Raw genomic sequence first — 72,089 nt, forward strand, 5'->3', positions numbered from 1 at the left:
GCTAGTTCTTGAGAGCAAGCTGAAAATTAGTAAATTAAATGTTCTGTGCAGACCACTGATGTCACTTTTTTAGTTCCACTTAGAGGGGAAAAAAAGGCAACACAAGCCCATATTATAATTGTAATATTTTTAGCCTGTTTTTCCCCTCTTTCATTCCATGTTAAATAATTTGAGCATAAAATAAATGCTTTGGCCTTTTTTGGTAGAAGAAATCTGTGTACCTCAAAAGTAAAAACTTTTTTTAACTACCCAAAGGACATTTTGGAGTGGACGATTCTTAGTTCACTACTTTCTCTTCACGTAAATCAAAATTACAACTCACAGTGTAGACTTAGCTGTTGGTGTTTTTCAGAATATTACTGGGTTATGTATGCTATCAGAGCCTCTTACTAATGGTATAGCAATGCTGGACCTATTCCCAGTGAACAGCAACACAAAGAATCATTACAGATGTATCTGATTCTTCAGTCTTTAATTTGCTAATCTCTTATGTATTATTGAAGGATGTTGATGACTAGTTTTGGTCTCCTAGACAACAGAGCTTTCTGTTTAATCTGTTGTGGTTTTGTTTTGTTTTGTTTTGGTTTTTTAAGATGTAATAACTTGTGTAGAATGGATTATTACACTCCATTTTAAACATTCTCACTTGTAATTAATTATGTTTGTACACCCTCTGTGATAACTGGGTTTACAGTTAATTTTATCTATATCTGGGTGATGTGAGCATAATTTGTTAATCTGCCACAGGAAATGTTTCCAGTAGTTCTGTAGGGGCTCTTAAAGTATGAGATTTAAATGTGTTGTGTTTTATGGTTTTGGTTTGTTTGTTGGTTGTTTTGGGTTTTTTCTGACTTGTCTCTGTCTTGATGTAAATACTGGGGTGCTTCTTGTACCTGACTCCTAGTGATTCAGTCTGATGCTTATCTTTGCTTTTGAGATTGGCATTAAGGTAGAGAGAGTACAAGAAGCAGGTAAAAGGAAAGATTGGATGGAAAGAAATTAAGTTGTGCTGGTTTCTTAAAGCTCCAGTCTCCTGAACTAATTCAGATCTTGAAAATGTAATCTGAAGTGACTGTGTGACTTAAATGCACCAATAGGTGCAGTAGCTGGGTATGAAAAATGTCTTGTTTTTAAATTCTGTGGTTGATAAAACTAATACTTAAAATAAAAAGATCAGAAATTTAGGGGGCTGAAATGGCAGGAGTTTGCGTGAGGTAAGGCTGGAGAAGGAAGTATCAGTTGGAAGGAGGGAATGAGGATTTGCACAAGATAAGAATTACATAGATAAGCACTCAAAGGAGTAGGGACTAGGACTGGCCGGGTGGCTGAGGAAAATCAGGTTGTGCTGAGGTGTTAGTGCAAGGGCAGGTCCACTTTGGGCAGAAGTACTGGTCAACGAGGACATGGCTTTCTCAGCCTGACATTGGACTGGGCATTTTACAGTTGATGCACTCAGTGGTTGACATCAGGTATTTACAGTCTGTCCAAGAAATTCCCAATCTTCTATATTTGCAGAGAGTAATCCTGTTTTTAATTACTTAAATCATGCAGCACATTGAGGTTCCTGGATATCTGATGGTTCCAGCCATGCTGGTGCTTTATGTTGGTGTCTGTATATTACCACCTATTGGAACTTGTCTTTGTGGCTTTTTTTCTGTTTCTTAATATTAAAACCCAAAAATAACCTGGGAAGAATGTATTTTAACTTAATTATCTTCATGAAATATTAAGTATAGAAAATAAGTTATGCCAGTTTAGGTTTACTTATTCTTGTAGAGTATTAAAAGTTTTCGCTGTTTGTAACCTCTAGAATATATGTCATGCAACGTAGAAATTTGATAGCACTCACTTAAATGCCACTTTTTCTTTGAGCATGTGGTTTAACTTCAAAATTGAGTGTTTTATTTCTCTGGAGCAGTGAGTATAAGTGCTTCACAGGTTTTCTCACTATTTAGACGAATTGGCATTTGCTCCGTTTTTGCAGTGAGTGTAAGGTAAATGATTCAAAGCAATTCTTTGTGTTCCTTGTGATCTCAGGTCTGATCTCTTCAGAAATACTATAAGTAGTGTTTTGACATATGAAGTGCAGTCCTGTTGGCGTCAGTTCTATGCACTGTAGGTATTCAGAACAATTTGAAGTCTAGCAGCCTATACCTGAGCACCCAGACCATGAAGAGCTTTTATCTTTCCATGCTGAGGATGGTTCTAGCATTAAGAGAAGCTCTCAGTGAACGAGTACAGGAGACACATGGATCTCCAGGCTAGTAATTGCCTCCTTCACCTATGAGGTTACTCTTCTTTTACTGTGATTTCTGGTTAACTTCTTGACTCTTTTCCCCTGTGGAAGAGATCAGGCCATGAACTTCTGTTGAAGTCCAGGCTGTAATTGAGGTTTTCTGAGAGCAGAATTTGAATGCTATTTGACATGGTGGAGTTCAATTTGTGTAATTCAATACAATTACAATTTTGTAGTAGGTAATGAAACTTTAATAGAGCTGATATTGAATGTCCTGAGTCATTCAGGTTTTTTTTGAAAGCTGCTGCTGCTTTTGCAAGCAATAACAATATTTGACAGAAGTATAGCAACTGTTAATTCAAAATGAGAATGGAGATCTGATGGAGGGCTTCTTACTCTACTCACTGTGTATTTAAACATACAATTTATTTCTAATACTAAGACTTTCGATGTAGTAAGCTTATTTCGTTCAGCGTATGTTTCCTGTTGTTTGTCAGTGTTAGAATGTCACAACTGTGTGAAGACAACTGAGAAACTTTTCCCCCCATGGTCTCCTCTAAAACACTCAGGCAAAAAAGGCTTTCTTTCATCAACTATTTATTATTATTTGCATATTGTATTTCTAAATATAAATTGCCTTTCTGGATTTGACTTGACTACTCTTTCCTGCTTTTTGAATCTGATGCTGTTCTGCTGCTTTCTTTCCTGCTTTTTTGGAAATCTGCTGCTTGGCAGTCTCATGAGTCCGATCCGATATTCTAGTTATTTAAATAACTGCATTTATTGTCCTTTGCAGGCACGCTCAAGCTAAGTTACTTGGTTAGTAGTGCACTCTTCACAGAAGTTTAGTGTTGAAATGTACTTTTTAAGCAGATAATGTAACTTAAAGTACTGAGTGCTATTTGAGGTTTAATAATGTAGACATACTGTTTCACTGTGTGGCTGATGTAGCTATCACTAGTTTTGTATGTGTATATTTTTATGTGTGGGAGAGGGGATGATAGCAGAGCATTTGTGGAAGAGGTACCATACTGTAAATATGAACAAAGAACAGCGTATTTTCTGCTCTGCTAATTCACACTAACATATAAAGGTGAGAATGAGTGTACTGGGTCAGGTTAGGATAGAGTTAATATTTTTACATATGGTGCTGTGTTTCAGATTTGTGACCAGAACAGTGCTGGTAAGGCACCAGTGTCAGCTGTAACTGAACAGTGCTTGCATAGCACCAAGACAGCCTTTGTTTCACACTCTGCTTCCACCTGAAGGCTGGGGTTGGGCAAGAGGTTGGGAGGGGACACAGCCATGACAGCTGATCCCAGCTGACCAAAGAGATATTCCATACTGTAGAGATATTCCATACTGTATTGTATCATGGTTGGTGATAACGTTGGTGGTGCTGGTAGTGGTGTTGGGGATGTTCCAAGGTTGTTCAGAGGCTGGCTGGGCATTTGTCTGCTGGTGGGAAGTTGTGAGTGATTGCCTTTGCATCAGTTTTGGGGTTTTGTTGCTTTTTTTTTTTCCCCCCTTTTTTTTCTCTACCTCTTCTCCCCACTTTTTAAACTGTCTTTTCCTTTACACCCTCAAGTTTTACTTGCTTGTGCCTTTCTCAATCTCTAACCCATCCCACAGTGAGCTAAGTTTTCAGCTGTGTACAGCTTTCCACCATCCTGTATGTTGAATTATGAAATTGTCTTATTTGTATTAACTTTGTTTGAAGTTAATCTTTTTTGTTCTTATCCTGATAAGTTTTGTAAACTAATGCCTAATTCAAATGTGAAATTTAATTCTTCCCTTTTTTAATGATCTTTTTATTAATTGTTTCAAATGATGAAAATGATGTAGTTGAATTTTGACAGCAAGCATTCTCTCCCCCCCCTCCATTGTTTTTGTTGTTCATCTGCATAATATTTTGTGCCAGTCATTTAATGAAAGAGTGGATTATAATGAATTAGTCTATAAGTTTATGCAGGATCTGGTGATATTTTAGTTGGAACAGTGCATTCAAGACTAAGACGGTAACTAAAAAATATGGCAAACTTGGGGAGACTGCCACCAGGGTGTCTTTATTGAAATCACTAATAATAGTATGAATCAAATATAGAAAAGCTGATTTTGTATTGCATGTAACAGTGTTTTGTATACGTCTATAGAAAGGGTGATTCTTGCTCAGTCACCATTAAAATATTGATTTGCATCTAACTGTATGCTTTAGTCAAATGTGGTAGCATTTTATGTGACCACAAGGGTAGTTTTTATTTATGCTTATGCAGATGAATTTGATTAAAATATGCAACTTTTTTTTTAATTTTTGAAGCAATGATTTACTTGTCTTAAGCTTTTTTAAATAATATTTTTTTTAATTACCTCATTAATAAGTTTGTGAATAAAAATAATGGAAAAAACAGACTTGTTCTCATTTGCTATATCCTTCAGGATTTTAGTGTTGATAGATATTCTGCTCTTTTTTTTTTTTCCTAGGTGTAAATAAGTTGACTGCAGCCATTAAGAAAATACTGTTCTTGCATCTGTAGATTAAGTTATTGCTGTCAGGACTAATCTAATGTTTAACAGATGCCGATTCTAAGAATTTAGATTATATTTTTCAATATCTTAATAATTTGTATATCTGCTATAGTATAGATTAAGTCATTGTACTTTAAAAAAACAGACAAGTATTTCATGTAGAGGTTTTAAATATATCTGTCTTTAAAGGAAATATTAATGTAAGTGTATAGAAATGTAAATACTTATGTTCTTTCCTGGTTTTTATCAACTCCAGTTTGTTGTCTAATGTTGGAACTAGACTGTGGAAGCTAAGGAAATATATATATCTATACATAAGAGTTATAAGTAGTAAATAGTATGTTACAGCTATTTTGTATATTTGATATACATATAAAATACTGTACACTTGTTTTGCACATTTATGTAAATACAAATGTAACCATACTAAATAAGTGGATTTATTAATTTTCAAGAAAACCTTTCTTTCATTCATTCTGATGTTCTGAAGATGCAAACCCCTTAAATTAATGCACAGAAACAACATAGTGGAACCAGGCCTCACATGGAATAAGTACAATTTTTCTTCATACGAAGTTAGTGTGATCCATGGTAGCGAGCTCTTCTGCAGAACCAAGCCTGCCTGTCTCTAGCACAGATAAATGTTTCATTGTTGAAAATGCTTCCTCAACCTAAACCTCAAGCAGTCTTTCTTATTGTATAGTTCATTGGAGGAAAAAATTACACTTTTTCTTAATTTTACCAGTTTAGGTAGAAGGTAAACCAGAGGTGCTTTTGGAATTGTGGGACAGTTTCCTCAGCTTCATTTTTCTGAAATGCTTTTCCTGTTCCTGAAGGTGTTCGAGGTACTTCTGGGTAGGGAAAAACAAGTTACAGAAAGCTCTTTTTTTCTGTTTTGCTTTTTGGTGTGTGGTATTGGAGTCCAGTGGTCAGCATTACAGGGTACAGTTTTATTCCCTTCTCTATTGAGAGCTTTTTTTCCTTATAAGTCAATAGTATGACAGATGGAGTTTTAGACTCTTTTAATCTAGGTTTATAAGAAGTTCAGAATGGAATTAAGCCATTTTGGAGACACAGAGATGGATGTTTACAGGCTTTTTTAGTGAAAACAAATATTTTTTAGATCAAAACAAAAGCTGAGTTTTATATGATATAATTATATAGGTATTGACTTGATGCTTATATATGTATTCATACAGTTACAGACCTGTTTTCTCTTCTAGGATCCTTCGGTTACACAAGTGACAAGAAATGTTCCTCCAGGGCTAGATGAGTACAATCCTTTCTCTGATTCGAGAACAGTAAGCATATTAATTTCTTAATCATGCTGTTAATCTTTTTAGGTAAGATTTTTGATGTATTGTTTTCAGAGTTTGGGACTGTGACGGGCTCACTAGAGGTAATGTAAGATGTGTAAGGACAGATAGTCCCATAAAGTATTTAGAGGATTGAGTGGCTAGGTTGACTGAAGTGAGTTTTGGCCTTCTAAGGAAGAGTGTGTCTCTGAAAGGGTGTCAAACCAGAATTTAGTTTTTCCCCTGTTCAGTAAGACTTGTGGTAGTCTATCCTTATGCTTTTCTGAATTTTACTTGCTTTAAAGCTTGTGAATGTGGCACACTTCCCCAGTGTTTTGCTTTTGACTTCCATTTCACTTAATGAAGGTGCCACTCAGCATAAGAAAAAATTGCATTTAAGTAAGAGTCCACAGGCTATGAGTAGTTTTGCTGTAGTAAAAGGAATAATTTATGTCCAAGAAACACAGTTGCTTTTTGCCTCTAATGTGTTTAGTTTTATTTTACCTTGTGCTTATTTTCACCCATGGCGGAGAGAAAATACAGTGAATGGGGTAGTAAATTCATACAGAAACAGCATTTTTCAGTGGTTACTTTTGATAGTAATGATCTTGTACAAGATTAGCAAGATGTATGGATGATTGTTGTCTGTCAGTATAACTTACAAACATACAAATATTGTATTTTTCAAAAGTAGGCTTATTTCCTATGGTAAATGCTGATAAGGAATGTTGGTATTTCATAGAATCATAGAATCATTCAGGTTGGAAAAGACCCTTGGGATCATCAAGTCCAACCATTAGCCCTACTCTACAAAGTTCTCCCCTACACCATATCCCCCAACATCTCATCTAAATGACCCTTAAACATTTGAGTCTCTGCAATGCAACTGTAAGGTTTCATACAGTGTTAAAATCCTAGACTGGAAGAAGCTTGGTTTTGAGTATGCCTTGGATCAACTTATTAAGGCAGAATATTTACAGCTAGCAACAGTATTAAGTCCCCAAAATTTTTTTCTCCTAAGACAATATGATGAATTATGCTTGATGTATCTTCCTGAAGCTTGAAGAGTCTCAGAATTGCTTTGTATTGACCATAAATTATAAAGACAGTAAGTCTTGTTAAAAGAAAGAAAAAATCTAAAGCTACTCTGACTTTTTTATTACTTATGTACTTATTTTAACACATAGCTCAGTGGGCAAAGTAAAACAAGTATATAGCTAAGGTTGTCTGGCTTTGAACAGTCAGCTGTGCATGTATAAAGTGTTCTAATTGCTCATTACAGATGTCACTCATACAGAAAAATTGGGAGGATGGAGGAAATCTTTAAGTCAATGTTCATATCTACTGAGTATGTGCTATATTCATGCACTGTCATTCAATTAAGTGTGAATTTTCTAACATCCCATAGATAAAAACTGTTTATTGAATGAGCAGATAGTTTTCTTTCTGTAGAGGAAAAGAACTTTCACAGGTATTTTTGCAAAAAGCAAGACTGAAGGAATAAAGTATGTATTCAGCTAAGAGTGCAATAATAACCTTTAGATGATGCTCCCCTTCCTCTCTGTGTACCTTGTGGATGCTGAATATGTAAGTATTCTGTAATTACATGCATTTGCTTAGATACCTAAGGATATTATCACAGTTCCATATTCTCACCTCTCTTTTCCTGCCACCTCTGTATGCAAGAGAAGGACGTACTATGCGTGTACAAATAATTGTATGTGATAGGAGCAAGGAAAGAGGCAGTGGAAGTGAATGCCTTTAAAGACTGGATGAACAGAGGTAGAAGTAGGTTCTGTGGATTTTAGACTTGGGAGGATTGCAGTGTCCATCAGAATAGGGACAGAAGTTGGCATTTTGTGTGCCGCTCAGAGCAGAATCCTTCAGATAATTTCTGGGGGCCTTGATTTGTTGCTGTTCCTTGTTCTACCTTTGTTGGGGAGCTGAGTCGTCTTGAACAGTTCTGTGCAGGTAGCCTGATGTCTAACATTTGAAGACCATAATAGCACTAGTGAGCAGAAAGGATACAAGCTGATGGTAGCAAAATATGTCCTGGAAATCTCTGTGCTCTTTATTTAGGAATTGCTAGACTGTAAGATGTAAAATAGTGTTTGTTTCACCATGAGTAACAATGTATAGTTGTAGTTTTAAGGAAGCTGAGAATGGTATGCTTCAGTTAGAAATCCAGACTTCTAGTGGTAATGGTAAGATGGTATCTTGCAATCTATAGCATTAACACAACATTAACCTTCTTTCCTGTTTTCCTCCAAATTTGAGTTAATAAATCATGCTGGACTCCAGAAGTATTTCTCCATTGCAAATCCAGACAGGGGTGTTTCTTCTGTGAGAAAGTGACTTCAGACTCTCAATACTGACACTTGTTATCTTAGTTCAGTTGTGTTCTTCCTTTGCCAAGTATTTCAGTGTATTCACTTTTTCTCAGTCAACTTATATCTGTCACGTGTGCAGTGGGAAATCTGATAGAAAAATAACACGTAAGGCATAATGAGAAAAGTGAATAGGCACAGGAGATTTTTAGGTCTCAAGTGTCACCATCTTAATATCTAGCATGAGAAATCAGGAGGAGTTTGGGTTTTTGGTGTGGGTTTTGTTTTTTTTTTTCCCCTTCTTACTAAGTCTCAAAGCCTGGCTTATTTTTGATTGTTAAACCAAACAACATTTTCAGTGAATGGTATAAATGTTAGATTAAATATCGTTGCCTGCATCTTCAATGGTTTTGTTTCCAGCTCTTAATAGTCACCATGGAGATAACTTTGTCTTTTGTCATGTTTCTGAAATTGACAAGGAACAGATCAGATTAGGCAATTAGTATTTCTGCTTCATGATTTAATGAAACTATTGTTAAAGACGACCTTTAGTCCCTTCCTGGTTCTAGGTATAATAATGCATATTGCTATATGCGTAATAATGCATATAGCAATCACTTTCAAATTGCTGCATTAAAATTTTTGAAAAAATCAGTAGTGGAGTTGGGGTGTTTTTAATTTTTAAGAGGCATATTTCAGTGGATTTTCTTTAAATTCCTGGGCAGCTCCCCTCTTTTTTTTTTTGCATCCAAACACACTGAAGTGTTGATGGGAAATGAGATTGTTCACACCTTGCCTCTTTTGGAAGTCACCCACCCACCCCCAGTAAATAAACTGTTTCAGCTACATGAAGAAATCTGTTAGAGATAACTTCTTTCAAGCATTTAACTCCAGCCAACCTCTTCTCTTTAACAGAGGTCATAATAATTTTCTTCCTCCCCCAGTGCAGCTGTGAGAACAGAGTATGAAGTAAAAAGATGTATTCCAGAAGTACCATTTGCAGTAAGAACAAAAAGAGATGTTGTAAAGTGGTGTCGGTTGAATTTCAAGATACAAGTACCTTATCATAATGTGTCAGTGAGGGTCAAAGACTATGAATCTATGAAGTAAAGTCTCTAAAAACAGTTGAGTTAGTTCCCCTGTCTAAACATGGGTTGTATGTCATGATATGATATGATACTATCCAGTGATGGCTGGAGGTTAGTGGAGTTCTCACAATACAAGTCTGAGTAATTAATCTTAAAAAGACAGAATTGCTGACCACCTGTCTTGTGAATGTCTCATCAGTCCTGTGCAGGCTCTAAGTCAGTTGGGTATCTCTCTTCCACACCCAAATCCCTACACTACAGATAGCACTGAGACAGGCAACCAACCGCATGTGCACAGGCAGGTATGTCAGAATAAGTGCGAAGTCACAGGTTGCAGTAGACTTCTGGAGGTCATCTTTCTCAATCTGCCTATTCAAAGTTGGTCACTAAGTCACATTGCTCAGCATCTTGTCCTGAGGAGTTCTGAGTATATACAAGGATGGAGATCCTGTGACCTCTCTGGGCAATCTGTTCCAGTGTTTGGTAGTTCTGTCAGTAATTTTCTTTTTTTCCCCCATAGTATCTAATTAATTTGCTGTGTTCCAAAACGTAACATATTCTGTAATAAAAGCAGCATGATCTTTTCCCAACAACCTCATGTGTATACTGATCCATAATGGAGTCAAATATGTATTTGGTTTGATTCTTATATTTAATAAATTATGTATTAATTACAGCAGAATTCTACAACTTCATGCTGATACGTGAGTAAGCCAACCTTTTGTCCAGTAAATACGAAATTAGAAATTAAAGAATTTTTATGGGATTACTGTGATAATCTGCTCAGGTGAGAAACATAGATCAAGACTTGTTTACAAATTGTCATTATTTCTGACATGGGGCCAAGTCTTCCATGTTCCAGAAGGATGGATTAGACTGTTAAATTTGAGAAGGGAAGGAAGAAGCTTGAATTCTACTTCCCTGAAGCCAACTGAGAAGCCTGTGTCTACTCACCTACTTCTGAGACAAAAGACAACAGTACTTTTTGGGATGCTCTGGTATGAACTGCATAAGATGTTGGTCATGGTTCACAGAATTACCTGGCAAGTGCCAGATTCACCGGATTCCTTTGAAGTGGCTCAGCAATTTTTATTCCTAGAAATACTGTCAATAAAAATCATAATAACATAGACAAAAGTACACTAACAGATGAGAATTCTGTTCTGCTTACTTAGTAGTTATGGATCTCAGTGTCTTTATGAAATATCCGTTAATTACCAAAACTAGTTCCTGCAGATACCTAGTTTGACATCTTCAGGGTTTTGATAGCTATTGACCAAGTGTGTCTCTCCCACTTGCATCTTTTGTGTTCATAAAACATTTGAGGTGACCTTAGAAAGTGGGTGTTTGCTTTTGGTTCTAAATAGCAAATCAGTTGCTCCTGTACATAGCTCTAATCTGACTGCTTGATAATAGTATTTTCTCAGTAAGATTTACATTTATTACGTACAGTTTTTGTCTTTGCCAACCTTTTAAAAACTTAAATTTGAGCTATTGCTTTCCAGAATACCTCCGGTTTTAGACTTCATGCATCTGCTACACTTGGGCAACTGCAGATAATTTTCAATACAACAGCTTGCAAATACATCTCTATTTCAGAATGTAAGGAACCTAATGTATGCTAGGTAACATTCTAATAAGTATTTTCACTGTAATTGTTTTGCAACTTATTTTATGAAGTTAGCTTAGTTCTTAATTTAGCTAACTAAAGAGATGGCAATTAGTGCAAACCTGTGCTTACTCTATATTTAGAAACTGATGTGAGACATTAACTTCCAGAATTGTGCTTTGTACTGTTTTTTTAGTAACTGTACAAAGAACTGTCTGCCTTCCGGTTTTGTATACCAAGTCAATAAATTATTATTTTGTTGAATTTTATTGAATGTGTTTTAATTGTGTATATGAAGAATCACTTGTTTTGAGTACGTTGGCTGCATTAAGACTCGGGTATGCATAACCTCTGTTCTCCCTGATTCTTGTTTGTTTACCTTTTATGCATTTTTATTGAACTTCTGTTTTTCCACTGATTGCTGAATACTGGGAAATATATAGGACAAAAGACACAAAGTAGTTTCTGATATACTGATATCCTGATACACAAATAACTTTTTCATCTTCTTTTTGCCTGTACCCTTTTCTTACTACCTATGTCAGTGCAATAATAGAGAATCCTGTATGTCAGATGAACTTTTGTCCATGCAATTCTCCAGATCTGCTGCACAGTGCTAGAGCCTGAAGTTGTGCCCCCTCTGATTTAACTGGAGTACTTCTTGCTTCTAGGAAAATCCCAAACTGTACAGCTCTGTTTTGCAGAAGGGTTTTTTTTGTAGTTTTAGGTAGCTGAACAATTTTCCAAAGCTGGATACTTCTGTTTGTTTCATGTTGAGTAGCTGTGTGGCTTTTTATGCTTCTCAGCTTTGATTATGGTTACAGAAATGAGTACTTCAGTTTGGCAGGAAGACAGTGCAACCTGACTTTAAAACAGTTGCATGCTTGTCACCTTTTTAAGAACACAGGGGTCAGGGAATTCCAAAATGTTGGAAGTCAAGCAAGCAGGGCAGAAGGCTGGTTTGGCTGAGCAGGAGTCTTCTACGACTCGGGTGGAAGAGGAAATTGTACAGACATAGGAAGCAGGGACAGGTGACACAGGAGGCCTACAGAGATGCTGTTCACCACTGTAGGGAGAAAATTCATGCTTGATCAGAGTTCAAGCTGGCCAGCACTGTGAAGGACAACAAAAACTTTTAAAAATGTGTTAAGAAGGATCAGGAATAATATTGGTCCATTGCTTGATGAGGTCAATCACTTTACAAATAGGTATGGTGACAAAGCAGAGATGTTTAATGCCTTCTTTGCCTCTATCTTTAACACCAGTGATGGACCCTGGGACCCCTGGAGCCTTGTGACTGGGGGCATGACAAACTCCTAGCTGACTCTGAAGTTGTTTTAGACTCGGTGATCCAGCTGGATGCACATAAGTCTATGGGGCCTGATGGGATTCATCCCAGGGTGCTGGAAAAGCTGGCTCATGTTATCATGGGACCTCTTTCCACTATTTTTCAATGGTCTTGGGAGTCTGGAAAGGTACTGGTTGACTGGAAGCTAACAAATGTTATAGTTTTCAAGGAGGTTAAAAAGGAAGACCCTGGTAAATACCAGCATGTCAGTCTCACTTCAGTGCCTGTTAAAATTATGAAGAAGGTTATTCTGGGAGTTACTGAAAAACACTGGAGAGACAATGCAGTAATTGGTCATAGCCAGCACAGGTTCACAAGGGGAAAGTCCTCATTAACCAACTTAATTTCCTTTTATGAAAAGGTCACCCATCTAGTTGACCAAGGGAAGCTAGTAGATGTGAAGTTTTGGGGTTTTAGCAAAGCTTTTGATACTGTCTCTCACAGTATCCTGCCAGACAATGTCCAGCACACAGCTAGACAAGACCATAATACATTGGGTGAGCAATTGGTTGACGGGTTGGACTCAAAGTATTTTCACTAAGTTGGTTACATCAGCCTGGTGGCCAGTCACCCCAAGGGCTCCCCAGGGTTCAATTTTAGGGCCAGTTCTCTTCAATGTTTTTATAAATGATCTGCACACAGGAGTCTAATGTACGTTAAGTAGGTGTTACAGATGCTCTCAAACAACCAAGCACCAAAAATAAAAAAAATTAACACAGTTAACTAGCTCTCCAGAAATTACTGGTTCGAATGTCTGTGAGAGGAGAACAGAACAGCTTTCTAGGATTTAATGGCAACCCAGAACACATGCCAAAGCCCCGCTCCCTGGGGTTTAATGACAACTCCAAATGCTTTACAAAGCCCCGCTCCCTGGGGTTTAACGACAACCAAAAAACACTGTATCGCTCACCTGACAAGTGAGGGCTCTCACCCTTGAGGACCTGTTCAAGGCAGAATCCCAAGCCAAGGCACCTTGAAGAGTTTCCTTGGGCCAAGGGGAGAGTCCTGATCCAAGGGGCAACTGACTCCCTTGGTCCTGACCCAAGGGGAGAGTCCTTGACTGCAGCTGCTGCTCCAGGGGACAAGTTCAAAATGGATTGCCCAGGGGACTCCATTGATCCCCAGGCCGAATCTGACCTGTAGTCAATAGTGGCTCCCATTGTCCAAAAGCCCCAGTTGCCATGAGGCCCTGAGAACAAATGCAGCCCCCAGCTGCTACACCTCAGCAGCCAAGAGTCTCCGTTTTACTGGGTGGATGCACCTGCCACAGTAGGTTTGCCGATGATAGTAAACTAGGAGGAGTTATGGACTCTTTCAAGGGTAGAGAGGCCTTACAAAGAGATGTGAATAGACTGAGCAGTCACAACCCCTATAAGAAGAGTCACTGCCTGATTATGTACCTGGGGTGGGTTAATTCTGGTAACTTGTACAAACTGTGGGATGAGAGGCTGGAGAGCAGCCCTGCAGAAAGAGATCTGAGGATATGGGTTGATGGCAAGCCAAAAGGGCCAGCTGTGTCCTGGGGCGCATCAAGCACAGCATAGCCATACAGTCCAGAGAGGTGATTGTCCCCTCTACACTGCACTGGTACAGCCCCACCTCGAGTACTGTGTGCACTTTGGGTTGCCTCAATATAAAAGGAGTGGTGCAGAGAAGGACAACAAAGATGGTGCAAGGTCTTGAGGGCAAGACCTAGGAGGAATGGTTGAGGTCACTTGGCTTGTTCATCTTGGAGAAGAGAAGGCCAAGAGGTGACCTCACTGCAGCCTACAACTTCCTCAAGGGGAGCAGCAGAGGGGGAGGTCTCTGGTGACCAGCAACAGGACACGAGGAGATGGGATGAAGCTGTGTTAGGGGAAGTTCAGGCTGGATATTAGGAAAAGGTTCTTAACAGAGACGGTGGTCAGTCACTGGAACAGGCTCCCCAGGGAAGTGGTCACAGCCCCAAGCCAGTCAGAGTTTGAGGAGCATCTGGATGACATTCTTAGCCATATGGTTTAGTTTTAGGTAGTCCTGTGAGAAGCAGGGAGTTGGACTCAGTGATCTTTACATGTCTCTTCCAACTTGAGACATTTTATGATAACAATGTGTTCTTCATTAGATTCTTGATCCATAGAAGATGATTTATACTACCTATGCCTATTGTGCATTGAGTTGTGATTTTTTGAATAATAACCTGGAAAAATAATCACATTGAAGCAATATTGAACTACCATTTGAGGTAAGTTTGAGTACTTGCACTTTATTCCCCTGTGCACACATTATGAAGTGAAGTAATTATGAAAACACAGTAGTATACAGAAACGCTCATGGCTTCTTCTGTACGTAATGAAGAAATACTACTGTATTTCAGCAGCTGTCTGTATCCTGTGAATACAATGTCTGGAATGCAACTTTTGCTAGGATTGTATTCTTAATATATATATATCAACCTAGCAGAAATTCTGAAGTGATACCCAGCAAAAATGAACAGCAGATGTTGAAGCAGATACATGATTTTTTTCTTACCTTTTTCTTATTACCTCTGACTATCTCCGCTTTTTCTAACATTGGCACTAATATCATCAAGTGATATTAAATAACTCAAGAGTGATACTATACACACAATAACATTCATGAATGGTGTAGACGCATTTATTGTAGCTCAAAAATAGCTGCTTAGATGTACCATAAGAACAGACTAAACGTGGGCTTTTTGATGCTTTGTCAAGTGTGCTGCTGGGGTGAGACAGCCTTAGAAAAGTGGAAGTGTTGCAGTTTAAGCCCTGCCGGGACTGGAGAGTGTGTTGCCATTGCCCCTCCCCCACCCAGAGCCGGTCAGGCTGGCAGTGAGGCACAAACCCTGGGTTAAAATAAGAAGAAATTTAATACAACAGTGTGATAAACAATGTGAACAACAACAGTAGCAATGATAATGACAATAAACAACAATAATAGTGAACAAGACAAACGATATACAGAGAAATACCGCTAATTGGTCATGGAAACAGGTTCCCACCACCGAGCCCACCAAAGAGCAAGTAAAAAAGGCTCCACACCTGGACCTGATGCCAGCATGGTATGAATAACCCGGCTGGAGATCCCTTCCCCTGCTCTCTCTGCTGGGGAAATCTAACCCTATCCTAGCTGAACCAGGACATAATCCACCCCTTTATTCTATACCATCTGTGTCATGTCCAGCTGCCATTTAGCAGTTAACAATAACAAAGTAATAATTTACAAAGGCACAGCATAATTCATGGCATATTCTCACCCAGAATGAAGTCCCCCTGTGGTACACATCGGACCTCTCCATTGTCCTGCATCACCCACCAGGTGCACCCAGGTCCTTGGGCAAAAGCAATCCTGTGGATGGGTTTGCCTTTACCTTTGCCTGGCGCAGGACTAAACCAGACCATTTTTCCCAATGTATTCCTCATGCGCACCACAGGGACTTTGTTCCCATCTACAGCACGGGGAGGTTTTGAGTGAGCCGGGCCAGCTCGACTGGCAGATCCTCTTGTGTTGACTAGCCAGGTGGCCTTTGCTAGATGCGTTTCCCAGTCTTTGAAGGTGCCACCTCCCAGTGCTTTCAATGTGGTATTTAACAGTCCATTGTAGCGCTCGATCTTCCCAGAGGTTGGTGCATGGTAGGGGATATGGTAGACCCACTCAATGCCATATTCTTTTGCCCAGGCATTTATGAGGTTGTTTCAGAAGTGGGTCCCGTTGTCTGACTCAATTCTCTCTGGGGTGCCGTGTCGCCACAGGACTTGGGTTTCAAGGCCCAGGATGGCGTTCCGGGCAGTGGCGTGGGGCACTGGGTAAGCTTCCAGCCACCAAGTGGTTACTTCCACCATTGTGAGCACGTGGAGCTTCCTGAGGCGGGTCTGTGGCAGTGTGATGTAGTAGATCTACCAGGCCTCTCCATATCTATATTTCAGCCATCACTCTCCATTTCGCTGGGGCTTCACCCGCTTGGCATGTTTGATTGCAGCACACGTCTCACATCCGTGGATGATCTGTGCGATGGTGTCAATGGTGAGGTCCACCCCTCGATCTCAAGCCCACCTGTATGTTGCATCCCTACCTTGGTGGCCCGAGGTTTCATGGTCCCACCGAGCTATGAACAGTTCACCTTTGCGCTGCCAGTCCAAGTCCACCTAAGCCACTCTAATCTTAGCAGCTTGGTCTGCCTGCTGGTTGTGTCGATGTTCATCAGTGGCCCGACTCTTGGGTATGTGGGCATCCACATGGCGCACCTTCACAACGAGGTTTTCCACACGGGCTGCAGTATCCTGCCATACTTCAGCAGCCCAGACGGTTTTACCCTTACGTTGCCAGTTGTTCTGCTTCCATTGCTGCAACCATTTCCACAGGGTATTCGCCACTGCCCATGAGTTGGTGTAGAGGTAGAGCCTTGGCCGCTTTTCCCGCTCAGCAATATCCAAAGCAAGCTGGACGGCTTTCACCTCTGCAAACTGGCTCGATTCACCCTGTCCCTCAGCAGCTTCAGTGACCCATCGTGTGGGACTCAACACAGCAGCCTTCCTTTGTCAGTGTTTTCCCACAGTGCGACAAGACCCATCACTGAACAGGGCATATCACTTCTCCTCATCCGGCAGCTCATTATATGGTGGGGCCTCCTTAGCACGTGTCACCTCCTGTTCTGGTGACATCCCAGAATCTTTGCTCTCTGGCCAGTTCGTAATCACCTCTAGTATCCCTGGGCGGCTGGGGTTCCCTATTCAAGCCTGTTGTGTTATCAATGCAACCCATTTACTCCACGTGGCATCTGTTGCATGATGTGTGGAGGAGGCCTTTCCTTTGAACATCCACCCCAGCACCGGCAGTCGGGGTGCCAGGAGGAGCTGTGTTTCAGTGCCGACCACTTCTGAGGCAGCCCGAACTCCTTCGTACGCTGCCAGTATCTCCTTCTCAGTTGGTGTGTAATTAGCTTCGGAGCCTTTGTATCCCCAGCTCCAAAAGCCCAGAGGTCGGCCTCGGGTTTCTCCAGGTGCTCTCTGCCAGAGGCTCCAGGTAGTAGGGCCATTCTCCCCGGCTGCAGTGTAGAGCATGTTCTTAACCTCCTGCCCTTCCCGGACTGGCCCAAGGGCTACTGCTTGGGCAATCTCCCGCTTAATTTGTTCAAAGGATTGTTGTTGCTCAGGACCCCGTTCAAAATTGTTCTTCTTACGGGTTACGTGGTAGAGAGGGCTCACAATCAGGCTGTAGTTCGGGATGTGCATCCTCCAGAACCCCACAGCGCCCAGGAAAGACAGTCTCCTTTTTAGAGGTTGGTGGGGCCATGGCTGTGATCGTGTTTATCACCTCCATTGGGATGTGGCGACGCCCATCTTGCCATTTTATTCCTGGGAATTGAATTTCCCTTGCAGGCCCCTTGACTTTCTTTTGCTTAATGGCAAAGCTGGCCTTCAGGAGGATTTCAGTTATCTTCTTCCCTTTCTCAAAGACTTCCTCATCTGTGTCCCCTCATACAGTGATGTCATCAATGTACTGCAGGTGTTCTGGAGCCCCACCTTTCCCCAGTGCAGTATGGACCAGTCCATGGCAAATGGTGGAGCTGTGGTTCCACCCCTGGGGCAATCGATTCCAGGTGTACTGGATGCCTCTCCAAGTGAACACAAACTGTGGCCTGCACTCTGGTGCTATCAGAATGGAGAAGAATGCATTAGCAATGTCAATCGTGGCGTACCACTTGGCTGCTTTCGACTCCAGTTCATACTGGAGCTCTAGCATGTCCGGCACTGCAGCACTCATTGCTGGCGTAACTTCATTCAGGCCACAGTAGCCCACAGTTAGCCTCCGTTCACCATTAGGCTTTCTCACTGGCCATATAGGGCTGTTGAAGGGTGAGTGAGTTTTGCTGATCACCTTCTGGCTTTCTAGTTGACGGATCAGCTGATGGATGGGGACCAGGGAATCTTGGTTGGTGCGGTACTGCCGCCGCTGCACCGTCCTGGTAGCAATCGGCACTCGCTGCTCCTCAACCTTAAGCCGCCCCACCACTGAGGGATCCTCTGAGAGGCCGGGTAAGGTGGACAACTGTTCAACCTCCTCCAGGGCAGCTACACCAGAAGCCCATCGGTACCCTTTTGGGTCTTTGAAGTACCCTCTCCTGAGATAGTCTATGCCCAGGATGCACGGGGCATCTGGGCCAGTCACAATGGGGTGCTTATGCCAGTCCTTCCCAGTCAGGCACACTTCAGCCTCCAGTAGGGTCAGCTGTTGGGATCCCCCTGTCATTCCGGAGATGCAGATGGATTCAATCCCACTGTAGCTCGTTGGCATCAGGGTGCACTGTGCGCCAGTGTCCACCAAAGCCTTATACTCTTGTGGGTCTGACGTGCCAGGCCATCGGATCCACACTGACCAGTAAATCCGATTATCCCTTTCCTCCACCTGGCTGGAGGCAGGGCCCCTCTAATCCTGCTCATCATCACTCACTTCTTGCAAGAATGATTTACTGGTCACTGGTCCCTTCAAGAGGGTCAGAGATAACGTTCACCATTCTATTCTGCCTGGGGGATTTCTGACTGGACACTGGAGCTGCGCTTTTTTTGGAGGACTCCCCTTTTGTGATGGTCTTCCCTTTCAGCTGCTCTGCTCGTGCAGCTAGGGCAGCAGTGGGCTGTCCATCCCACCTCCTCATGTTTTCTCCATGGTTGCGGAGGAAAAACCACAGGGTGCCTCATGGTGTGTGCCTTCTGCTGCCTTTCTCTTGGGTGGGGAAATGTTTACTTCTAATGGTTGAGACATCAGCCCGTGCAGGTGGAATGTAGGACATGTCCTCTTCCACTCTCTGGACCCTCTGAGACAGTTCCTCCACAGCTGAGACCCAGGGATGTTGAGATGAAGGGAGATTTCCCTCATATTGCCGGAGCTTGCCAACCACTCCATCCACTGTTAGAGTATGGGTGTCTGTCCACCAGGACACTATTGCCAATGCTTTTGAGTGTGCTTCTGGTGCGCTCTACAGGAACTTTTACCACATCAGGTGTGTGCAAGGGGCCTGATCTGGGTCCATGGGTGACTACTTATCATTCAGATCACCATAGATCATCTCAAACACAGCCAATTCTGAGACCCCTAACAAAAGCCCAAACGGAAACAGTTTACTAATCATAAATGGGTTTTTGTTGTTTGGTTGGACTTTCTGTTTGGTTATGGTTTATTTTGTTATAGGGGCTTTAACCTTCAAACAGACATGGAAGTTGCCTTGATTACTGCACCATTCCTGTGTTAAGTAATGGACTGTAGCACACAGCTCTAACAGCTCTAACAACATCATGAGACTAAGGGCAGCTGTTTCCTTGCATTGCAGTTCTTGAAATAGTAAGCCTGGACTGTCTTCCTTCAGGTTACTACAATGATATGACTGTATGGTTTTTGAGGGTCTAAGGCCTGAAGGAGGATCATAATCCCAGTCATATTATTACAGAGTATCCAAAGGTATGCATGATTCTTAATCACGTACCATCCTTGTAAAAGTTATGGTAGCCTTTCAGTTGCAAACCTCCATGATGGTCCAAGTAATCAAGTCAGTCATACTGGTTACTGTAAGGGTATGTAGAATGTGAGAGCATCTGCTTCATTAAGGTTATAGACTTATTTCAGTTATAAGGGAGTAATAAGTAAAAGGGAAAGCAGTAAACAAAGGCAGAAGCACAAACCTGATAGATAAGATATAACAGAGGCAAAATGGAAGACTGGAATTCTTCAGACACTAATTTAGGGACTTTGAAAAGGGTCAACATGGACTTTTTAACTGATAAGGAAGAAACAAGATAAGCATGAATATTATGGATAGTTGAGGGGAGTCTGTGGGACTGTGCAAAATTTGTTAAGTAATATTTAGAAGTGTCCTGGTTTTGGCTGGGATAGAGTAGATTTTCTTCCTAGTAGCTGGTACAGTGCTGTGTTTTGGATTTAGGAAGAGAATAATGTTGATAACACACTGATCTTTTAGTTGTTGCTAAACAGCGTTTACACTGAATCAAGGACTTTTCAGCTTCTCACCCCACCCCACCAGTGAGTAGGCTGAGATGCACAAGAAGCTGGGAGGAGACACAGCCAAGGTGGCTGACCCAAAGGGATATTCCATACCAAATGAAGTCATGTTCAGTATATAAACTAGGGGTAAAGCTGGCTGGAGGCTGCTGCTCAGGCTGACGTTGGTCAACAGGTGGTGAGAAACTGAATTACGCATTACTTGTTTCGTATATTCTAATTATTGTTTTTGTTGTTATTTTCCCTTTCTTTTCTGTCCTATTAAACTGTCTCAACCCATGGATTTATTTTTTTTTCCTTTTGATTCTCTCCCCCATCCCACTGGGCAATGGGGGGAGTGAGTGGGTGTGTGGTATTTAGCTGCCGGCTGTGGTTAAACCACAACAAGGGCAGTGGTCAAAGATGTGGAACAGTTGGAGTCTGGGGAGGAGCAATAAGGAGACTGGAGAAGTTAGTACACTTGTCTGACAGCCATGTTCCTAATCATTGCAGTTATTGTTAAATCCTTTCTTAATTCTCTTTTTGTGACATTTCACACTACCACATCTGTGAGTGCTGCAAAGTCTAGGGGCCAGCAACTGGAGAGACTAGAGTGAGAGACTTAGGTGTCAGCAGCATGGTCAGACCCGAAGTAGTAGTGGTCCATACGTTCGTTTTTTTCAACAGCTGAGCATCTGGGTGTCAACAGCTGGAGGGACCATGCGTCACAGGGCCCATGTGTTTGAATTTCCAGCATTTGAAGGACCAGTGTGTTTTCCTCTGTGTATATATGTGTAATTCACCAGCAAACTTCAAGCTGGACTAACTGCCAAATAGGAGAAAAATCTCTCTGGAAAGCCTCAAAGACTGAGCCAAAAGTAAGTAAGGCAGTCTGTAGTCTGGACTTGGACGTATGATAAGCTGAGAGCCCATGCTGGCGTTTGAGGGAGCTGCAGATGTGGAGGTTGCTTGTGACATGAGTGTATGAGTGCATGAATTTTCCAGTGAATGTCAAGCTGGGCTAGCTGGCGAAGGGGAGGAAACCCATATACCAGGTAAGAGAGCTCCAGATCCAGGCAGCTATATCAGACAGGCTGAGGGCCTGCCACTCTGAGGGATCTGCAACTGTTGGTGTGCTTGTAAATCTTGAGTGAGGCATGTGCTTTCAATAGAGAACTTCAGTGCTGATCAGCTGGAGAGGAATGGGTTGTGACTGTGTACCTGTGTTCTATGTAGTTTGGATAATGTTATGTGGGGGTGTTGTTAAAGGCACTCAGCTTGCTACTAGCTGAAGCTGGAAACAGGAAGGCCATAGCTGTCTCTATCAGCTTGGAATGAAGAGCCCTCAGAAGGTCTTAGGGTGTGTTGGGCTGGGCTCCAGCAGTTGGAAAGGGGGAGTCCCCAGGTCTCAGTGTCTGCTGGAATGGGTAGCATTTGTAACATCTAACAGCTTTTGTTCCCCAGCTCTTCTTGACTTAGGATTCCAGGATGCACAGCCCCTTATACAAATCACTGGTGTGGTCTCATTTCTTCTAGGGAGCACAGGCTCTTAACTAGGCACTGGGTATTTTACACAATTGTCATTGCATGCACAGTAGACAGCAAGTCTAACACCATACAGATGGCCAGCTAGCATATAGTGGAACCTAAACAATGTAGAAATCTGAATTGGAAGAATCTTGTACATAATTATTTCCATATTAATGTCATATATCGTCTATGCTGTTGGCTAATGTCTTTGATTATGTAGCTCTAGTGAGCTTTCTGATTGGTTCCTTTATTCATAAGCATATATGCATGTTCTAGTCATTAGCAGCATTGTAGGCTATTTGGACAAAGCATCTTTCAACGATGAATATTTTGAATTCATTGTTCAAATATTTTCTAGTCTGACAATCCACCTTTTTACACTATTACAGGTACTATAACTTCTTACAGTATTATTGGAGGACTACTGCAGTGCTTGCTGGAGACTGTGAACAGTTTTACTCATTAGTTTAGCAGGCAGCTGCTTATGAGTTATGTTTTCAAAGCTATTGTTACTTTAGCGATGAAGCTATCATAATCAGACTTTCGGCTTTTGTATCACTGCTCTGGCCTACAATGCATAATGCATAAGAGTTTTTGTTCAGTATCTTTTTGTTACTCTGCTGCAAGTTTTGTATCTTGTATTTGAAGCAGAAGGTGATAAATGTCTAGTTTTGGTAGGAGTTCTCATACAAGCCTTCTTTCTTATCACGGAACACTCCAACGTAAGGAATAGCACTATTAACTGTCTTTAATCAGCTTCATAGAATCATTTTAGGACCCTTAAGATCATTGAGTTCAACTGTTTATCTAACGCTGCCAAGTCCACCACTAAACCATGTCCCTAAGGACCACATCTACACCAGGGTTGGTGACTCAACCACTTTCCTGGGCAGCCTGTTCCAATGCTTGACAAATCTGTTGGTGAAGAAATTTTTCCTAATAGCCAATCTAAACCTCCCCTGGCACAATTTGAGTCTGTTTCCTCTTGTCCTATCACTTGCTATTTGGGAAAAGAGACCATCACCACCTCGCTACAACCTCCTTTCAGGTAGTTACAGAGAACAGTAAGATCTGCCCTCAGCCTTCTTTTCTCCAGGCTGAATAACCCCGGTTTCCTCAGCCACTCCTCACAAGACTTGTGCTTTAGAACCCTCCTCAGCTTTGTTGCCCTTCTTTGAACACACTCCAGCACCTCAGTGTTTTTCTTATAGGGAGGTGCCCAAAACTGAACAGTGTTCGAGGTGCAGCCTCACCAGTGCTGAGTGCAGGGGGATGATCGCTTCCCTAGTCCTGCTGGCCACCCTATTTCTGATACAAGCCAGGATGCTGTTGGTCTTCTTGGCCACCTGGGCACACTGCTGTCTCATATTCAGCTGGCTGTTGACCAACACCCCCAGGTCCTTTTCTGTCAGGCAGCTCTAAAGCTACTCTTCCCCAAGCCTGTAGCGTTGTGTGGGGTTGTTGTGACCCAAGTGCAGGACCTGGCACTTAGTCTTCAGCTGTCTACGTCTTACAGCACTGGCTAATCTTTCTTAGGGTGAAGATCTTAACTCACCGAGCATTTTTGAGAAATGAGACCTCTTTGATATATCAGTATTCTGTTAGGAGCTGATGTATGAGGTTATTCTGTTAGGAGCTGATGTATGAGGTGGAAAGATAATTTTAAAATGCTGGAATCAGCTGATGTTGCTGAGATATGCTGCAATATAACACACAGAGGTGGAGTTTACTCAGGCATGATGTTTTCTCCTCTGTGTATTGCATTTCTGTATTTCAAAAGATGGTTAGAAAAGATGCAGATAATCTGGGCCAAGTTATAATTTGCTACATTAGTGGTATTTAGTTGATTCATGCTTTGTTTTAAGGTACTTTTGTATCAAACATCACACTACTCACCATATTTTTGTTCTTGATTTTGGTCTTATTAGGAACAAGTGGTTATCTTTCTTACAGGATCACAGAACAGGGAAGCCTTTCATGTTGCCAGCTCTCCACAAAGAAAGAACTGTAGTTTCCCCCCAAGCATATTTAAGAATAAAATAACATCATAGTAGTGCTACACTGGACTGCTTTGAAAAGTTCAATTGATGACTTAAGTCTAGGCAGTAGTTTTTTCCTTGGTTTGATAGCTACTGGTTAACATTGTGCACAATAGAGATGTGGAGAAAGTCAGAGAAGATGACAAATGGGAATAAGCAGGAGAGTATTTATTTAAAAAAGAGCACTGAGCTACTAAAAGGTTCTTGTAAGCTGTATTCTTATAGGTAGTAACCAATTGAACAAAGTGCCAGTGGTACTTGAGGCTAGATACTACAGTACGTACTGGTGGAGTAGTTAAGAAATCGGTTATGGATCTTGAATTGGAAAATTTAATATGGTACATTGCTTCTCTAATTAGCCAGGTGATACAAGCCTTTGTTATGTAGAAAGCTGTGGAATACATTAGTAATAAAATGGCATTGTGTTTCAGAATAAGAATAGATCACTGTTAAGTCCTGCAGTTCTCTTAAACAATAACTGTCCTTACTTATGTCTGAACAAAATTACTTTCTACTGAACCCTAAAATTCCATGTATATTTACAGCAAGTAGTGCAGTGTAAAAGCAAATAAGCAAAACACTGCACCACAGAATATAGTTAACTTTTTTCCTAGTTATAAATATTGCAGACAGCATATCAGATTTTCAGTTTATCAGTAACACATCCTTTAAAACAACTAGACTGGTTCTTACAGAGTTATGAAAAGATGTTTATTAGAATAGGAAATTGTTTCCCTATAATTGTCTCTTGTTTTCTTAGCCTCCTCCAGGAAATGTGAAAATGCCTAATGTACCCAGTACCCAGCCAGCAATAATGAAACCAACAGAAGAACCACCTGCTTACACACAAATTGCAAAGGTTTGTCTAACTTCCAGGCACTAGATTCCTTTTAATTATTTAAATACACTTCTGGAATGATGTATTTTATAAAGCATTGCTTTCCTAATGATTTATGAACATTAATACTGCCTTTAATCAGTAAATGCACGAATTCGTGCAGTATTAGGTCAGTCTTCATCCATAACTGGAGATGCTTAATTATAGAAAATAGACTTGGAATATTTATTTTGTGTTCACATTTTTTATCAATACTTAACAATGCTTATTTTGTTCAGGAGCATGCCTTGGCCCAGGCAGAACTGCTAAAGCGTCAAGAAGAATTGGAAAGAAAAGCAGCTGAACTAGATCGCAGAGAAAGGGAAATGCAGAGTCTCAATCAGCAGGGGGGTATGCATGAAAAAAACCCTTCTTTAAATTGCAGACATTTCACTTTATCCTATAAACTGTTTTAGATTTAGAATGACGTTGTGAAACAGATCAAAGAGGAGGTTTTGTAATCTCTTCAGGAAAAGAAAGTTTTATCTCCCTTGAGACAATGCATACAGTGAATAAAAAAATGTCCTGTCCTGTACAGATTTTCACTGTAAAAATTTTAAATGTGGCTTCTGTTACATGTTACTTTGCTATCAGTTATATTTGTTCTAGGAAGTAATACTATTTATCAGAAATGGAGCATTTTGAGAAGTAAAAGTAACTTCATAAGTAACATCTCTTTGATTTCTATTCTGCTAGTATTTATAGCTGTAGAACACTGCTTTGAAACATTTTTTTATCTTTTGCTATGTTACAGGCATACTATTCTATGCAAATAGCAAAAAGATCTATTATTAATCTTTTATTTTTCATGTAACACATTGGAACCCATAATCAAGACCTGTATCTCATTTTACCACAAACTGTAAGTGTGCTGTACAAAACCTGATGTTTCATAATTCAGTGAACATCTCACAGTTTCACAAATGAGAATATTTACATCCTCTTAACTGAAGTTACTTTGCTGTAAGTAGATCTATGAGAGGGGGGGGGGGGGGCAGAGTGCAAAACACTGTGTGCAAGGCTAACTTTGTGTAGTCTTTCCACTTGTATCTAGAATTCTGACACTTTTATTTCCACATGTGCTGTTTTTTTGAATATGCAGTGGTACAATTCCAGATTGCATAATTGTTTAGTAATTCAAACTCTCAGTGTATTTTATAGAATAGAATAGATTCAGTTGGAAGGGACCTAGAATGATCATTTAGTCCAACTGCCTGACCAACTCAAGCCTGATCAAAAGTTAAAGCATATCATTAAGGGCATTGTCCAAATGCCTCTTAAACACCGACAGGCTTGAGGCATCAACCATCTCTCTAGGAAGCTTGTTCCAGTGTTTGACCACCCTCTCGGTAAAGAAGTGTGTCCTCATGTCCAGTCTAAACCTCCCCTGGTGCAGCTTTAAACTGTTCCCATGTGTCTTGCCACTGGATCCTGCAAAGAAGAGATCAGCACCTCCCTCTCCACTTGCCCTCCTGAGGAAGCTGCAGAGAGGAGTCATATGCCAGTCATTTCCTAGGATCTGGGAATGGGGAATTGCTGTGCTTCTAAGGAAAAGAATCATGGTGATATTGTCCCTTCATTAAGCCTTTTTTATTTTCTCAGTACTTGTTCTTTTCAATCTCTATTAAATTTCTGTACCTCTTCTCCCAGATAACGATTTTTGGATTGTTTTTTTCATTTTCCTCTCTATATATTATCCTTCATGTAATTTTACTAGCTTATATAGATTTTCTGGATTGATTACTTTTGCAGGCTTTAGGAAAATTACAGTTTTGTTCATCTATGTCTTAGGGGATGTAACTGATACCTCATGCATGTTTCAGGGTATTTCTAAAATGGTTATTTGTTATTAGGTTGCAGTGCTTGAGAATCCATGAAAAATTAAAAAAATTCTTTGGGAAGGCTAAACAGAGAGAGCTCCTAAAACGTTAAGACAACCAACTCTCTCAGCCTGTCACAGAATCACAGAATCAGCTAGGGTGGAAAGAACCCTGAAAATCATCCAGTCCAACCGTTAACCTAGCACAGACAGTTCCCAACTACACCATATCCCTCAGCGCTATGTCAACCTGACTCTTAAACACCTCCAGGGATGGGAACTCCACCACTGCCCTTGGCAGTCCATTCCAATGCCTAACAACCCGTTTTGTAAAGAAATACTTTCTGACATCTAGTCTAAACCTTCCCTGGTGCAACTTAAGCCCATTCCCTCTTGTCCTATTGCTTATTACTTGGTATAAAGAGACTTATCCCCAGCTCTCTGCACCCTCCTTTCAGAGAGCTGTAGAGTGTGATGAGGTCTTCCCTCAGCCCCCTCTTCTCCAGGCTAAACACCCCCAGTTCCCTCAGCCACTCCTCGTATGACCTGTGCTCCAGACCCTGCACCAGCTTCGTTGCCCTTCTCTGGACACGCTCGAGTCACTCAATGTCCTTTCTGTAGTGAGGGGCCCAAAACTGAACACAGGAATTGAGGTGCGGCCTCCCCAGTGCCGAGTACAGGGGTCAGATCCTTTCCCTGTCCCTGCTGGCCACGCTATTGCTGACACAAGCCAGGATGCCATTGGCCTTGGCCACCTGGGCACACTGCTGGCTCCTGTTCAGCCGGCTGTCAGTCAACACCCCCAGGTCCCTTTCTGACTGGCAGCTCTCCAGCCACTCCTCCCCAAGCCTGTAGCGCTGCTGGGGGTTGTTGTGGCCCAAGGGCAGCCCCCGGCATTTGCCCTTAGTGAAACTCCTGCAGTTGCCCTCAGCCCATGGCTCCAGCCTGTCCAGGTCTCTCTGCAGAGCCTCCCCACCCTCGAGCAGATCAACACTTCCACCCAACTGGGGTCATCTGCAAACGGACTGAGGGTGCACTCGATCCCCTCGTCTAGATCATCAATAAAGATGTTAAACAGGAGTGGCCCCAAAACCAAGCCCTGAGGGACACCACTCGTAACCGGCCACCAACTGGATTTAACTCCATTCACCACAACTCTTTGGCCCCGCTCATCGAGACAGTTTTTTACCCAGCAAACGTGCCCATCCAGGGCGTGAGCAGCCAGTTTCAACAGGAGAATGCTGTGGGAAATGGTGTCAAAGGCCTTCCTAAAGTCAAGGTAGACAACACCCACAGGCTTTCCCTCGCAGGTCACCCTGTCATAGAAGGAGATCAGGTTTGTCAAGCAGGACCTGCCTTTCATAAACCCATGCTGACTTCGCCTGATCATCTGGTTGTCCTGCATGTGTTTTATGATGGTATTCAGGATGAGCTGCTCCATCAGCTTCCTGGGTACCAAAGTCAAGCTGACAGGCCTGTAATTTCCCAAATCATCCTTCCAACATTTCTTATAGATGGGTGTCACATTGACCAGTTTCCAATCTGTTGGGACCTCCCCTCTGGTCAGCCAGAAGTGCTGGTAAATGATAGAAAGTGGCTTGGCGAGCACCCCAGCCAGCTCCTTCAGCACCCTCGGGTGTATCCCATCCGGTCCCATAGACTTGTGTATGTCTGAGTGACTGTCTCCTTGATTGCAGGGGTCATTCTGCCAGTCTCTGTCTTCTGGCTGAGGAGGCTGGATTCCCTCAGTACAAGCCTTGTTATTAAAGACTGAGGCAAAGAAGGCATTAAGCACCTCAGCCTTCTCTTCATCACTTGTTGTCATGTTTCCTCCTGCATCTAGCAGGGGATGGAGACTCTCCCTGGTCTTTTGCTGCTGACCTACTTATAGAAACATTTCTTGTCCTTGATTAATTTCTAGCCAGATTAATATATAGCTGGGGTTTAGACCTTCTGATTTCCGCCCTGCATAGCCTCACAGCATCTCTGTAATGATTGTGAGTAGCTAGCCCCTTCTTCCAAAGGCTGTGAACTCTCCTTTTCTTCCTGCGTTGCAGCCAGAGCTCCCTGTTCAACCAGGGAGGTCTTCTTTGTTGCCAGCTTCTCTTAGAGAATCTGGGGACCACCTGCCCCTGAGCCTTCCTCCTTAAAGAGCGCCCAGCCTTCCTAGACCCCTGTACCCTTCAAGATTTTCTCACAAGGAATCCTTTCAAGCAGGTGCCTAAACAAGACAAAGTCAACCCTTCTGAAGTCCAGGATGTCAGTCCTGCTTAGCCCTCTCCTGGCCTCTCTAAGAATAAAGAATACTATTATTTTGTGATTGGTGTGCCCTAGTTGGCCTCCAACCGCCACATCATCCACCACTCCTTCTCTGTTCACAAAGAGGAGATCCAGCAGGGCACCTTCTCTGGTTGGTTCTCTCACCAGCTGTGTCAGGAAGTTATCTTCCACACATTCCAGGAATCTCCAGGACTGGTCCCGCTCTGCTGTGTTGTATTTCCAGCAGATGTCTGGGAATTTAAATTCCCCCACAAGAACAAGGGCAAGTGATCGTGACATTTCACTTAAATGCCTATAGAATATTTCATCCACCTCTCTGTCCTGGGTGGGCGGCCTATAATAGACTCCTACTAGACCATCTGCCCTGTTGGCCTTCCCCCTGATTCTATCGCAAAGACACTCCGCCCTGTCTTCGCTACACTTGTACTCAAAGCAATCATAACAGTCCCTAACATACAGCACCACCCCACCCCCTCTCCTTCCTTGTCTATCCCTCCTAAAGAGCTTGTAGCCATCATCTGGCGCACTCCAGTCATGGGAGACATCCCATCATGTCTCTGTGAGAGCCACTACATCATAATTTTCTTGTTTTGATCATGGCTTCAAGATCCTCCTGTTTGTTACCCATGCTGTGTGCATTGGCATACATGCATTTCAGATGGGCTGATGTTTTGCCTCCTTCCCCCTTCAAATCTAGTTTAAAGCTCTGTCAGTGTGCCCAGCTAACTGCTGCCCCATGATCTTCTTCCCCCTCTGGGACAGGTGCATTCCATCTAATGCCAAAAGCTCTAGTGCCCTGTATACCAACCCATGATTGAAAAATCCAAAGCTCTGACTGTAACACCAGTCTTGGAGCCACCAGTTCATCTGTTGAGTTCTCCAGTATTCTTCATCCACCCCCCCGCCCCAACTGAAGGGATGGAGGAAAACACAATCTGTGCCCCCAACCCCTTAATCAGTTTCCCCAAGGACCTGAAATCTGTCTTCATTACTTTAGGCCTTCTCCTGGTAATGTTGTCACTACCTACCTGAAAAACCAAGGGAGGGTAGTAGTCCTTGGGTCTCACTAGAGCAGGGTTTTGCCATGAGGTCCTTGATCTAGGTCCCAGGGAGGCAGCAGACTTGCCCGTGAAGCGTCTGGTCTGCGTATGGGGCCTTCGACGCTCCTCAAAATGGAGTCACCCAGTACAATGACTCTTCTGAGGTTCTTTTCAGAACTGTTTTTAATACCTGGTCTAGAATGACCCAGCCTTGGTGGGCTTTGCTCTTCCTCGTTTGTCTCATTTTCTTCCTCCTTCTCCATTCAAAATTTCCAGGGCCGTGAATCTATTGTCAAGGGGCACGATGGAGGGTGAGGGAGGTCGGGAGAGGATTTTCCTGCCTCCCTGAACAGGGACCTGTTTGCAGCCTCCCCTGTCTCTTAGGTCCCCTCCTTCTGCCTGGTATCAAGAGGATGAGGGATTACCTGCCTCATTTGGAGCCTCCATTTGTCCTGTGTTCTCATAGGGGAGGTGCTCCAGCCCCCTGATCATCGTTGTTGCTTTCTTCTGGACCTCCTCCAACAGCTCCTTGTCCTTCTTATGCTAGGGTCCCCAGAGCTGGATGCAGTACTCTAGGTGGGGTCTGACCAGTGCAGAGTAGAGCAAGAGAATCACCTCCCTTGACCTGCTGGTCATGCTTCTTTTGATGCAGCCCAGGATGCAGTTGGCTTTCTGGGCTGCAAATGCACATTACCATGTCACATTGAGCCTCTTGTCAACCAACACCCAAGTTGTTCTCTGCAGGGCTGCTCTCAATCCAGTCATCTCCCAGCCTGTATTTGTGTTTAGGATTATCTCAACCCATGTGCAGAACCTTGCACTTGGCCTTGTGGAACTTCATGAGGTTCTCATTTGAACTCTTTTGGAAACACTATAGAGTTGTCTTGATTGGAGGACAGGGTCTTTTGCAATACTCCATCTATTTGCCTTCAATTTAAGATGCTTGCTAACACATCTAGGACACTGTGGTCATATGCAGTTGACTGTAGCACAAAGATCTTCAAGCTGGTAGGTCAGCTCAGCTTGATGCCTTCAGTCTTCTCTGCTCAGGTGTTGTGCAGCATTTGAGTTAATTAAAGCATGCTGCTTCCTGTTACAGCTATTTCATTTGGGCATGCCTGAAAATCTCTTTCTGTGCTTGCATGAAGCTAGTTTGAGGGTGTCTACATTCATAGTGTAGACAGACCACTGAAGTGCAGTTAATAGGCCTTGAGATGGTAACTTCTGTTGAATGAAGTAACTTGGTGAGCTAGCTCTTTGCTTATCAGGATGCAGTACTGGAATATGAGTATGCAAAGTATATTTAGAAAAAAACAGCTTGGTTTTTCATCTCAAACCATCTCACCAAACTCTTTAGTGTTAGTTCAGAATTTTAAAACCTGTACCACAGCAGCAGGAAAGCACGTGAAATATGATTCTTAAATAATAGCTTGTATTATTATAAGATAACTGAATTTTTCCATAACTCTGCCTTGAAACTATCAGTCCTGAGAGAAATAACCATATACTGCAGAATGAAGATCTGATTTATTATCAAATATTTTTTCACATAAGAAATCCCAAAGTAGTTTTTAATACGGATGGGAATATTACTTGATTGCCTTTTGTACACTCCCTCTGCCAATCCCCTGCTCTGGAGGACTTGGTAAAAATTTCAGTAGAAGAGGCAGGAAACTTAGAAGATGTTCACTGCTTTGGACCTGTTTGGACAGAACTGACAGCTTCCTTTTATGTGAGTGGAGAAACAAGTAAGAAATTATGCAAGTAAGCTTTGCAAGCCTTTTATTCTTACCAGATGTACTGCTAGTAGAGATATGGTTGAAGATAGAAATAGCAGGCAAAACCTTGCCAGAATTTCAAATAAAGGAGCCTTTAGGTTAGTCTGTAGTTCAGCTCCACTTCTGGAACGTGGTGATTAATTTATCTCTTGCATCCAGAATTAAAAATGTTATGGGAAAGTTTTGTTGCAGTTATCTCGGTTGAATCTCTGCGTCTGTGCTTGGTATGACTTGTGTTTGGCAGAACGTATACTCTAGCCTGTGAGCAGATCAGCATACAGGAAATCCAAGTGTCTGATACTGTGTCCTTTGTGGTGTCCTCACTCTGGCATATAACTGTATCAAAATACAATGATGCTGTAGGGCATCTTCTTGTAATAAAAAAGTAGTTCAGACCGTTTCAGTAGCTGCCTTTCTTGAGCCTTACGGGCTTTGAGGTAAAGCTTTGACTATGAACTGTATTGGGAACTAGTTCAAAGTGTTAGAGATAGCCTGGCATTAAAATACCAGAATTCTGAGAATGAAGAATGCTTTTCAGACCTCAGTCTATGTGTTCAACAAAGTATGTGAATAGGGTGTGAATTTAGGGAAATGTAAATTTAAAAGCCAAGTAACACTGAGAAGTTGGTTTTCTGCCCATATCTGCTTGTTTTGTGAAGAATTATCTTTTCTCGTTACTTTACAGAAACTCTCAGATGCCTTCTTAGTCTTTTACACAGATAAAATACTATACTGTCCTTGATCTGCTGCATTTCATTGTGTTTTATTTCTGAAGTTTATTTTCAGTATTGTGTGAGGACTGCTAATAAAACTCTTGGGTTTTGGTAGCACAGATTATCCATATGGTTGTGAAACTCATGATAAAACAACTTGAACAAGTCCAAATGCATATATCTTTCTCGTGTACAGAAATTAAAACTGTATTATAATCCTCTTTTTTTTTCTGTTTTGCAGGTAGAAAAAATAACTGGCCACCTCTTCCTGAAAATTTTCCAGTAGGTCCTTGTTTCTACCAGGATTTTTCTGTAGACATTCCTGTAGAGTTCCAGAAAACAGTAAAGATTATGTACTATTTGTGGATGTGTAAGTATTTTTTTTTAAAGAAAAAACAAAGCACCTATTCAGTTTGGTAATGCATACCTGCTACTTTGGCTTTTGCAACATCTGTAATGAGAAATTGTTTTAAATCCAGAAGTCAAACATAGCAGTGAAATCTTTTTGTTAGCTTCAATTTTAAAAGTATTAAATTATGCAACAGAAACTTCTACAGAAAAAAAGGAGGAGGATTAACCTTAGGCAGTTTGTTTCTAGTATATTTTATTGTTATGGTTTAAGTATCTCTGTTGTTGTAAAATGAGCTTTGGCCATTCATTAACTTAGAAATAATTTCACTGTTTTTAAAATCAGCTTATATATTAAAAAATATAATACACAATCAGTATTTAGACTTGCGAGTTTAAGAAGTAGAATATCCATTTGCTTTAATATATACATAGTTTTATATAGGTTTTTGTCTGTAGTGAAGTCTTGCTATCATTTTACTCTAAAAAAATAGTGTAAAGTCAACCAGCTGAAGAATCAGTCCACATTAAAACTATACTTTGTACTCAAGGAATGCTCTATACCATCTTTGTGGAGTTAATTTTGCCCTCATTCATGTGCTGTGTTTTGACTGGAGAAATATGGGACCAAATGTACAGTTGCTACAATGTTTGTTTCTTCTGCCTTGTCCATTCTGAAGGGAGCCTAATAATTACTCTTGAGACTGAGAAAATTCCAAAGATGTAGGTGCTTTGATGCCTTTAACATATTTTTAGCGTACTAAGGGAATATGAATTTCAGAACTTTTCTGTGTTTTTTTTCAGGGCTTCAGATTTAGTTAGCAAATCTCCATAGTTTTACCTGTTAATCAGGAAATCTTATTACTGTGATTGAACCATATAATTGAAACACAAAATAAGCAGTCAGCATTGAATCAAGAGAATTCCACTTCGTCGTAATCCACAGCTTTCTGTATTCATTGCTGGCTCATTAATCTTCAAATAAAAAGTAAATCCACTGTAGAATGTGTGACCAGTCCCTCTCATAAACCTGACAGACATTTAGGATTTATATGCAATCTAAGATCAAGTACTCCAAAATTTTAGGGTACTTACTAATTCTGACCATTTGCAGGACTGAGTTCTGAAAATGCTCTATGCTTCAAACACAAGGTAAAGTTGGTCAGTGAGAATTCAGTATTAATACTGGTTTTACTTTTTCTCTCTTATAGCAATAAATAAAGGAAGCATCAGTGTTACAGTATTTCAAAATATGTAGGAGTTGTGCTTCTATACTAACATGACAGATTTTCTTCTAGGTAGACTGAGATTTTAATTGAGCCCTCTTGCTCTTTCCCTTCTTTAGTACTCTCTGATTTAGGGATTACTCAGGAAGAAAGGAAAAGGGCACGATAGAGGAAAAGAAAGACAAAATCTATTTCAGGCTAAAAAAAATAATAATTGAATACTGAACTCTGGGCCTTAAGGCTGGCTGTTAAATCAGTGCTTGTGACTCTTCTTTCCCAGGATCATACTTACATGGTTTGGCTCACTTTTTATTAGAGCAGCTATGCTTCCTCAGTGGAAGCACTTATTACCATAGCAAACCAATGTGTTTCTGCATGCTGCGCTACCATACGTTTTATTTCCTCTTGCAGAACTTCCTCGGTCTTGTAAGGCCTAGGGGTTCTGTGAACATAGTCACATTTGGATAAATCTAGTACTGCATGCTCAGCACTTTGTAAAGTAGATTAGTTTTCCTCTTCCTTTTTAGCAGCCAAAAGAAACAAACCTTTCAGATTCAGTTTTCTGTGTGTTTCTGTTGTTAGTAGCAATTTTTTGTATCCTTATTCTTGGTCTTTATGTATCTGAGGAATTTTTTTTACTTGTTTCAGATCTATATTCTCTTTATTTCATGAGAAAACAAGTCTTGTTTGTATCCCTATTCCATAAATTCATCAGTCTTTTCTCTGTTTGTGTCAGAAGTCAGTTTTCTTACTCCTTGATGTGGTTTTATCTTTGCACATTATAAAATTTTTTTTCTTCCCTAGGGAGAGCCTTTTTTTCTTTTCACTGCCTACTCCCATGTTTTTGTGAGCAATGGCAATCAATTAGAAATGGTTTCTATTAGCTGCCAGTGGAGCTTTTCTATTCTGTCTTGGTTTTGTGACCATTGCTGTTCTAGTAGCTTGCAGATAGAATGACAGTTTTCCTGGCTCTTCAGCACTGAGCCCTACTTTTTAGATGTTTCTATGTTGTTAACAGTGAAATGTCACATCTCTTAACCTGTATCTAACACTAGAACTTTTTTGGCTCAAAAGCCTGTGTTTTTCAACTTTTTTCCCCACAGGCTGATAACGTACAAAATGATTTTCAAAGACTATTTCTTACTTGGAAGTTACAGACCAAAGAGCTGCTTAATGTCATGGAAAGGTTTTGTGGTTTGGGTTTGTTACTTTATATAGATTGTGACTGTTACTTGATATAGATTGTGAATGTTTCCATTTTGTATGAACAAGACTTAAAAGTTTTCAAAGGCCAGTGACTGTAGATTCTGGTAGAAAAATAATACCCTGAAGTGTCAACTATGGTATTTTTTCTGTTTAGGAGAGTTTAATCTTACCCATCCTTCTGTTTGAGGGTACGATCAGTAGTAACATATCAGTTTGTATTGATGCTTGTTCTGCCTGTTCCTGAGAACCTCCAAGGATGGACACTTCATAAACTCCCTCCAAGCCTGTTCTAGTATGTTGCTGTTTTTAATCATTAGAAGATGTTTCCCAGTATATAATTTAATCCTCCCTTCCTGTGTTTTATCTTCCATTTTCTGTCCAACATTGTTATGTTGAACACGTTTATCCCCATTAGTTATCTCCTTTTGGCTAAATTAGCATAGTTTACTCAGTCTTTCTTTGTAGTTTATGTTTTCTAGAGGTCTGAATGTTTGGTTGCTGCTTGGCTTACTCCATATTATTATGTATATTTCGGTGTGTAGCATCAAGAATTTTACAGTGTGGACCGTGTCCAGTATTTTACCTGAAGTCCTAATGTACTGTGTAGAGAAAAAAAAAACACCTTCACATTTTTGATAGCATGTGCTTATGTGTCAAAGGGCAACTGAGCACCACACAGCTGCTCGCTCACTCCTTCCCCCTCAGCGATGGGGAGGAGGAAATAGAACAAAAGGCTCTGGAATCAAGGTAAGGACAAGGAGAGATGACTCACCCGTTATGGTCACAGGCAAATGACTGACTCCTTAGAAGAAGAAATAAAACATAAATTTAATTTAAACACAGCCACCTCTATTTAGTTTAACAATTAAACAGTAGGACAGTGAGAAGTATAACCACATCTTAAAAACACCTCCCCCCACCCCTCCCTTCTTCCCAAGCTCAGCTTTGCTCCCAGTTTCTCTACTTCTTCCCCTGCGACAGTGCATGGGGACAAGGGATTGGGATTACAGTTAGTTCATCATCTGCTGCTTTTTCATCCTCAGGGGGAGGACTCCTTCCCCTGCTCCAGTGTGGTTGTTGAACTTTCTCCAACATGAGACCGTCCCATGGGATGGAGCTCTTCCTGACCTGCCCCAGTGTGGGTCCCTCCTGTGTGTTGCAGTCCTGCTGCAGCCTGGGCTTCCCTCCGAGTCCCAGCCCTCTTTGGGTGCAGCCACCTGCTCTGGCGTGGGGTCCTTCCCGGGCTGCAGGTCGGCATCTGCTCCACCAGTGACCTCCATGGGCTGCAGGGCACAGCCTGCCCTCTCGCCACGGGCTGCAGGGGGGTCTCTGCTCTGGCACACCTCCCCCACCCCCGCTTCCTTTCTTCAGCTGATCTCACTGTTTGCATAGGTATTTTCCTTACAACTCTCCTCCTCTCAGGTTCCCTTTCTTAAATATGTAATCGCAGAGGCACAGCCGCCTTTGCTAATTGGCTCAGCCTTGGCCAGAATCTTGGAGCTGGGGGAGCTTCAAGAAGCTTTTCACAGGGGCCATCTATGTAGCACCCTCCTGCTACCAAAACCACACACACAAACCCAACACATTATGTTGTGTACTGATCTAAGCTTGGTTTATAATATATTTTTTCCTATGGAAAAGAATTCTGTCATTTGTAAGACATGTTTGCACATGTCTTACTAGCCCCCTGTCCAAAAAGAGCAGAACAGTCAAGAAAGAAAACCCTAAACTACATTTGAAGCCACACGGTGCTCCAAGGTTATGTATGATCAGGCTTCAGCAGCTTTGTCCTCCACTTGTCTGTTGCCTTGTGGCTTCACAAACCTCTGCTTCATATGTGTCCCATTCCCCTTGAGGCACCTTGAGGGTGACAGTCCAGCTGATTCTTGGGAAGAGCGTATTCTTTTGTCATGTATCCTGGTGAGGACTTTGGTTTCCTGAGAATACCATCAATAAAACGCTGCTGAAATGAAACTTATTACAAAAATCTATTTTCGTAGTCCCAAATGGGATTGCAAAACAATCATCTCAATAAGGTAGATGCCAAATAGCACCAGTGCAACTTGTCATTATTTACAGTTTACTTTCAAACTTGGATTTCTATAAATACATTTATAATTAATGGATTGTAAAGTGTAGTTAATTCAGATAGAAAATGTATATCTAAGTAGGATTCTTTACAAGGAAGTTTACACTAGTAAGAATGAAGTGGAGTCTGAATATTTATTAAACTGGTGTAATTTCCCATTGTTCACTCTTAGTCTGGCATGAATGCCCTTTTATTTTTTTTTAACTGCTTCCACAGCTAAACTAGGAGAAGATATTCTTAGATCAAGTATTCTTAGATCATATTTTTAGATACTGAGAACTGTATTAGTATAGCTGTGAAGTTATTGTCATGCAGACATTGCATGTTGCAGACTTCTGCCAAAGCCTTAGGTCATTTCAGCCCCTAGGTGGTCATTGTCTTTTAATGGTTTTATCTGAATAGGTTCTTTTAATGGTTTAATCTGAAGAGGCAAATACATAGAAGATACATAAAACCACCTCTGTTCATACAACAGCAAAGCTTATCTAGGTCACTTAATGAAGATGTTGGCTCAAAGAATAAATGCCTTTCTGTACCTTGCAGCAGGCAGAGAGAAGGGTGAGTGGAGCAAAGGGAGAATTGTCAGTGCAGTCCCTCATCTTCATCTGTAGCTTGCTAATACTTGATTTTTACAGCTGAGATTTTCTGTGACAGTAGTGAAGCAGACCCCTCTGTGGCTGGTTTTATTGTGCTAATGAGTATCAGTAGTGGGTGTGACATTTCAAACTTCTTCTGCACAGATGGTATTCTTTTAAAACTTGTCTTGTTATTGTAATTGCAGTTACAGAAAACATAGTAATTTTGAAAAGTTCAAATTACACCAGAGCCTGGATGGTTTTAGTAATCTAGGGGGTCTTCCTGTTTTCCGGTATTAAGTAGAAAAACAAAGAATACCCCATGGTAAGCTTTCTCATATTTATCAAAGGAAGGCAGGAATTTGCATTTGTAGCCTTTGTTGTGCTTTATGAGGCACACACACACAAATTCTGAAATCAGTTGCCTTGCTGACCTCTTTGAACATTGCTAAGATATGTAGGTGTGTTAAATGCTTATTATTTAAAAGTGCAAAGTTTTCTCTTTCTGGTGTATCTGGAAAATATGATTTGTCTGAGGGAAATGTTGAGTTTCATCAGCCTTTCATGCAGTGATGTGGGCATTTTTTTTTCAGTATTATTTTTCCAGTTCTTCTGTTAACCTTGTTTTCCAGTAGAATGACTAAAATGTGTATCTGAACTTAAATAAAAAATCATTGCTGCAAGGAGCAGCTTGTGCACTCTCAATTGTTAATACTCTACTTTATCTTGGTCCAGAAGATTAGAAATGGTCTTCTAAGATAGTAAAGTCACTCCTTAATCATTGGTTATTGCTGAACAAAGACAGAAATTCATGTTGATCTCTTTAAGTCTGTCAGAACTGTGGCACATAGCATGAAGGTAGTAGTTGTAATGTTTCTTAATACTCCTCTATCTTGTTCTGAGAACTAAATATGTTTGAAGTTGGAATGCAAATGCATTTGCTTCAGAAGAAACTCAATAGTTAACCTGTAACAAGGTCTAACACGGAGAAAATGCTAGTGATGAGCTAAGAACTGAGCACCAAAAAGGCAAATGTGTAAGACCATTGTCATAAGAAATACTTGAATATACAGTATCTGTTAAAGCATCTAGAACAGCTTCTTGCAGATCTTGTTTTATTGAGAGACATTTTTACTGAGTGGGAGGTTTTTTTGCTTTATTACATAGAAGATAAATAGCTTTTAGTTGAAAGTTTTTTTGGAAATTTTTGTTTTCAAACTAAAATGTATACAGTGCTAAATTTATGATGCATTTTATATAGTTTATAAACTTTCTCTCCAGAAATATTCAGTAGTCTGTTAAATATCTGTATCCAGTTATTACTGTAGAAAAAGTATCAATTATTACAGCTGTAGAAACCTTTTTCAATCATTTTAAGTTTGAAGATGTCTTAATTTTATGACAGGATTTTTTCCTTCACCATATACCTGATAGCACTTGAATTTTCATGTTCAGTACTTCCACTTGTGAATACAGGGTTTACCAGAAAGTTAGAAAACTGTATGAAAATCAGTGTATTGCTGAGGGTATTGAGAGGGATTTATTGTTAGCATGCTGACATTTTGTTTAAAAATGCTCAGTTAGGGTATTACTTTAAAAGTTATGATCTATTGTATACACATAACTTAATAAAGACTATTTTGCTTTTGCTTCTACAGTCCATACAGTGACACTGTTTCTTAATATCTTTGGATGTTTGGCCTGGTTTTACGTTGATGCTACACGAGGGGTTGATTTTGGATTGAGTATTCTCTGGTTCTTGCTTTTTACACCTTGTTCTTTTGTCTGCTGGTACAGACCCCTTTATGGAGCTTTCAGGTAACAACTTCAGCTTGACTTAGGATATTTACAAACTTATCAAAATGCATTAACATTCCAGAATTTGCTTGATTATTATTATTATTATTATGATAATCCTTCAATATGCTTTCATTAGAAATAATTAGTATGTTTGCCATTGATTTAGTTGTTGTATTTAAAACATAGATGGCAATAGTTAGGAATATCATTTATTAAAGTATTTATAGCTTCTACCACTGACAGAATATTTCTAGGAAATATTTAACTTTGTGTTGGGCTGATAACAGTTTTAAGGAAAATTCTCATTAAATCTCTATACTTTCACACCAAGAATTTCAGTAGGTTAATAGTTAAGAGTGTCTTAAAGTTTTGGCTTCCTAATGAACTTCATAAAGCTCTACACATAAAAATCTTGTATTGGCAAGTGACCTACAGTGTCTGTAAATGAAGTAGACTGAGATTCTTAAGAATGAGTAGAGCAGGTATATAATCAAACTCCAGTGGTTTTCATAGCTTTTATCAATCTTTGCAGACTTCACAAGTGTGAGGTTTGGTAGTTTTGTGTTTAAGAATAGAATGGTTGGTTTGCATAAAAAATTAACTTTTTTTTTTTTTGGTGAAAATCAGCATGTAGAGATTCTAAATTTGGTACCTTTATAGCATTTCCTGGGATTTTAATTTTTTTTTTTTTACATTGAAGTGATTCAGGATATTCTCAGTTAAAATATACTGATTCTTGTAGAGAAAGATTGATGGCCAGACACTGCAGTTCAGCATAACCTGTAGACTAAATGAGATTGCTTCTTTTTGCTAACCAAGGAGGTATTTCTGTACCCACACATCTTTGTGGAATCATGTAGTTTAATTTGCATTTCCTCTCTAGTAAATCCATAGCTTTTCTTGGTGAATATTGATTGGAAAAGAAGGATTACTACCTCCATATTCAATTTTTGGTCAGTTGCTCAGATGAATATGAAATAGTAATTGAACTGAACTGGTTAAATAAATAGAACTGACAAACTCCCTTCTGCAGGAAGAGTTATTAAGGGCAAAATCTAATTCTGTGACTTAACTGATTTCTGCTTTTTTGAGAACTTTGGTAAGAAGAAAATTATACGATCATTAGTTTTGATAGTAGTAAATTGAGGGTTTATACTGAGATTTATTTTGCCTGTACATTCTTGTATTTATTTATTTTTAAATTTTTACTTTCAGTTTTCGTCAGGCTGGCATTTTAGTCATTTTAACAGCAAACTGATTTTGTATATTTTGCTTTTAAGCAACACCCACTTCAGTATTCTGGTATGCACTATGTTCACTATGTTTCAGTAATTCCATATTACATTTTATTTTCTTTTACAAGTGAAGTATTTTCTTCCCATCCTGCCAGCACTGTGAGCTTCAGTCTGAAAGTGGAGTAGAATTCTGTTCTTCATGCTTGTAGCAAAACTTCTATGTTTAGTCTAAGAGGCCCTGCTGAACAGGCAAAACGTAGTGTGCTGAACAGAACACTAAGGAATAGTATCTTGCTGCTATTCTCACCTCTGTTAAAGGTACAGATGATAAAAATACTACATGAAAGATGAAGGAGCAGCTCTTGTAAATAAACACTCTACAGACTCACAGAATTATTGCTACTTCAAGTCACTGTTAATAAATGAAAGCACTTTTCCCCTAGTTAATGCAGAAAAAAGTTTTAGACTGGTTCTACAGTGTTTGCAAAAAGTCATTATTTTCCTGGTTGCTTTAATCTTTTTCCCCCCCTCTTTCAGGAGTGACAGTTCATTCAGGTTCTTTGTATTCTTCTTTGTATATATCTGTCAGTTTGCTGTACATGTACTTCAAGCTGCAGGATTTCAAAGATGGGGAAACTGGTGAGTATTCTGTTTGCTGTAGCATTGTCTGTAAGACAAACATTCCTATTTGATATAGCAACTGCAATACACTCTGTGTTCCAGAAAAATCTCAGGTTCACTGGAATTGCTATATTTAGCACTCAAAAAAAACATTTTTGCTTTTTTAGGAAAAGTGAGTGAAACTTAACCCAAGAGTGTGAGGTACTTCTGTTATTAGGCTGGTTAAAATTTCATCTTGGAATGTTAAACCGGTTTGAATTGTTATACATGACCTTCTCTATTTTGGTTGTGTGTGGAGATACTGCTTTCTCTATATTTAAGATAAAGTCATAAGCAAAAAGAGAAGATAAAAATAATTGAGACAGTAATAATATAGTTTGCATATTATTTTGTATCATTAGTTATTTCTGATTATATAAATATAGTTACTACTTATTAATGGCTAAAATCTGAAGAATAAGACAATAATGTATTGAATTTAATATAGTGGTATATCTGATATTATTTGAAAAGCTCATTTGTCCAAGTCAGCTCCTTATTCTGTAGTAGTTGATTTTTCTTTTTGATGCTTGTAAGTATATAAGCTTTTACATGAAGCTTTTATATATATTATCATTTATTTGAGTCTTCAAGGTTTAATACTTAACTTTTATAAGGAAGAGCTGAATTGATTCCTTCCTGTCCCTAGGGAAAAAATAAAAACGACAAAACAACAAACCAACAAACTTGAGTTAACTAAAAGCATGGTTGTAGTAGCCAGCTGGTAGGAGGGAGAGCTATGACTGGTGATACTGTAGCTGGGTAATGACATCTCTCTGTATCAGTGCTTTTTGCTGCTAACCTCCAAACATATGTGAAGCAGGCAAAATAGTGTTGCTTTAGAACTGTAGTGTAATAAAAGATCCCGTTTCATCATTTTTGGTCTTGCTGCTGTTTTGATTTTTTCATAGACACATTGAGATCAACAAAATAAAAAAGTATTGTAGAGGGCCAGTCTCCAAGTATGTGGAGTGTGCTTTTAAGGATGCTTGGGGAAGGGGTATGAAAGAGAGCCAGATCATCAAAAAATGATAATTACAATTTGGATTTTGGAGTTCTGTGGTATAGTCCAGTTGGACTGGATATCTAAGGGGATATCAAAGCAATCTGAAGCAGTGGAAGAAAGTTTAAGGTTGTTTGGATTTACAGAAATTTTTTGCTTTTTTTTCTGTGGAAGAATCTTTTCCATTTCAACGTGTTACTTTTCTTAAAGGCAACCTTCTTTTTGTGGTTTGATACTGTATTTTTCTGTTGGTGTTTCAATTTTTAGGAATGGGGAAATGTTTTAAGTAGGTACTGGTACAGCAAGCTTTTCAATTAGTTAATCTGATGCTATGAAGTTCAAAAAATTACCTTATTAACCTATTAGAGAAGCGTCACTGTGTGGATACACAGTCTTCCCACATAGAAGCACTGTGTATATGGCATGGTTTTGGTTTATGGGTAAAGAAGTTAGAAGCTATCTTTCTGGACACATTTTCTCTTCCACGAAATCATGTAGTCTTAAATTAATCTGAAATAAAAGTACGACCTAAAAACCCCAAGAAGTTGATGAGCAACTCTAGTTTCTTCACAATTCTGCTCAATTATAATAATCTTTACTACAATTTTTCATATAGTTTCACTGCATGCATTGGTAAAAATGGAAATTAAGCTCTAAAAGTTTATTAATAAACCCAAATATGCTTATATAAAATTCCTATTACTTCAAAAGTACTCTAAAGTCAGAACCAGGAGGTTTTATAAAGCTTACCTTGATGTGGATACCTGTGATTGAATGGTTCATGTGCTGTGCTAGTAAAGTTTGTCCTTTCTTTTTCCTTCAGTGGGTGGATTTCATCTCTTACTGGTCTTAATAAGAGTATTCCTGTTGGCATTATGATGATAATCATAGCTGCACTTTTCACAGCATCTGCTGTTATCTCCTTAGTTATGTTTAAAAAGGTAAGTTACATACTATTCCCCTCTTCTGTTTCTTGTATTTGTTCTGGCTTTGGCTTTCCTGCTTGAGAGAGGTACTCTCTCACAAAGTAAGATTAAGGGGATTAAATAATATTCTGGAGGGTGTGCTTTACCTATTAACAATTGTACGGTTTTGCTAATACTGTTGTGGAGTTAGGAAATGCAGTTTGTAGAAGGTACATCCTTTCTGCAAACTAAAATTGGGAAGGATAGCTCTCAGTAAGAGAAACTGGGAGGTAAACCCACAATGAAAGGGTAGGTGTATGCACTGGACACTGTGATTGTACCTGTAGATGCCAGGTTGTTATTTTCAAATCTGTAGTGATTCAGCCTGAGTGAAATGTGAGTCAAATGATTGCACAGTGTCAGCTTTTAACAAAATCATTTCCATTAAAATCAGTAGAAGAGGGAGGGAGATGCCTGGCATGTCATAAAAGGATTTTTATTTCTGTGTTTCTGTTAACATTTTGTTGTCAATTAATATTACGTAGCATGAAAGTTCAAAGAAAGACCATTTTCTCTTGGTTCCTTTTTGTGAATTTCCATCCAGAAGACCTAAGTTTAGATACTAATATTAGTAAGTTTTTTATGTTGTTTAGATAAAATGTAACTGAGAAATTTGCTGATGATGTGTTGGCAATTCTTATAATTCAACTTCAGTTACTGTTACACTTAAAAGATTTTCACATACCAGAACTCTTCTGGCGTGTTTACAGGTAGCTAGAAGTCTTAACGTTTTGCTTGGAGATGTCTCCTCTCCATATTTCTCTTCTGCGTAAATACTCAGGTATAGAAGAAAGAAATAAGCAAGAATAGTGTATGGTGGAGCATTTTTTTACACTCTTCCTACTGTATGCATCTGGATTCTTTTCAAAAACTTTCATACTCGGCTGTGACCTGGTGTATCTTTATGGATGAGAAATAGTCACATAACAAAGAAAAAAGTTAAAACATTAATTTTCCTGCTACACTTGAATGAAAATGTCTTTGCAATAATATTTGATAACTTTATTGTGTCTTGACTGAATATGAGTCAGAAATAGCATTTGAATTTTAATAGGTAATTGGAAGTTACTTAGGCTTTGGGTTTTTGTTGTACTAGAGATTACATGTCATATTATTTAGTGTTTGTAAGACACTGTTTAATATCTCAATCTGTAGAGCTATTGGTCATCATACTAGTTTAGCAGATACATACCTGCATTATTATGATATTTTATACTTCTTAATATTCAGTCATAGCTTAGCTTGTTCTTGTAACTATCAATCAGGTAAAATGTTTCTAAAAATTGACATAGAAGAAAGTTCATGAAAATTTTACTGACACAGTGAACTCAAAACTACTTTTTTGGTTTTGTTTTCCTGCTGGGTTTTTTAACATGCACACTTATTAACTCTCTCAAGGAGTAGGACAAATTGTATACAAATTGAGACAGAAGACGTTTTTGCAATCTATGAGTCCTGTGTTGCTAAGGATGCAGCCTGTTTGTGAATTTAAATATACTATTTCAGACAGGAGATACGAGGCACATTTTAGTAAAGATTTATGAGGCCCCTCTGAACTTGCAAAAAGTTACAGGTATTCCTACTGTCAAACTATGCATGCAGCAGGGCAATCAAAGGTTACAGTATTCACAGGGAAAAAAGTCCCATTTTCTCATTTCTGGATTGTCCCAAACACATGAGCAAAACAGATTTCCCCACCACACAGTTAATGCTTTGTGTTTGAGACTTTGCTGTTAGTCTACCAAGAAATGGAAGGCTCAGCACCACCTTTTCACTGCTTTTCCACCTCCCTAGGTGCATGGTCTCTACCGCACGACTGGTGCTAGTTTTGAGAAGGCACAGCAGGAATTTGCAACAGGAGTCATGTCCAACAAAACTGTACAAACTGCTGCAGCCAATGCCGCATCAACAGCAGCAACCAGTGCAGCTCAGAACGCGTTCAAGGGTAACCGAATGTAGGGGAACATAGAAAGTCATCACCATTCTCTTTGATTGTACTTTATTTTCCAGTCACTTACTGTATTCCCTATAAGCCTAGATGAAAATTCACACAGCATGTTTGTGTCTTCTGCAGCTGTGCATGGGTGAAATGGGAAATGTTTGGTTACTTTATTATAAATGTATTTATTTTAAAATTATAACCATTCTTTGCCCTTCTTTAAGATGATGAATTCTAGAATATAGAGCCTTCCATATTTTATGGAGGATAGATAATTTCAACAATTGGCCGGAGAATTAATTGTGGTATATAATGATCAAATAAATGTGTTAAGACTTTGGAAGGGTTTTTTAGTGGTTCACTCCAGTATTTTTTTTAACTTCAGGAAAGCAATTTGGATCAATTATTTTTCTTTGTAAGAATTTTTTCCCTGTTTCTACTATATGAAGTGGGGTAGACTGGGAGATGTAGAAAGTTAGGTTTAGCTACTGCTTTTGCAATTTCAGCAGCTGCTGGAGGACAAATACAAGTAAGGTAGATATTATAAATTATTTTCTTGGGTTTTTTTTTAGGATAAGTCTTTTGATATAAACCTGTAAGTTTGCATGAATACTGTTGAGTTATCTGATCTTGTTTAAATAGTGTTTTGGTCCAGAATTTACCTGCACCACTTTATAATAATAGGACTTGTTTGTATCTATTTTCATGGAGTATTCTCTACCTGTGAGAAATGACTATGGTGCATAAACATTCTCTGTAACAGAATGTGTAATGCAGTGTACAGTTTAAGGAAGTTAACTGATGGTTTCAATCACAAAGCTAAATGATTATATATTTGCTATTTTAAATTTCAGATTCATGTCTTGGGGTAATAATTTTGCTGGCAAAGAAACCAGTATTGACTTTTAGAACACTAGTTTCTTGCCCTCCTCCCCTCTTCTACATGCAGTGGTATTTTTGTTGTATTTGGGATTTTTTGTTGGTGTTTTTTTTTTTGTTGTTGGGGTCTGAGGTTTTTTTTTTGTTTAGATTTGTGTTTAATAGTGGTACTAAACCTCTAGCCTAGTCAGTCACTCTGTTTACTGCTTGTCCAGAAACCTAACTATACAGTATTTAATCTTCTACCAGAAATACTGTCTAAACCCAAGCTTCTTAAGCAATGGCATTTAATAGATACTTGAATTCACTTTAACTCAGCCATCTCTGTATTGTGAATTAAGGTGGAGCAAAAAAGCTTTTAAACTATTTTGAATTGGAAACATGAGAAATACTCATCTTTAACAATATTAACTTTTAACTCATTTATCTGGAGGCCTAAGAGGTTAAATTGGTGCTGTGGAACTGAACAATCCTTAATGGTATGTACCATCATAATGTAATAGAATATAATCAGAATTTAGTATAACATCTTGTTTTTCTCCTTTGAAGATTATATTCTTGGATTGCCTCATGAGTCTTACACACTACACTTGGACTGTTTTTTCAAACTCTGTTTTCAAAAATGAAAACAGGAAGGACCACATCCCCACAACCTGTATAAGTACACACTGTGGCTGAAATAAATTCAGCTGTTAAGGTGAATCACCTTTAGTGAGACAGCATAAAATTCTGAGGCCCCTCCATGTTCTGAACGTTGACTGACTTTCACAGATTCTTTTTCACTACACTGTATTCATTAATAACAGAAGAGCATTACAAAAAATAAATGCTCTAGCTTAATCCCTGGATCAGTATTGTACTGTTAGCATGAAGTCCCTATTAGTCTCCTTTCTTCTACTAATTTCTTTAAATCCAGCTTGAATTTGGGTAAATGTCATAGTTTCACCTATGCTGAAGTTCTTATTAATGAATATACTTGCTTATAAATGTTCTCTGCATCATGAAGTTAAAAGCAATTTAAATATTCTCTGTAATAGGGACTCTAAATTTTCATACTAGTGGACATGCTAGCATTGAACTTAAATTTGTGTGGAATATTATTAAAAGCTTTCCAGATAAAAGCCACCATGTGCTGTTGAGATCAGGCATCATCCTTCTAGCAGCTGTATATCAGATATATATATTCTTTTGATAATATTTTAGACTTAACTTGGGGGTTGTATCTAGAAAGTCTACTATGGATTACTTTTAAATCTAAATTCAAGCAATTCTCTTGGTACTTTTTGGATAGGAATCACAGGGACATCATCCTTGTAATTTAATTTAAGTTGAAGATTGCATAATAATATACCAGAATATATTATGGAATAAACCCATTAGGAATAAAATCTGAATTTGGCAGGTAGATTTTTTTCCCTAAATGTTTAAAGGCTCTTTGAGAAAACACATTTAATGTTCTGTGTATAGGGAGCGTTGATTTATAATGTGATGGATTGAATGTGTGGATTTAAACTGAAGTGAAATTCAAGATTCAGTTACACATGAGTTGTTTAAATCAGAAATCTCTGCAGCCCAAAAGGCAGGGAGAAGTTTGAGTTTAGCTTTGACAACAGAAGGCTGGTATTTGTTAGAATATTTTGTACCTAACGTAAGCCAGATATCACATAAACCAGATATCACAGTCCATTATTAATCAGAGTATGGCGCCCACTTAAGTGTCATTTTGTAGTATTGTGGCAAATTGAGTACAAAGTACGAAGTTTAAACACTGGAATGTCAGTAGTCATTGATCTGTAATTTAGAGTTGGTTTTATTTATCTGAGGGATGTTTGTATATTTTGTAAATTACTAACAATGCTCCGCCGTCTTGGTGAATGTCATGGTTCTGTACAAATGCACTTCTGTCCCTCTGTTGCATGTCTGAGTAGTTCAGAAGTTTTGTATATTTATTGTATTAACACAAGTGTCATAGAATAAAAAAAGACTTTTTTCCTGGGTGTTTGCTCTGTATAATTTTGACCAATATAGTGATTTTTCTTCTAACAGTCAGTATAATGTGCAGAGTGGATGATCTGTGTAAAAGTCTCACTTTTTTTTTTTTTTTTTAATAACTCTGTATATAAAGGATGTAATTCTGCTGAAATGAGGAAGCAAAATGTCAACTGTCAAATTGATACATTATAGTGAGAGCTGGTCTACTCAACTGTTACGAAGAAAATTCTTGAACATTTGCAGCCCACTTCCTTGTATGTAAACTCACGAGTTAAAATCTTAAAGGTGCTCTGTCATTACTGAATGAAATTCTACAGGTATTAAGTGAATCCTAAAATGGCATTGAAACTAAAATTAAGTCGCTGAAAAAACAGCATTGCTTTGATAGTGTTTATCTTCCTAATTTCTGCCTATGAATTGACTTTTTCTGTTATCGCTGCTGTGTCTTGCTTTTTCTGGTTTTTTAGGCACTATCTCAGTCTGATTTTTTCCAAATAATATCAAATGCTTTCTAGTACTGAATTTATTACTGGGTTTTCTTTGAAAGGCAGAATGATTTCATCTAGACCACTGTGATGTAGTTATGTTTGCAAATGCACAATACAGAGAACAGTGCTCTGAGGTGCAGCCAAAATTATTTTGGGAGACAGCAGATGTGAGTTTTTGAAGGCACCTGTGCATGCATGCATCATTTAGTAGTGATGAAACTCTTCATCAACTTGATGTGTGTGTTTGTAATGTACAGATCTAGGATGGCAGTGGCAGCGGACTAAAGGGACAGGTTTTTTTACAGATGGTAAGTGCAGTTGTGCAGCATGATCCAGTTGCGTTTTATGGTTAGAATTACTACACAGTTTAAGTGCTGGTGTAGGGAGGTAATTCCTCTCGTTTGCAGAGGCTAGTTTTCCTCAAGAAGTTGTACACACAAAGTTGGGAAGGCATGCACACACAGAGAAAACAGCACAGGGAAGACACTGTGATTAAAAATACTCATTAATATTTCTGGAAAGATATTTCTGTCAAGGAAAAGGCAGGCACCTCGAGCATTCTGGTTATGAATTGCTAATAAGGCACAGTGGATCAGATAAGCAAAACAAATGTGTTAAGTTTCAGTCAGTTTCATTAAAATGTGCAAGAATTAGTCTGTACTTTTTTTTTTTCTGCAAATTAATTTTGTGTTTGCAAGTAGCTTTTCCTGATTTTTCCACTGATAAAATTAAGACTTGGAAAAGAAGTGGTGTAGGTTTCTTGTCTTGGCAGCAGAATACTAGTTTAACTTTATGCTAGGATTAAACTAGGTAGCATGTTACACACTACTGAGGGGGGAAAAAAAAAGCCTTGATGGGAAGTTAATGACTTGTGGATCATACTGCTGTACATTTTAGTCTGGGAAAAAAAGCTGTCCAGCTGTTCAGTGGAAGCATATACAGCTCATCTGAAATGTGCTTTTTGTTGGATGAATGGATAGTGATTACAGCAAACAACAGTGCTTTTAATTCGTTTCACTGTTTTACTGTCTCTCAATAACTTGGTGCCACGATGTGACTAAGTAATGTGTGTATATATAAAACGTACTGTCCCGCTTTGGGAAGTGTTCCTGCACCTTGTTAATGTCACTCAGAGGCGAAGAAGAAGAACACTAACACAGAGGAGCTGCTGTGCAAAATGTTGAGAAGACCAGGTTTTACTTCTTTGTACCCATGATTCAGGAAGGAAAACTTTAAACTGGTGAGATGGGAAATGTCAGAGACCGATTTTTGGTAATAAAGGTGGAGGTTGTATTAGTTGGCAGCATGCCTGGAAGAGGGCCATTGTAGGCCTGGAAGATGCAGCCTGTTTTGGAGTCCAGTTACCTGTGACTATTCTCGGCTTTTCTGCTTTTCAAATGTGTACAGCTAGATCTGGGTGTGGGATTCACTGGCTGGAGCCCAGGCCTTTTGATGAAAAAACAGCTGCCTCTGACCGCTGATGCCTCTGCAGCATCAGCTGCTCTGCCACTGTTTCAGCTGACAGTGCTGCGAGTAGATTTTACAATGTTTATTGCCTAATTAAACAATCATAGATCATCTGAGCTGTAGTCACTGCGTGCATGCCAAAGCATATGTTGCCATTTTGCAGTGCAGGGCTGTTGTCTTTGCTATGGATATATTTTTGATGTTTTAGAGGAAAAAGTGGATAAGCTGGATTGGGCAGTCAAAGGTAAGAGAGGAATTGGAAGTGGTCAGAATAATGTGATTAAATTTGGAATTATTTTTTCTGTACCTTTCTCAGCTAGACCAAACTACTGTTCCCACTGCATCTGAGTGATACCTAAAGCTGGTTAGGGACATGGATTCCTATGCTTTCAGAATTTCACTCATGCGAAGATACGAAATCAGAAAAAGAATCTATCTGAAGACAAGCTTTTGGTGAATCACAGGATCAAGACTTTGTATGACATTTATATTCATGTCTCCCAGATATTACTAATATACATTCACCTTCTCAATGCATCACCATTTTAAACCTAGTTGGAGCTTGGGGAAGAAGTTACTAGAACACAGAAATCTGCAGTAGTTCACACAATTAAAAGAATTGAACTTTGCATTCCCTATTCCAGCTCCATTAACCTTACTGAAAAAGGGAGGTAGTATTTTTAACTATACAAATCACTACATGGTGGTGCACTGAGTGATGCCTATCCTCTAACTTCTGGACCGTAGGTTTCTAAATGTTCCAAGTTTTAGCCAAGTACTACTTCTTGGTAGTTTAGAAGTGTAATTAAACTGAACACAATTAATTATATGTAAATTTAATAGAAATGGACCACAGCAACTATGAGACAAACGACAGCTACTGAAAGCCTTACTCCTAGTTCTGCCATACATTCGCTTAGAGAACAGTATGTAACCTCTCTCTAGTGTTTGTCAGGTCACAGCTGAAAAGTGAGACACATTGTGGCAAACACCATTTTAAAACTCTGTGTGATTAAGCAGTATTTGTTTTACAACCTTGGCTACCCCCTTCCATAAGCAAGGAACTTCAGTTCTTTATTTGCAAATGAAAAACATTTGTCAGACACATGCAATCATAAAGTCTCTTTAATGCAACTATATAACACATCGCTACAAATTCAGATCACATACTTCTTGATCCATAAGTGGCAATAATTGTTACATTGGACGGAAATATGAAATACTGACAACATGTGTGGGCTGGGATCTTAAATGCTATTAATGCTAATATTACAGCTATCCTGCTGTGGCTCAACTTGTCCAGTATGTTTGAATTAAGGTAGTCAGACTCCTGTTAAAGTTTGAAAACTCACATTTTAATTTAAATTTAGATTGAAAATAACATCACATCACTCATGCTAACAAACGTACATAGTGGTGCCTCAAGAACAGAAAAACAGTACCACAAATAAACCATGGCTCAAAATCTACTCTAGCTGTTCCTATACAAAGCGGCTGTGTTGTATACATTACTGCCTTGCTCTGCTTTTGTTGGGCTCTGTCCTTTCCTTGAGGTAGGCACCAGCACCCACTGCTTCCAAGGAAAACTTGTCCTCTCTGTTTACCACTAGGAGGTGAGATACTCTGATGTGGGGTAACAATGCAAAATGGAAATGATTTGGCTGAAAAAAAATCCCTTAGAAGCCAGAGAACTTTATTGAGTAAAATAGATACAAAGGTGATATAGACAACCCAGAAACAGCTCAGTAGCAGTGGTTTTGTAGTGCCACATTTTATAAATAAAGCACATTAAGAAACTTGCTGAGCCTTTTCAGTTTTTAGATTATATATTGCCAGAGATGGATATAGCTTCACATTTGAATTGCCTGTATTACATAGATCTGAGTATTTCAAATCAACATATAAGGGATTTTTGTTAAATTTTTAAGCTGCAGTTAATAGTGGTGTACTAGTCTTCAAAATCAGTGATTCTGTTGCATTACTCTATGCCTTAGTTTTTGTCCACACCACTGAAACTCCAGCCACTCCTTCCTGGGGAAGTCCCTTTTCAAATATCTTGTTTAAAAGCAAAAAGTAATGGGAGAAGGAAAAAAAAAAAAAAAAGAAACCAGGCGCTGCACAGCGGCCGCCGGAGGGGTGCGCGACCCGCTCTCGGACTGCGAGCGCCGTGAGCAGCGTGCCGAAACCGGCCATCTACCTGCACGGTGACAACCGTTTTTGAATGCCTATAGATAACTAGTGGCACACTTCAAGGAACGGGCCAGGCATAAACAAGAACTTCTGCTCCATATTACACAGTGAAGTGACAGAGCAACACTGTCACTGGATGATGCTAAACTACCAAGAAGTAAGAAGAGTCTAAAATTCACTTAGTATTTCATTAGAACTACTTTTCAGATGAATTATCCCCCATGCTCCTATGGCACTGTTGCATCCCTCCTTTGTTTTTCAAAATACCTTTAAAATTTGTTTTCAGGAGTAGTTCTAGTAAGTGATGCAACACTACAAGTAATACAACCAACTGCCTTTCAGAAAGGAATGTCATTTGTGGCAAGCCCTCTTTAATTTCTGCTGATTTAGTTGGAAAGGGGTCCGTACTACATGCGGTTTTTTAAAAAAAGTAAAACTGTCTTCCCAGCCATGTAGAATTTGGCAAGACTTCCTAAAAAATGTAAATTTCTTATGGACTCATGTGGCTCTGGGTCATGAGACAGACCCATCTGTAGACTAGGAATGAGGTTTCACTGGCAAAAGAAAGAATAATACTGTTGGAGTCCAACATGTGATCTGCAGTTGCAGGAGAGGCTACAGCCCAGGCCAGGCTGTTGCCATTTTCAAGATAATGCCCAGCTGTGCAGTGTAGACTTGTTATCTGCTTGGGATTTCAAGCATTTTAATAAAGGCTGTAGAAATATTTCTTAACAACAGTTATTTCAAACAATGTTGTCAGGTGAAAGCCACAGTCTAGTCAGTGGAAGCAAAACCATTTACCTTCTAAGTAACAACTGGCACACACCTTGCACTATAAGCTTAAGACAAGGAAACCTGGCAGGGACTAAATTTTTTTAATGTTTAAAGATTGGTGTAAACTGCACCACGTCAGCTTTGCTCTCTCCAACATATACCTACTATCTGAGAAGGCACTGTACTTTAAGGAAGTTCAGTATCAAAAAGCACCTCAATGAAAAGTATGGTACCAAATCAGGTGGTGGTGAAATATTCACAGGCAAGGGGGGGGCCCTTGGAAAGAAAGCCTAATTAAAATAGGCTTCTGTATATAAAAAAAGGAAAATGTGCTGGCTTTTATTATTTTAAATCCAAATTCTTCAAAGTGACCAAGGTGGGTAAGGCAATCTGATCAATCAGAATTTGTCAGTTATAACAAAAACATTCCTGCTAAATACACATGATTCCACATCTCCCCAGTCAGATTAATATATACCACTGTCTCCTGAATATAGAATGAAACTAAAAAAATCCCCAAGTATTTACATTCTGCTTTTGGGATCCTTTCTCTGATCCTCATTGCCCAGCAAGGAAGAAAGACCATTTCAGTAGTTCCGGCCTGGAATGCATGGGGCTCAATCACACAGATGGTAGAAACGGGTAAGTGAATCTGCTTGCCCAGTCAATGGAAAGCAGATTAACATCCAGGCACTGGTATTTTTCCCCACTGGACTTAAAGGAGGCAGATAAGGTTTTTTCCTTCTTCAATTTCTTCTTGCACTTTGTCACTGGATGTGGCTATTTCAGCTTGCGCCGAGAAGACTGCACAGACGAACGTCAGAATAGTGCCACCAATAGCTGTGTAGAAAGCCCAGCCCAAGGAGCAGTCTCCTAGTTTGTAAGCGGAAGCATAAGGTCCACAATAGCTTATTGCTTTCTGGCATCCCCAACCTGCAGGGTAAAGTATCAAGCCTAAGATAAGGAAGAGGCCTAGAAATAAAAACAGAAAGACAGAAGTTTAACAAATGATCAGTTTAACACCTGTTAAACACAAGACATGTAGTAATGGTTACCATGGTCACTACTTACTCCCAAGCACCAGGATTTATAAGATTCTTCCTCATCCATCCAGTCTTCCTTTACTGATTCCCTAGTATATATTATTGCAGTGTTTTATGTAAACTTGGAACTATCCTGTGATATTTACTTGTGAAAGGCTTATATGATAATGGCCAAATTCTTAATCTCTATATTCCTTCTACATCCTTTGTTTTCACACCTTATTGCTAGGTATACAGAGCTTGCAGAACATTCGGGCATTTCTGCCAACCATTTATACTTGTACTTGCACTTTTCAAATACTTAGGAATGTTTCCATCCACTTCTGAATTTGTATTTTGCTAGGCCTCATTCAGCTTTAGTCATTCATCATAAACATTTTTCCTCTGCAGTTTTCCTACATTGATTTTCTTGCATAGAAAAAAATTATGAAAATATCTCACACTTCATCTGCTTATTTGGCCACATTATGACATAGTAGAAAACTAATATTGCCAGTTCAGTAAGATGCTTTTGTAATACAGGGATTTCTGGAGTCAGAAGTCAGAAGTCAAAAGATCTAAGTAACAACAGCCAGTGCACAGGTAACACTGGGATCCTTTAAAGAGGCAATGACTGGATGATCTTAAAGGTCTTTTCCAACCTAGATGATTCTGTGATACTGTGACTGCTGCAGAAGGCAAGCACATGCAGGAGCAAAAGCCTAAACTCATCATCTTGTTAAACTGCTTGAACACACTGCTGTGCCTCATGCTGGAAGTAAAAAGCTCAGACTAGGTGTTTTGCCTGTCTCCTATTCATAGTTTTCTCTCCTATGAGAAACAGTCTTTATCTAAGCAGTGAGGGCTTCATTAAAAGAAATTAAAAGTCACATTAAAGTCCAATGCACACATGATGTGTCTTTGCACAAAGATGAGAGATTTAATCAAAATGCCCAATATGCTAGTGGCTACAGTGGTCTCGTATGGGCCCTGCTAAAAAAAAAAAAGAATCACAAGGACTTAAAAGCAGATCTCCCTCATACAAGATATGTAGGAAGGAGCTAAACATCAGGACAGCTCATAGGTATCAAACTTTTCTTTCTGTTTTGTTTAAAATTTTACTCAAAACAACAGGAAGAATTATGAAAAATAGTTCTTGCTTAAACATAACCAGTTTATCCAGAAAATGAACACAGCCCTACAGATCCCATAAACATTACCTATTTAATTGTCATGCCCTGTAAAGCCCTTTATTCAACCTGGCACCTTGACAAAAATAGCTGGTAAAGGTGCTGTCACTTTCTAGAAGTGGGCTGAAAGTTGTACTTTTTACGTCTGGTGCTGGTTCACCCATTAGATTTCATCTAATCCCAAAATTTCTACAAAGTAATAAAATAGAAAACAGTCCACTTCCCTATACTAAGAGATTACCAAGAACAGCTGTAAAGTCTTGTTCACATATTCTTCAATTCAGCTGGCCTGGCCTATTCGGCAGTATGTTAGGTTTCCTTAATTGTTTGTTTAAAGAAATTCAGCCTGATGCAAGAAAACTTCCGTACTGTGAAAGAAAAACTGGGTCCTAGTTAGTAAGCAGTTAATACACACAAAATGCAAAAAAACATCATCCAACTGTCTAAAATTAATGTCTGTGAATGCCAGACATTTCACAAAAGAAAGCCCTTCCTCCAGCGTTTTTCTAACAATGACACAACACCATGGCATGAATGAACTAAATGTCATTATTCTTTGGGGCGGCAAAATCCATTAGTGAGTGATATCCATTCTCTGTGAAGGGATTTCATCACTGCTTACATTTAAGAGCCAGTGACAAATTTTATGCAGTGTTTCCTGGCTGACTGGCCAAACTACGTTAAGTATTGCTTTATCTTGGACAGACCTGGATAAGCTGTGCTTCCATCCTGCTGAGCCCTGCAGCTCTTTCAGACTAAACACCAGCAGTTCCTTCACCTCTATTCATCACTAGTTTCCTGTTCTGCATAACCAACATGACCATACTATGTATTTTTCTGACTGTACACTGGTATGGGCCAGTTGCCATTTTCTCTTAACGATCACAATTCCTTTGATAGTTAAAAATTACCATTGCCAAATTAAGAAGCTAGATCTGGAATGCCAATGTTGCTGCTGCCAGCAAAGAAGTTTTTAAAGGTTACCACTCCATTGCTCACAAACCTAGAGAGCCTGTGTTAACAGCAAATCTATGCTTATGGCTGAGTCACAAGCAGGAGACTTGTGAAGAAGCTACATCCATCTCTATTTACCAGAAATAAAGCACTGAACAACTCCTGAAAGCTACTGGTTCATGGTATGTGTGCCTCAAGCTGAAAAGTCGTTACCCAAAACTCAGCCCCTAGAAGGCTGAAGCACTGCTGACAAGTGTAGTCATCAGGACTTTACTGAATTAAAACTTTTTTTAAGAGTACAGAAAATGCCTGGAGACATATTGACTACAGCCTGTAACTGATAAACTACAGCTGTTTTCTCACAGATGAAAACAAGATTTAGAGAAAAGTTTTAACTACGGACTTGCATGTGGTCAAGAGTCTTACCTGATTTTCCCTTCAGATGGCTAACTTTGTGAAGCCTACACTGGCCTAGCATAATGAAAACAAACAAAAAAGTACTGGTTTCACTACCAAGCCTACCTTCTACTACTCCATTTCAGTGTAGACAGACAGCTTCTCAAGACATGCACATCTTACTATCACTAATATTTATCATCATTTCTCATTTCATTAATACCTGGTTCCTACTTGATAGGAAAAGTGAATGAAGATGATTCAATTAAGCCAATTCAACATGTCCTCAACAGAAATGGCACCCCTTGGATTTCATGCTAACAGCAAGTAGGGAGGCACAGTCTCATCACATATTCAGCTCAAACATCCAGTCAGCAATGGCTGAGTGGCACAGGGTGCTGAGATCCCTTCCTGACGCTCCCGGCCTGCCCAAAAAAGGGTGCTCAAATAAAAAGACAAAGACACGCTTTGCCTCTGGCTTCCCAGTAACTACAGAAGAGATGGTCACACGCTACAGAGCTCATCCTCACAGTCTAAAGAGCTCATCTCAAGGACTGCAGCTTAAAATAGAAGGTGCTTTACCACCCACCAGCAGAGCAAACCACGGATTAATGCAGAAGCCAGCAATCCAAAGCACTTAACTGTCCAACTACCTGTAACCAGAGCAGCAGCTTTTAGAGACCCCTGAAAAAGAATCAGCTCTCTGCTCCTGGGAACACAGATGCAGAGGAAAGGGAAGGAAATATGCCCATGTGGAAAGAACAAGGTAAAATATACCAGAGGTTTGTTTCTACAGCTATCGGTGTAGCCTTGAGCTACATCTAACACACGTGCAAGCAGCTGCAGTTGAGCAAAAACAATGTACAAGGGGAAAAAACACATTAAATTCTCGGTGTTCATTTCTCATACCAGTGTCCATGGGGCAGAGCCTGGTCAGGTCTCTCAACATCTCTTTGCTTCTTTGATAGAAGCATAAGCTTAACTGCCTATATCCCTGCCTTTTTGTAGCTGCTGCTCAGTCCCTGGGGCTCGCCTGCCTGCAGCTATCTTGTTTTGGTTATTTATTTGCATTACCACGGAGCCTGGCAACTCTGCTCACAGTTTCTGCCTCCAGTGCCTGATAATCTGCTTTCAGACAAGACACATGGAGATGGAACACAAGGCCCAAGTGAGATAACCCCCAAACAGCATACCGGCAATTGCTTCATCAAATCCATAGCCTGTCAGTTACCAAGTTCTTCTTTTACTGCCTCTGCAACAAGACAGCCTTGAGAAAAACGTTGAAGGAAGAGAAATGGGTTTTCAGTTGCTTGTGGTCAGCACAAAGCAGCAGGGGAGTGCATGGTTTTGTTTTCTGAATATTCCCCAGAAGGAAGGTGGAGGAGGGCAGTGGATGGGCTGCACAAAGCCAGGAGCAAAGTATCTTGCCAGTGAATGAAAGATGGCAGAGAACATGGCCTGGAGCTTACAAGGGGCTGAAAAGGGGAACCAAGCGCATTCATTTGGCATTCATTTGTAATCAGAGCACACTGGAACAGAAGACCAGCTCCTAGTACAATCAAAAGTTGCTTTTGGGATTAACTAGGTTCCTTGAATTTGATTTGGTTATTCGTACACTTGACTCATTGAAATATACTTCTGTATTTAACCTGTATCGCAGGGCTTTCTAAGCCATTTAATGCTGTAAATTAAGATTAAAGCACTTAAGCTTTTGTTAGCCACAGAAGTGTAAAGCTCAATTTTGTGTTGTATAATTTTATTTCAGCATAATCTGATAAAGCAACAATTATCTCCTGTCAACAGTTTGTCTTGAGATGTATCTGGCAGGAGGATGATAAATATTAATGATAGAGATTTCTTTTTCTTAATAACTCAGTTTTTGCTCTTGTCTCAGCGTCTTTGAAGAGAAGCCAATCTTCAAGAGAAAGAACAGAACAAAAATCAAGTACTCTGAAGAAAAGTTTTCTGCAATGAACCCTTTCAGTTTGTCATGCTGACATACACTAATTGAGAGTTTTAACTCTCAGCCAGTCTACCTGTAGAATTATTGCTGATTGTTCCTCCTGCTGGGAGGAACAAATTCATTTGAAAAACATTACCAGCTGTTTTCCACTGTGCTCCTCTACTGGCTTGAAGAGCTCAGGCTTGCTCTGTTCTAGATTTAACTCCCACTCTAAGCACAGCAGCACTGCTAGGAGTGCAGCTTTTGCTGTACACATACTCTTGTTCCTACTTCTTAATTAGGTCTATCCTACTTCTTTAAATCAGTATGATAATTTTTCATAATTACATTTTCCTTTTTGTTAGTTGTTGCCAGCTCACCATTACCTTTCCTCTTAGGATTCTTTAAAACAGAGGTCTGAAGGAATGCTATACAATGCTGCCAAATGCCTAGGAATGACAACAGAAAACTATTTAAATTACTTTTTTATCCAGAGACCTCATCTGTAATTCTTTGATATAAGTGTGTCACCAGAGAACATTTCCCCATCTTTCACTGAAGGCAATTTGCCCACATAACATTTTATTATCAGTCCCTAATTACCTGCTTTCAGCAAGAAGCCTTAAGAAATACAGAATTTAAGTGAGATTTAGATTTTATTGGAATTATTAGACTAAAATATATTTCCTGGTTACAACACAGACAACCAGTTAACCTAGAACAGCAGTTCCATATTCAAATGAAGTAAAAGCAACCCGTTTCTCCAAAAACACCAAACGCATACTGTGAACTATCAATATAAATACAGCAGACTGTACTGCTGTGCAACTGTGTTTCTGAATACAGTTCAGTAACGCTTTTTCTATAGGAGAAGCCTTTTCGTATTTGTGCACCAACAATTTTTTTTCCCTTTTAAGGGCCTGGAACTGCAGCAAGCGATTGCTTCTGTTTTTTATACACTGCAGTGGCACTGCCAGGCTAACATCGTGGAAAACCAACAGACTGGTCTATCATTATGGGCATTTGTCACATTATGTACTGGAGTCAGATCTGAGTAAAAGCTTTTTCATTCCATCCTTGGAAGCAACCCTCGAGACAGGGGTTAGGCAGATGCTTGTTTAGTTGAGTGAAGGCATGCCATTTAGTTTTGACATTCTCCTGTGCAGCTGCTGTTGTGCCATATAAAACAAGAGCATATACTAACAAAGCCAATTTCCATTGCAAAACCTGAAACTATCTTCTCATTTCCTAGCAAAATAGCAAAAAAGTTTTTAAATGCTGCTGAAGAAACAGGAAATTAAGCAGCTGTGATCAGTGAGGTGGCACTGTAACAGGCTCCCATAGAGCAGCACAACATAGCAAGAACGTTTAACAGGAAAAAGGTAAAGGTGGGGATGGATTAGCCTTGCACAACACCATGCAGGCAGTGCAGGCTGGCTGCTTCCTCAGTGGCAGTGATCCTGGTCATTCTCATCTGTGCAACCACAGGAGGTTAACACTCAGCACCAGCCAGGCAAAATAATCCTGCCTTTATTGCTCCTATTTCCAAATGTATCAATATGATACCTGAATACCTGAACAATTTAATCTGTAAAGTATTTGTACTAACGTACTATGCTATCTTAACCCAAGGAGGCTTTCATATATGCAAACTTTCCCTGAGAAACCCCTACGCAGCAGGAATACTACCAGGTTGCCATTCACATGCTTTTGACCGCTTCATCCACTGACAGACAACCAAAGCGACAGCCTCCTACTTGGCAGCTGTTTAACAGACACCTTCAGCCCTGTGAAATGATTCAGTAATCCCATTTTAATCAGAGGAGAGCTAACAAGGCAGGCTCAGGCCAGCTGACATGCTAGTCTCAGCAGTCTACACTGGCTATAGAAAAAGGGTGAGGGTGGTGTGGAGACTCTGAAGGGAGCGCTGGGTACAGCACCCACAGCACAGGGCCCCAGACCTGCCTCTACAGCTGCTCTCCATCCCTTTGGATGACTGGTAGACCCACTGTATGCAAGCAGCTGACCAGAGGCAACAAAGTCTATGCCCAAAAAGAAGGGAGACTCTGCAAGCCCTAATGCCTTGGAGACAGCCTCTGGCCCACTTGGAAACACTGCAGAACAAAAAAGAAAAAATTTGTAACATTAAGATCAATGTTTAAAAAAGCCTACCTGGACACCACATTCAATGCAGGTTCACACAAGCAGAGGGGATCTGGGATAAACTGGAAGCATGGCTGTTGAGGCTAGGGAGGGTTGCCAGTGGGCAGTGCACCAAGGCAAGGTTCATCCTTCCATACCTGTAGTCACTGTGAAGGACTGCGGTCATGTACAGATTTCAGCATACCTGAGATACGCCCAAGCTGAGGCAGGAGAATGAATTATTTAAATCTATAACCAGGTGATGGCTCAGAACCTGCACAGATATTTTTTTTTTTCTGTTTATTGTCTCAGAGTCATATAAGGGTAAGCATTTACTGGAAGAGAAAGCAATTCCCTAACCACTGCCTTCCCCAAACTGAGGAATAGGGAATAGGGTAAGATCCCTACCCTTTTCAATGATAAATTAACTATACTATTTGCTCATGCGTCTTTTCCCATTTATTAAGAAAATGAAAGATGCTCATTCATAACCAAACCTATGCAAACATACATAAACTGCTGATGGCATTACTGATATTTGGTGTGGAAACAGGGACAGGACTACAGTGCAGGGGGCTACTGGTAAGTAGTCTATAGTAACTATTAAGTATATTTTGCTACCCACAGAAAAAGCTAAAAATAAGCCAGTTTATCAGCTTGATTTGGGTTGCTTTGGCAGAATGACATCATATGGGGGAATTCACGGTTTGTTTTTTTTTGACACTGGTGTGATCTAACTGCTTGGACTTCTCTGTAACAAAGTTTGAGCCTGCAGACTCCTGTTCTTAGGAGAGGGAAGGGCACATTCATCATTAGCTTTTGGTGAAAGCTCATTATCTGGGAGGAAAGGAGATGTGGAGATGAAGAAAGATCAGTCCCAGACCCTGAAATGACACCACTGCCTCTTGGAGGGCCATCAGCCATGTAGAGTCATGTCACCACACTACCAGGGGCTCCTGTGCTGCAGATGCTAAGCCTGCAATTAAGTCAAGATAAAGCACCTTGTAAGGGAAAAGCCAAATGTTTACAAGTTTCCAGCAATCCAAAGGCAACTGAAGACTTCTCCGCTTGTAGGGCCACTGCTCAAGCACAGCCATAATGGCTGGTCACCTCTCATGGTTTTCCTTAAAAGCAAATGAAGCACTGTGTGTTTTTAATCTAGGACAGTGCAATAAACTGCTTGAAGCTGCTAAATGAGCAACTAAATTGTGGATAGTAAATTTGGGAGGTTCCTGAGTCAGGGAAGGAAATACCAGGCTGTGTCAATTATTCCATCCATGAAAGAAGCAGAGGAAAAGACCCATTATATTTCACACCACTTACCATAACCTCTTCCACTGCTGTTCATCCAGTGAGTGCCATGCCCTCCAAACCATCAATCACTTATACTGAATCATCAGAAAGGGAATGAAAACCACCACCTCCCAACCACAGCTCTGTAAGGGAGACTGGAGCAACAACCTGCCTTGGCTTAAGCAAAGAATAAAAGGTCTGCAGGCCATCTTTTTCATGGCATTACATTTCCTCAATACCAATCCCACAGCACAAACAAGACCTCAGCGGTGTGGGGGGAGGAGCTGCAGAGGAACTAAGTATCAGCGAGAAGGAAAAGGCAAAGGGGGGTGCAGGATGGGGAGAATTTCAAGTGGCTTCATGGGTCGTACACCAGCAGAGTGCAGGTCATGTGCATTGAGGAAGGAAGCAAAACTTAAAACCACTGATTTCCTTCACCACCACACCAAAGACAGGAGCTAAGCATAAGTTAGCCCCCCCATCTTGAAAAAGCCACTTTCATCTTTTTTCTTGCATTTGAGTGAAAACACAGCATTCATGAGTTTACATATTCTCCTAGTGTTTGTATCCTGTATACAAACTGCATCATCAGTCTTGCCTCTGAGGCCTGGAAGCAAAAATCCAACTGAAAGGGAGCTCTGCTACCCTCCTGCTATCCCCCTGGCTTCTCAGGGGACAGCCAGCACTCTTACCCCACATCACTAGGTCAGGGGTATAAAGGAGTTTCTGGCATCTCACCTACACCAGTACAGGTAAGGGACCTCACCTTGGTGTGCACACGTGCCACAGTAAAACATTTCTCAGTGGGCTGTGTGAGAGTCTTACTCTGAGCACCATTTTATGGAAGAGATTTATGCCTTCTGAGTAAATCAGCTGCCAAACTTGATCACTGAATATTTTGTTTAATTTTTTATTCTTTTTGCAATCCGCTGTGTCTTTACTGGTTCCCATGTGCCTACCTTGGTAGTGCAGGAGATGAGCCGACCACCAAATCTAACAAAACACTGAAATCTTCACTCGATTTCTTTGAGGTTGCTAATACTCTCCCTCAGGCTCAACAGCAATTTAGCACTTGAACTCAGTTTTCCTTCCCTGGCATATTCCAACCCAGCAGTCCCCTTCACTTGAACTTTCAGCAACCAATGTGTATTAGATATCGTGCCGGCATTTGGCCATATAGGTTACAGGAAGCACTGTACCGCAGACAGCAAAAGCAGTTCAGACTGTCAGGATTTCCATTAGAAATTCACCCCTCCCCCTCCCCCCCTTTTTTTTCTTTCTTCCCACCCCAAGAATTCAGAATGCTGGCATCAGAAAAGAAAAACTCTGAGCTGAATCCAAGAGGAAATATGCTTTTTGAAAAATGCATGCTCTGCATTTTAGAAAGACAAACAAGAAGCTTCCTTGCCTTCGAGGGCAAAACCACTCTCGCTCTGCTTTCCTGCTGCCTGGGCTCCTCAGCTGCGCAACAGCATCCATCACCCACAGGCAGTTACGTGAGCTCACAAGGTGCTTTTTTCCTTGTTTGCCAACTTGGCCCCTTCTCAGAGAAAATAATGCTTTTTGACAGCACGCTGCTGCCTACAACTGAATATCCTAGACTACTCTGCAACTATCATAATCTTTCACATCATGCTCCATGAATCAAAATGCTCTAGTAGCCTCATGCCTTCTTCACAGCAGCTTGCTTCTCCTTCTGTGTTTTCTGCCCTCTCTGAGGAACGTCCTGGCTGACCTCCTGCTTCCCGCTCTGCAATAGCTTCCTTACCATCCAGCAGCCAGGAGTGTGGAGCCACATGGGCCCATGGCCTCATGCACCATGAGCCCACCCTTCACAGCTGGATCCTCTTGATACACCCCCACAAGTAGCTCCAGATTCCTGTTTCTTTCAGATGGTTCCCATCATACTCTGCTCAGGCCATCTTCCTAATCACCCAGGCTCCCGAAATGAAATGATGACCAATAAATATTACACGCTAAACTATTTCTTAAACAAGAGATGTAAAACAAACTCTTCCAGCAGCAAAGACAGACTGTTACAGACATGGCTGGCTTCAAACTGGGTTTCACCTCTTCATTTTAGAAACTTGTGGAGAAATGTCCTTGCATTTGAGGGTAAAGCTGCACTCCTGAAACTGAACTACTGCCCAGGTACTAAGTAGTTTCTGACAGAAGAACTCCCCAAGCAGGGAACAGAATAAAAGGGAAAAAATAAGAAATCAAGGAAAGGACAGAAGAATGAATGCAGACAGAGCTTGTGAGATACCTGAAAAGTACTATAGAAGACACTTCCTGCTTGGGACTGAGCAGGACAAGTGCCAGGGGCAAAAATCAGCCTCCCAGAATAAAGCAGAGGTACAAGAGGAAATGCTGGGCAGGACAAAAGTAGAGTGAAATGATAAGAAAACCTCAGTGCTGAGTGATGAGAGGAGAATACTAAAGTAGGACCCTGGACAGGAAGAAACTTAGTCATCCCCCAGCAGTGCTGGAAGAGAAACTGCTGGGATGATGGAGGGAAGACCAAACCTGCAGCATCTGAGCCCAAGCAGACAGACTCCAACAAAGTGGCCAAGGGAACTTAATGCTCCTGGCCTGACTGCAGTCACCTTTGAAGACACAAATCTCTGCCTCATCTGACTGGACGTATATCTGTTAAAGGCGTTAACTGCCAGCGGCCCAGCCTGCTAAACCACATGACAGTAAAATGCAGCCATGCATTCACCTGACCAAACCAGAGACACTGCTTGGCATGTGGCTCCGGACACAGTACTCCTGGCTGATGCAACCCAATTTTTATATGGGTTGTTTTTTCCATGCTACTGTCAGAAACCTCTTTAGCCAAGTCCAGTTAGACCTAGAAGTCAGTGGACTGTGAACAGAGAAAGTAGTGAGAGGCAGGTGAACCATGACAGGCCTCCCAGATGAAGTCATCAGCACTCTGAAGACTTTAGAGAAAAAGAGCAATTTTAATCCCCTTTCAGTAAACCTGCCTGGCAATATAGCCCCACTCCAACGTGGCAAAGCAGGAGTAACAGAAACTGAACTCACAAACCCAGCTGCCTTCCAGACACACCAGCACCCTTTCCTCTCTGCTCTCTCCAAAGGCTTCCCAGGCATGTGATGGCGTAGCTCCCCAGAAGGAAACACAGGGGCCTGCTCAAGTTTTGCGGTTGAGATAATGTATGTGCTGCTAATTTAGCTTCTGCCTCCTGGCACACAGTCAGGCTGTTGCTAATGGGTTGTGGCTCACTGGCAAGTCAGGCAGCCACTGGCTGTAAGTGAAGGGGCTGCGACCCCCCAGCTACGATGCTGGGGGCTGGCTCTGCCCAGCTATGCCCTTATTGGTTAAAAGAAAAAGTCAAGAGAAGTTGTTGGTGAATTTCATAAAGGAAACTGTCAGAGACAGAAGCCAAACCAGTTTTAGGCTCTGTCCTAAAGCTCCCCTCCACCCTCCTTTGAGGCTAGGTTGTTTAGATTATATTACTTAGTGAAGTACCCAAGACCAAATAAGGCTTGTAAACACATATGCAGCTATCCTATATACATATCAAGGTAGGTCAGTAGGGGATCACCAATTATTTACTTCCTATAACTAGATAATTACTGTGAAAATTTACTTTGAATTGGTTCTTATCAGCTACCATGCAATAACATGCTGCCTCTTCTAGCCTCTGCATTTCAAGTGATTCACAGACTGTAAAAATAGAATACTTTCCCAATAAAGACACTCAAATGAAAGCCTGCCTAGTCCTCATGCTATTGGGTAGTAATTATCTATTTAATTACATGGCTCCATTCTTTGCACTCCCTATTACAGAGAAAAGATGCTTTTCCAGATGAAACAATCCTCAAACATCTCCAAAACCAGGGCCACTGTTTACTGTTTCTACAGCTCCAGAATGAAAGGCACTGCAGTCTGAAAATAAGTGGTAGGTCTTGCTCGCTAACAAAGGAATTACAGGAGTTTAAACAAAAGCCAGATTTTCTTCCTTTATGGCTTTGTAATTCTAATTTTCTGCCACAAAAAAAGCCTCTGTGGACCAGATATATGTATGGCTCCTTCCTGTTGACCTAAATAAGAGTTTGCACATTTGTCCAAGGGCCATAACAGAAGAGACGTTGCTTTCTGTTCTGTAATTTCACCACAGGCATCATCCAGGTCACAACCAATGTTGCTAGACTGAAAAGATGTATCTGGTGTCTGTTACTGTTTTTTTTTCATTATGAATTCCAGGAATAAATTAACTTGTTGTATGTTTTTAATTATATTAAATCTCCACTGCAAAGATATGGAGATTTTAAATGAGATTAAGTCTGCGAGATCCTGAGTTCCTGTAGATGACTCTACCATGGGTGCATCTCATCTTTGAAAATGAGATGTTTGACATAGTTGCAAATATTGGACTGATACAGGCTGACAAAATTATTTTGTGAATTCTTCTCCTGTGCTTATTAAAAACATAATTGTTCACATTTGAAAGAATGATCTTATGCTTAAGATAATTAAAACAGGGTTTTATCTTGTTGTCTGGTCTGGGCATTAGTCTAGCTATCATAATCCCTGTATGGATTATGCAGACAACTGTCCTTGAACAACTTTCTTAAGCATTTTCCAAAACTCAGGAACTGAGAAAGTTGAAATTAACAGCTGTGATAAAACATAAGGAAAGTAATTTCAACTAAGTAAGTAGATGCTGTAAAGCTACTGGCACAAAGTAGCAGTGGACCCAATAAAACTAATCTTGAGAAAACCAGTTGCTAGCCACAAGGCACCTGGCTGCAAATGCTGGCAGGCATATTTCTCATGGCAACAGTTTCGGTAATGTAACCTTTCTATTACCAGTTTCATGCTGTGTCATTTATCTGAATTATAAGAAGGTAAGTGCTTCTATCCTGACTACAGCTCAAAAAGACTGATCTGTCCTCTAATCAACCATATTGTTCAATTCTTGAGGCCACAAGTCCCCTTACAGGTACAGCTGGTTTGATAATAAAAGATAAATCTGTCTTTGCATGTATTTTCTCACAAATACATGGTCTCCAGAACAGTATTTTAAGATACAAGAACCTACTTCCTGCTAATTTTTCATGTTCAACTAGATAGCCAGAGTACATTGTAAGTAACCTTTTCAAGAGACCCAAGTCTGACATGCTAAACATCTATTTGTGCTACTAACCAATCTCTCCTATACAAATACCCCTCCAAAAGAAAAGAGTGTCATCTCCTGAAAAACAGGTTTCATGGATTATGTCTAAAGTAAGAAAGAAATGAGCTAAAATCTTCCCCTGGCTTAATCTGCACTGCAGAGCTGCTTCCTTTTGCACCGATTCTGTCAAATTCTGTAAACGAGGAGTGACTACAGCAAAACCTGTAATTTCTGTCTAAAGGATATTAATCTGCTAATTGAATGTCATCACGTGAGCAGACGCATCTTGAACCAACTCAGGGATCTAATTCTGCCTCAGAAGCAAGCACAAACCTTACATTGTGGGTGACATGAAATAAGCAGTACACTTTTATACCAGATACATGAAGTGGAGGATGGTGAGAACCACTGTGCTAGTGCTTTAGGAGCCAGCATCAGCTGGTCCCTGGACCATACCACCAGCTCTAGAGGGCTGTAACAGGAAGCAAATTCATTTTTTGCCTACTTCCTCATGTATGTTTAGAATAAGATTGTTTTAGGTCTCAACTAAGAAAATCAAATCAACAAGGTTCATAAAGGTTTGAACATCTATCATTGTACCTCCTGTCTAGATATAGACACCACAGACGTGTTTGGCCACCTCAGTGAAGGTGAGGAGGAGAGAAGCTGGATTCACATTTCAAGCAAAAAAAGTTAAAACTTCTAATTTTTGTTGTAATGAAACCATTTTATGAATTGAAAATATGTGCTTAAGAGCACCAAGAGGAAAAGAGGAGGTGGCCCTGTGCATTCCCTCCCTCCTCACAGGTCTCTGAGGGCTGCCAGAGGTTCGGCAGAAGACTGCTCTCCTCCTCCAGACGACCACACACAGAGAACACAAAAGATGGAAGACCTGCACTTGGGACAGGTTCTCCCCAGGGCTCACTGGTGAGTACAGAAAGCCACCTACTTCTCTAACAAGAGGCTGTCCCATGTTGGTTTCCTAACAGTTATTTAATCTCTGTAAAATCCATGGGTTTAAGCAGAAACACCAAATCTCTAGAAACAATTTATCTTTTCAGGCAAAGCACAGCTGATACTGGGACAGTGAAAAGATAAGCTTATTGGACTGTGTAACTGTGGCTGAACAACAAACTGCCTAAAGGAAGGGTTTATCATAAGGTATCGCTTGTCAAGCTCACAGCCTTGAATAAGGCTGCTTAGCATGAAATGCTGGAGAACTGGGTGTGCAACTGCAGGCTGTTCTTACTGCCTGGGGTGGTTTTTGCTCTCACCACAGTCATGAAGCCTCTGAGACACTGAGAAAACTGCCTTTGGTCCATGGAAAAATTACTAAAGTAGCAAGAGGGAGGTAGACTGCCTTAATGTGAGTATTAACTTTGCTCTCTGCTGGTAACAAAGGAGAGAAGTTTTTGATACTGAAAGAAATTCAGAGGGAAAAAAATGAATAGCAAACAAAAGCAACTGGTCAGTTCATTCTGGCACACATCACACTTCAGTTCCGATGCTAATGTCAATGTATTACATGCTGTACAGCTATAAATTTCAATTGTGTTTGAATAAACCAGCATGTAGAACTGCTTTGGGTCTGCCTAATGCAGTCTGTAAACAGGACAGAATCACTGTATCTCTTCAGCAGAATGGTCCAAAAATTAAAATCTTTAGTTGCTCTCAAAGTGCACATACCTGCAATCCCTTGTAGCAGCCCACAGACATTAAAAATGCTTTTCTTCATAATACTCTGCACACACATAGTAAAGACAGACACAAATGCCACGGCACAGAGAATCATGATTCCCACGGCTAGGAAAATAGCGGTTGCCTGCCAGAACCCACTGGCAATCTCATTGAAGTTTTCGGCGTAAGGACCACAAAGCGTGTCTCGTCTAGAAAGCTGCATGTGGGAGATTCTGGTGCAGCGCCCATAGATGCCCAATGTTGGATGGTAAGGCTCCTGCGACCCCCCTGCTCTGTTGTCCACATCCTCGGAGCTTGAAGGCTTTGCTTTGCCAATCAGCCAGTCTGCACTCATGAAAGCAATGAGCTCTGCAAAAGCCACCACAATACTCAGGAGAGTCCATAGCATTGACCGGCATGTTACAATGACATGACACATATTGATGTCCAGTGCTTGTGATCAGTGCAGCTGACAGTCTTAAAATCCAGGCACAAGGGGGGAAAAATTAAATTAAAGAAGAAAAAAAAGGATCCTAAGAAAATCACTGTGGCTGCTCTGCCTGCTCTTTCAGCTCTCTCATAAAGGCCAAGACGAAATTTCTCAGGAGAAAAAGTGAACAGTCCCAAGTTTTGCAAGCAGTGCAGTCATTTGATCTCTCCGTTTAGTTTGTCCTTTTTTCTTTCTGGGATAATGAGCTCTGAAGTACACTTTTCTTTCTTAATATTCATACTGGCACATGATGCTAAAGGCTGGCGGGGGAGGCTGCAAGGACTGCTCACTGTTTGACATCACACACCTACAAGGAAAAAAAAAAAAAAGACAACACATCAGCAGTGAGAAAAGACTTCCTTTCCACCCCCACAACAAGCCCAGATCTTGCACAGAAACACATCAAAAAACTCTAACAAGGGTCTGTCAAAGACAGCCTGCTGGAAACCTCCCGGGTTTGTCCCATGGGAGTGATTAATCTCCTGCTGCCCAGCCTTACTCATGGTATCTGCTCTGTTCCATCCCATTGCACATGTTTGTCAAGCACTTTGCAACAAAGGTCTCAGTAACACCCAGCGGTCCCACCTACTCCTACCACCACGCCCCCATCATCTTCCTCTGCTCGAAATTACCAAGGTTGCTGGCAGTTACCCAGCAAAATGTTTGAACACGTTTAAGCAGTTTCACAGGCATAGGGCTCCTACCTTCAGTTTGGGGAGGCCGCACAGCACTCATCTAGGAATGAAGCCAGGTACAGCTCCACATGCCACGAGCACCTGGGTGAATGGGGCAACGAAGGAACCTTGTTCCAACCTCCTGGGCTTCTGCTGACTGCAGCTGAGCCAAACCCAGCCTCCAGAGGAGGCAAACAGGATTGCAGCTGGGAACAACCCACCCTGCGATGTGGTGACACAGCCCATCCCTTTGAAGCCTGGGTTTTGCAGGAGCGGCACTTCCCCGGGTTCTATATCCAGCCAGTTCTGTATCCACCAGTGTTTCAGAAAAGCAACCTGCCTGCATGTATGCCACACATTTCATCATGAAATGATGCCAACACTGGCAGCCTGTGGTGACTTAGCCATTGTAAACAGGAATCTCTGGAAAAACACTCCAGTTGCTGTCCAGTGGCCAAGAGCCCCAGTGAGAAGAGTTGCTAGTCAGCCTTGAGCTTCCCTACTCCTCTCAATTCCTCCCTTCCACAGTCCTGTGCATGCTGGGACTACAGCAAAACATTCCACAGAGCTTTCCCCAAGCCTTTATGCTGCCTTTCAATAGTAGCTGATGACATTCCCAGAGTTTACACTTAGTACAAGAGGCAATCAGAGATCACTATACTTTTAACTCATACCCAAATACTGGCGTCAACATATGGGTTCTCACATGACTCTGAGCCTGAACTGAAACTGTGTCGTCTGAAAGCAAGGGTGGTAGCAGGAAATGCCCTCACTTTCTACCCTCTCTGTGATGAGAATGTAGCATTTCCAAGTTTTCCTCACAAAAACCAAAATACTGACATTGAACTGGAGGCAAGAGAGTCAAGAACCAGATCTGGACCTCACTACTGCACTGCTGCCAAATAGACAGGGGTCAGCAGACACCAGGAAAACAGTCATCCCCAATTTTTTATTTTTTTTTTTAGCTTTGTCATGGGGTTGGAATTTACTTTCTTAGGAGTTTTAAACCCAGTGGTTGAATCCAAGTCCCACTGAATGCAAAATGGAACACATCCCCACAACTTCAGCACATCTGGAACTTCATCCAGAAATTTCCACTCCTTCCTATACTAGTTGTAGTGAATCATCCACAAGATTTTATCCGCATTTCTTTTCCTCATTTCAGTCTGCAGACTCCTCTGGTACTAGCAAATACACAGACTTAAGCTGCTGGGCCAATAACTGAATTTAGCCTTCTTTAGTTCGATGTTACAGCATTGCCTTAGAAAAAAGCAAAACATACTTAGTTGTGCTTTTAGCCATACTGAGATAACAGTTCAGCTCATTTTCCATTTTTGGGGGAAAGCATTAAGTTTTTAAGCAACCTGACATACTGATGACTTGAATACACCCTTTGTCATAACAGAGAGCTGACGTGTCAGCCTGCCAAAAAAAAGTTAATTATCTCAGTATTTCCACTTTAAATAACAACTGGAAAGTAGGAAATGTCCACTACAAATCTATATTCTTCTGATGTCATCTGCACAATTAAAGAGAATTTAACAGAAAATGTCTTTACTTTTAAAGAGAAATTCCAAAAAGCTCTAGAATCTGTATTTCTGTGCAAGCACCCACACCCATGTGAACTCATTTTGTGATTCCAGGATTTCAAATGAGGTGCAAGGAACACAGGAGTTGAACACCCATCATAGCTGTTACTGCTTACTCTGTACTTGCTGAACATAACATACTGTTTATTGAACAGAGATGAGAACAAAGTTCATATTTACTTAATAGGTGGAAATTCCAGATGAACACTGGCAGCCACAAAAACATGGTACTGGTAAAAAATG

At 40.3% G+C, this 72,089-nt stretch overlaps 2 protein-coding genes across 6 annotated transcripts in view; one reads left to right on the top strand and one right to left on the bottom strand.

The window, feature by feature from the left end:
- The first annotated feature begins 5,952 nt into the window (after positions 1 to 5,952).
- Positions 5,953 to 47,787, top strand: SCAMP1 (secretory carrier membrane protein 1). Of its 3 annotated transcripts, none has more exons than XR_003400057.1 (9): positions 5,953 to 6,063; positions 24,748 to 24,846; positions 25,104 to 25,215; positions 32,736 to 32,864; positions 39,597 to 39,756; positions 41,511 to 41,612; positions 43,460 to 43,577; positions 45,396 to 46,522; positions 46,553 to 47,787. XR_003400057.1 is itself a non-coding variant. In XM_026865390.1 (8 exons), exons 2-8 carry the CDS (start codon positions 24,769 to 24,771, stop codon positions 45,558 to 45,560), a joined length of 864 nt encoding a protein of 287 aa, XP_026721191.1. In that variant the 5' UTR covers positions 5,953 to 6,063; positions 24,748 to 24,768; the 3' UTR covers positions 45,561 to 47,787. The 3 variants fall into 3 exon arrangements, 1 of the variants encoding a protein (XP_026721191.1); XR_003400058.1 differs by having other exon boundaries at positions 45,396 to 46,518; XM_026865390.1 differs by having other exon boundaries at positions 45,396 to 47,787.
- Positions 47,788 to 52,514: 4,727 nt separating this feature from the next.
- Positions 52,515 to 72,089, bottom strand: part of LHFPL2 (LHFPL tetraspan subfamily member 2) — a 117,533-nt gene continuing 97,958 nt past the window's right edge. For all 3 annotated transcript variants that reach the window (XM_026865391.1, XM_026865392.1, XM_026865393.1), the window contains 2 exons: positions 69,103 to 69,890; positions 52,515 to 54,302 (listed from right to left, as the gene is read on the bottom strand). In XM_026865391.1, the coding sequence (XP_026721192.1) occupies positions 54,046 to 54,302; positions 69,103 to 69,532 (687 nt within the window). In that variant the 5' untranslated portion in view covers positions 69,533 to 69,890 and the 3' untranslated portion in view covers positions 52,515 to 54,045. The remainder of the gene's footprint in view (positions 54,303 to 69,102; positions 69,891 to 72,089) is intronic.

Source organism: Athene cunicularia, assembly GCF_003259725.1.
Source record: "Athene cunicularia isolate RWA chromosome Z unlocalized genomic scaffold, athCun1 chrZ_part1, whole genome shotgun sequence".
Taxonomy (NCBI): Eukaryota; Metazoa; Chordata; class Aves; order Strigiformes; family Strigidae; genus Athene; species Athene cunicularia.

What these genes read in the sequence shown, in the direction of transcription:
- SCAMP1 (XM_026865390.1), top strand. Translation starts at nt 24,769, where the DNA reads ATGCCTAATGTACCCAGTACCCAGCCAGCAATAATGAAACCAACAGAA. An exon ending in CTTACACACAAATTGCAAAG is followed by an intron (nt 24,847 to 25,103) that starts GTTTGTCTAACT and finishes TATTTTGTTCAG; the next exon opens with GAGCATGCCTTGGCCCAGGC. An exon ending in GAGTCTCAATCAGCAGGGGG is followed by an intron (nt 25,216 to 32,735) that starts GTATGCATGAAA and finishes TCTGTTTTGCAG; the next exon opens with GTAGAAAAAATAACTGGCCA.